This window comes from Heteronotia binoei, chromosome 1 (assembly GCF_032191835.1).
Source record: "Heteronotia binoei isolate CCM8104 ecotype False Entrance Well chromosome 1, APGP_CSIRO_Hbin_v1, whole genome shotgun sequence".
NCBI lineage: Eukaryota > Metazoa > Chordata > Lepidosauria > Squamata > Gekkonidae > Heteronotia > Heteronotia binoei.
The window spans coordinates 239,687,996-239,760,084 of NC_083223.1; the positions used below are offsets into that span (position 1 = coordinate 239,687,996).

General features: G+C 45.8%; 1 long non-coding RNA gene across 1 annotated transcript; it reads left to right on the forward strand.

The window, feature by feature from the left end:
* Positions 1 to 18,283: 18,283 nt before the first annotated feature.
* Positions 18,284 to 20,654, forward strand: LOC132587542 (uncharacterized). The gene is made up of 2 exons (XR_009556452.1): positions 18,284 to 18,440; positions 20,130 to 20,654. It is a non-coding gene; the product is annotated as an uncharacterized LOC132587542 (long non-coding RNA).
* Positions 20,655 to 72,089: the final 51,435 nt, after the last annotated feature.

Here is a 72,089-nt window from a genome sequence, read left to right on the forward strand (position 1 = left end):
AAACCAGTCAATGCACAGACTTTAGTTCTTATGTATCAGGCGAATGACTTATTCACAGTTACTTAGATCTTTATGGTGAGAGGCTTTTGTTTCAGTGTTTCCCCAGACACTCTAGTACACTTACGTTGAGTAATCATTGACTTCTTGGTCTCCAGGAGACTGGTACAACCTATCCAGTACCCAAACCCCATTTCTTGAAACACCAATACTTGTCTTGAATTTTTAACTGAATCTAAAGGTCTCTAAAGGCATTTTGTAACCACACCAAACCAGAGATTTCTGCATTCTTTGGAGTTAACTCCCTGTTTGACTGGTTACAGGGAAATTTTCTTCTCTCATTAGAAATACCTTTTCCATTTCCTTGACCTGAATAGGAGTCTTCACATACTTCCATACTTCCACAATCCTAGATCCTTTGGCACCCTAGGCAAGGCTTACTTGAGCTCCCTCCCTTCTCTAGGGTCACTGTGGGTAGATCACACCATTTTATTGTATGGGCCCATATGATAGAATGGAGTCCATTCTATCCTATGGTCTCTGAGAGGTGTGGAGGGGGGGGGGCAGAGATCCTTTCCCTGTTTTTACACCCCAGGGTGTAAAAGCAGAGAGAAAGCCCCCTCACCTGTGCCACTCGGAGACTCCAAGAGGCCCACATGGAGGAAACATAGAGAGGCACCCGGGCTGGGCATGCCACCAAGTCACATAGGGGACACCCAATTTGTTGCCCCAAGAAGGCCAGCACCCTAGGCATTGCCTAGTTTGCCTAGAGGCAGAGCCAGCCCTGCCTACTTGAGTACTTCCCAAACTTCCTTGCCAAATTTTTCCTCAATTCTCAGCTATGGCTGAATTTTGCAGCTGTCACTACTCAATTCAATCAAGGAATCTGAATGTATTCTGTCAGGTAGACATCTCATTCCTTACCATGCAGCTCATTCGAGACTTTCCCTGCTCAGCTGCTGCTAACTAATCAAATTGTTTGGAATAGCCTGTCACTCAAGGGTCTCTTCACAATCCTTCAGCTGTTTTTACAGCATTTCTCTCTCTCTCTCGGCTTGACTTCGCGAATTAAGAAGGGTGCAGTAGTCCACGTCTGCTGCAGGCTCGCTGGTGGCTGACAAGACCAATGCGGGACAGGCAGATCCGGCCACAGTGGCTGCAGGGAAAAGTCTGATTTGGGGTTGGTGCTATAGCAGTGCGATTCTTCCTCAATCTCCTTTTGTCCTCAAGACCAGCTATGCGTGCATTCTCAAAGGAAGAGACAGCCTGGTGGATGGTGTGCCTCCATGCTTTGCGATCTGAGGCTAGGTCAGACCACTGGTGATGGTTGATGCGACAGGTGCCAAGGGATTTCTTCAAGGAGTCCTTGTACCTCTTTTTTGGTGCCCCTCTATTTCGATGGCCAGTGGAAAGTTCGCCATACAGAGCAATCTTGGGAAGGCGGTGGTTTTCCATCCTAGAAGTATGCCCTGCCCAGCGCAGCTGCGTCTTCAACAGCAGTGCTTCGATGCTTCTAACCTCCGCCCTCTTGAGGACTTCAGTGTTGGTCACAAAGTCACTCCAGTGGATGTTGAGGATGGTGCGAAGGCAGCGCTGATGAAAGCGCTCAAGGAGTCGCAGGTGATGACGGTATAAAACCCACGATTCGGAGCCGTAGATGAGGGTTGTCAACACAAGCATTTCTAAGCTTCTTAAAACTGCAGTCCAACATGCTTGCTCTCCAAGTGTTGGTTATCATGCTTACTTTCCACAGCATGCCAGGAAAATGTGGTCTAAAAGTCATGTAAGTTCTCCAACAAATGATGTTTTCACTTGAGTAGTATACTTTGCCCTCCAGATTTTAATTATCATGCTTACTTTCCACAGATTGCAGGGGAAATGCAACCTAAAACCCATGTAAGTCCTCCAACAGAAGACATTTTCCCTTGATTAGGGCGCCTTGCCCTCCAAGCATTATCATGCTTATTTTCCAAAACATTCTGAGGAGAGGCAACCTAAAACAACTGATTACTCCAACAAATGAGATTTTCCTTTGAGTGGTACACTTTGCCCTCCAACTATTAATAATCTTACTTACTTAATTTTAAAATTTATTTTAATTACTTATTTTATACCCCACCTTTCTTCCCAATCGGGACCCAAAGTGACTTCTATTGTTCTCTCAATTTCATTGCCAAACAACCCTATGAATTGGGTATGTGTGACTGGCCCAAATCACTTAACAAGCTTTCATAGCTGAATGTGAATTTGGACTGGGTTCACCCATTTTCTAGTCCAACATTAACATTGCTGGCTGCACAGCATGCTGGTGATAGACAAAAAAATAAATAAAGCAAAAGCAAGTAAGAGAATTAAGAGAGTCATACTCCCTGTGTTCATCTTCTGGTGCAAATCCTCAACCAGGGTGACCATGGCTATTTCAGTCCTGTGACTATTTCTGAAACTAGACTGGAATGAAATCTAATAATCCACTTTATTCGGGAATTCTTGAAACTGCCCAGCCATCACTTGATCAATCATCTTGCTCAAGAATGGTACATTTGAGATTGGACAGTACTTATTCAACTCTCCTGAGTCCAGACTAGCTACCTTTCATAAGAACATAAGAGAAGCCATGTTAGATCAGGCCAATGGCCCATCCAGTCCAACATTCTGTGTCACACAGCGGCCAAATACACACACACACACACACACACACACACACTGTGGCTAATAGCCACTGATGGACCTCTGCTCACTTTAAGGCAGGAGTAATCCCCCTCAAGGAGGCAATAACTGTCTGGTATAAGACAATGACAGAACAGCATACCCCTCCTCCCATACAAATACTGATAGCTCAGGCTCAGCTGTCTTCTGGAGCTTGGCTGCATTTGTGAGTGGCACGAGTTTTACCAGAATGCAGCAGATCAGGAAACATCCAGAGTCTTTGGAATTTGTCAGGTTTCCAGACTATGATCCACAAGCTAAGAGCTATAGAGCAAGAACTCTTTGGCTCTCGACCTTCAAAAGTGACCCCTTGCTTAGATTACGGTAGACCCTCGCTGGACAGATCCGGCCTGGACAGTGCTTCTCAATGGACTCGTCTAATTAATTTACTATGACTACTAACTAGTCTTTCCTTCTTGCTTCCCACCCACCAGTGGAATGTTAATAAGGAGAAAGCAACATTGGATCATTGATGTGGGGGAGGCGGTCTTGGAACAGGTTTTAGTTGTTCTTTGAGGTTCTGTGTGGTTTAATCCTTTAAAACTCTACATGGCCAATTTCTGAGATGAGGATATCTATTCACTGGCCCCAAGATCAGGTGCATGGGTAAAACCAGGCAGAAGTTGAGGATGAAGTAGGGATGCCAGCCTCCAGGTGGGGTCTGAGAATTCTCCAGGATTGCAGCTCAAGTTCAGACCACACAGATGGTTTCCCTGGAGGGTAGCCTCTGTGGGTAACTTTTTGGAGGGTAGCCTCTGTGGCATAGTATCCCACTGAGGTCCCTATCCTCCCCAGGCTCCACCCCCAAATCTCCAGGAGCAGGGCTTTTTTTGTAGCAGGAACTCCTTTGCATATTAGGCTACACCCCCTTGATGTAGCCAATCCTCCAAGATCTTACAGTAGGCCCTGTAAGAAGAGCTCTTGGAGGATTGGCTACATCAGGAGGTGTAGCCTAACAGGCAACTGAGTTCCTGCTACAAAAAAAAAAAAAACCCATCCAGGAGTTTCTCACAGTGGATCTGGCAATTCTACCCTCCTATCCCCTGCAGGTGGTCAGGAGAGGTCTGTCAACCTAAGGCCAAAGCAGTACTGATGATCCAAAAGCCCAGCATGATATTGGGAGGACATATAAATCTAAGCTATTTCAGGGAAGAGAAATGGAGGAAAATGCTTTAAATTACTGACAGCAATCCTAAACTGGAGACTGTAATTATTATCTGTTCTCTCTAGATCCGGTCCTTCTGGGGGAACTTTCTTTGGATGATCTTATATCTGAGTACTCTAAGAAGTACGGAAGAAGAAAGAAGATATAATCTTTATAAGAACCTGGATATAATTGGTGTAAACACATTGTATTTGATTATTGTGTTAGTTGATGAAATGTGGAGAGGATTCAATGTGCAAAGAGGGAATGCTGATCTTTGCAGGCAAAATCGATATTACTTTCAAATTCCAAGTCTTAAAATCTTAGCACATTGCTGTATAAAAATCTGTAATGTTCGGTACATGTATTAGATATGCATATCTGATTATTGTTCCATGTAAGACAAACAAAATGACATTGGCATAAATTGTAATAGGATTGGTCTTTCAATAAACATTAATAGCTCTTATTTTTCTGGTTTCTTGCCCTCTGAAATCAGTGTCCTTATCTTATATGTGTATATTTGGAGGGGATGCTTTTGTAAAAGGTTGATTTAAGAACATTAGAACATAAGTAGAATTTACTGGATCAGACCAATGGTCCAGCTAATCTGGCATACTGTTTCATGCAGCGACCAACCAGTTGTCCTGGAAGATCAAACATGCAAGGCATAGAAGTTGATGTGTTCCCCTGAAGCTCCTAGCACTAGTATTCAGAAGTTTGCTCCCTCTGTATATGGAAGTTCCTTTTACTTGCTATGGCTAGTTGCTACTGATGGACCTCTTCTTTATTAATCTGTTGAACACCCTTTTACATCTTGTTACTATTAAAGGAACAAGTACCACTGTGATTTTTCTTGGAGTACATGTGCCATTAAATTGTTATACCCCTTATTCTACATGGTATCATACCCCAACTCAAACTGCGATTTATCAAAGACAATTTTTGATTTGTATTAATATGCATAGTTTACCGTCGATTATGCATTTACCCTATGTTTGTATGATCTTGATTACTTCAATAAAACATTGAAATTTGAAAAAAAATAAGTACATGTGGTAGCATAATACTGTGTACTGAGTACCAGAGGCCACACAAAGGGAAAAAGACAGATATACTTAACTGTGTGCAAATCAAATATTAATATATACAGTGCAAAGAGTATAGTGTAATTAGTGAAAACAGTCCCTACATAAAGTGCATAATATAGTGAATTATGGCAGTTAGTAAAGTATAGCAATTGATGGTCTGCCAGCTACTTAAGACACCATTTTGATATTATCTTCAGAATTGTTTCTGTTACAGTTGCATTGCAGAATGGCCTTGTACAGTTGTTGTGGACTGTCTATAAAAGACAAGAGTCAAAACATCTTCAAGTATGCCTGTCGGTCACTTCCGGGTTCCTGTCCTGCATCTCGACCTGTGTTATTAGTGACAGGCTGCTTCGGCGTGCCGCTGCGCCGGCCCCCTGGGTCCCACAACGATGGGACTGATGCCACAGGGACGGGCTCGAAACACTTCTGGTGACGTCACTTCCGGTGATGTCATGCCTGTCACTAATAACACAGGTCGAGATGCAGGACAGGAACCCGGAAGTGACCGACAGGCTGCTTCAGCGTGCCGCTGCGCAGGCCCCCTGGGCCCCACAATGATGGGACCGATGCCACAGGGACGGGCTCGAAACACTCTATGACCCCTCAAAAGAACAGCAGTCTAGCTCGCTTCCCCCGAGCCCTGCCGCCATAAGCCTCAAGGGGGCTCATTTTGCGGCATCTCCCGGCGGGAGGGTGGCATCCGCACGGGACACATATCAAATGAAAGAGGGGGTGCAGGGCTATCAGAAACAGCCGGCGGAGGGAGTCGCGAGACCACCCCACTGGGGGATCCACACCCCGAAAGTGATGAAGGTGGCGCAGATAGAGCCAACAGAGCAAACAGGACAAAATAAATAGGCTGCATTATGCAGCACAGTTGAGAAAGTGCCTTATCCCATATACTGATGAAGTATATACAGGATTTGAGAACAAAATTGCACCAGAAGACACAAACACAAAGCTCCCTTACACTGAATCAGTGCTTGGGTCCACCAAAGTCAGTATTGTCTACTCCAGTCACAAACACAAAGCTCCCTTACACTGAATCAGTGCTTGGGTCCACCAAAGTCAGTATTGTCCACTCCAGTCACAAACACAAAGCTCCCTTACACTGAATCAGTGCTTGGGTCCACCAAAGTCAGTATTGTCACATAAGAACATAAGAGAAGCCCTGTTGGATCAGGCCAGTGGCCCATCCAGTCCAACACTCTGTGTCACATAAGACCATAAGAGAAGCCCTGTTGGATCAGGCCAATGGCCATCCAGTCCAACACTCTGTGTCACATAAGAACATAAGAGAAGCCCTGTTGGATCAGGCCAGTGGCCCATTCAGTCAGGAAGGGAGGAGGGAGGGAGGGAAGGGAGGGAGGGAAGGAAGGAAGGAAGGAAGAAAGGAAGGAAGGGAGGAGGGAGGGAAGGGAGGGAAGGAAGGAAGAAAGGAAGGGAGGAGGGAGGGAAGGGAGGGAGGGAAGGAAGGAAGGAAGGAAGGGAGGAGGGCCTCTCCGCTGCCTCCGCGGGACTCTGGAGGGCCTCCCGGGACCCGCGGGGGCCTCTCCGCTGCCTCCACGGGCCTCTGGAGGCCCTCCAGGGACCCGCGGGGGCCTCTCCGCTGCCTCCGCGGGCCTCTGGAGGCCCTCCAGGGACCCACGGGGGCCTCTCCGCTGCCTCTGCGGGCCTCTGGAGGCCCTCCAGGGACCCGCGGGGCCTCTCCGCTGCCTCCGCGGGCCTCTGGAGGCCCTACAGGGACCCACGGGGGCCTCTCTGCTGCCTCCGCGGGCCTCTGGAGGCCCTCCAGGGACCCGCGGGGGCCTCTCCGCTGCCTCCGCGGGCCTCTGGAGGCCCTCCAGGGACCCACAGGGGCCTCTGTGCTGCCTCCGCGGGCCTCTGGAGGCCCTCCAGGGACCCGCGGGGGCCTCTCCGCTGCCTCCGCGGGCTTCTGGAGGGCCTCCAGGGACCCGCGGGGGCCTCTCCGCTGCCTCCGCGGGCCTCTGGAGGCCCTCCAGGGACCCACGGGGGCCTCTCCGCTGCCTCCGCGGGCCTCTGGAGGGTCTCCAGGGACCCGCGGGGGCCTCTCCACTGCCTCCGCGGGCCTCTGGAGGCCCTCCAGGGACCCGCGGGGGCCTCACCGCTGCCTCCGCGGGCCTCTGGAGGCCCTCCAGGGACCCGTGGGGGCCTCTCCGCTGCCTCCGCGGGCCTCTGGAGGCCCTCCAGGGACACGCGGGGGCCTCTCCGCTGCCTCCACGGGCCTCTAGACGGCCTCCAGGGACCCGCGGGGCCTCTCCGCTGCCTCCGCGGGCCTCTGGAGGGCCTCCAGGGACCCGCGGCGGCCGCGGGGAGGCCTTCGCTGGTCGGCGCTGGTCGCTGGAGGCCCTCCAGAGTCTCTGGAAGGCCTCCCGGGACCAGCGCCGGCTGCTCCGCGGCCTCTCCGCGGCCTCCGCTGGTCGCTGGAGGCCCCCCAGAGTCTCTGGAGGGCTTCCAGCGACCAGTGGAGGCCGCGGAGAGGCCTCCGCCACCGCCGCCGGGCCCCGCGCGCGGGCGAGGAAGGCGGCGAGTGAGGGAGCGTCCCTGCGCGTGCGCAGGGGCCCTGCGCACGCGCAGGGACGCTCCCTCCCTCACTCGCCGCCTTCCCCGCCGGCGCCCGCGGCCCACCGCCTCCGGTGCTGGCTAAACCGGGACCTCTAAATGGTCGCGGTATAGCCAGCCCGGGAGGCGGGAATAGGGGGCCAGAACCGGGACATTCCCGGGCGCCCGGGACGGTCTGGTCACCCTACGGTCACACACCCTGATGTCACTATTGTTTCACAAAAAAGCCCTGCAGGAAATAATTTCCATATTAGGCCACACCCCCTGATGCCAAGCCAGCTAGAACTGCATTCCTACTAAAAAAGAAAAAAGCCCTGGTTAATAACCATCCTTATTCTCCACAGTGTGCCAGGGAAAAACGGTACAAAACCCAAGTAAGTCCTCTGAAAAATGACATTTTTCTTGGAGCAGTTATCCTCACCCTCCAACTGTTAATAATCATTCTAATTCTCCACAGTGTGCCCAGGAAAGATCGTACAAAACCCAAGTAAGTTCTTTGACAAATGCCATCTTTCCTTGAGTAGTGTACCTCATTCTTCTACTGTAAATGGCCATCAGGGCTCTTTTTCTAACAGGAGCTCCTCTGCATATTAGGCCATGCTCCTCTGATGTAGCCAATCATCCTGGAGCTTACAGTAGGCACTGTACTAAGAGCCCTCTAAGCTCTTTCCGTGGGGAACTGTATCTTACCCTACTACTGTAAGTAATCATTCTTATTCTCCACAGAAAAAAGGGAAAAAAGAAGGTGAAAAATATGTAAGTTCTCCGACCAATATTCTTTACATTATTGTTATATATAGTGCAGATCTCTTGGAAATGTTTGCTTTCAGCAGAGAGGGAAATGGCATTTCCCCTATAATAGTCAGTTAACTTTGCCCTCATACAGTTAATTATACTTCCTTTCCACAAGTTGAAGTTGAACTTCAGCAAGTAAATCCTCTGACAAACAGTCATTCTATCATGACTGCTTCAATATTTCCCTAAGCATTCAAGGAGGAGTCTACGGCTTACACCACTATGAGGCTCACTGAGTTTTGACATAGTTAATTGAGCAGTGCTTCTTTGTTAACCACGCAGAGAATTATTTGTATGAAAATTTCAAATTTGAGAATCAACTCCATGGCATTTGTTGTTAAAACCCATTTATTGTTAAACCCTCCTGACCATTTAGTTTTCTTTCTAGTCTATTAACATATCACTGTAGCCCTTTCTATATTTTTCTCTACAATTCTTTCACCATTCTGGATCATCCTATCTATTCTCTCTGTCTCTTGGATTTCCTATTTGTGTAGCCACATCCTAATCACTTTGTGAACCACCACCCAGCCTTCTGATGGTGCCTCTACATTTTTTTTATTCTGCACTCCAACTCTCCCCCCCACCCCAGTTCCTTTTTCATTTCCATACAGTATGACTTTTGCAGGACTTCGTTTTAAAAATTCCTCTGCTTTCCTTATGTATTAAGCTGTAATTTCTTTTCTAATAACAGGAGATCAGTCTATGCCCACTAATCCTCAAAGGCAAATACTATTGTCATATCTATTGTTATATATTGGATCAGCAGTGTGGACAACATTTTATAGAGATCAAGGAACAGATCACTTGGCACAAGAAGCTGGAAGCCTCAGACATTATGCAGGCAGCACTCTCTGGGGGAGGAGGGAGATGGAAAAGGGGAGATTTTATGGTCTGTTTGTTTATGAGTATGCCCTTCAGTTTGTTAGTGGATAGGGAATAATAAATTATGTCAAAGATTTAAATCAAAAGATAGGTTTTGAAGGAAGCAACTGGCAGGTTTGACTTAGGGTCATGCTCGAGGACTAAGTCCCTGACATGATGCTCATGGGTGCCTGGCATATTCTGCAACTGTTCTAGTGCCTGCCAAGTGTTTTTAGACAATGGGCAGGGCCAAGTGGGACTTTTGCTCTCTAGGACTCCTGATTGACTACTGGAGATTTGATTGACTGAAGAGATTTTTTTAAAAAAACCATTTCAGCAGCAGCTGCCACCACAACACAAGGTTCTTCACTGCGTGACTGCACCTAACCTGTGTTAGGCAAGAAAATATTTTTAAACAATATGCTCATTTTATGGTAATCTGTTAAGCAAAGCTTCTGCCTGAAATGTTGAAAAGTTACTATTAGCAGGGTTTTTTATTTTTTAGCAGGAATGCACAGGAATGTAGTTCTGGCTGGCTTCACATCAGGGGTGTGGCCTAACATGCAAATGAACTCCTGCTGGGCATTTTCTACAAAAAAAGCCCTGTGGGAAGCAATGCTGATGTCAGGGGGTGTGGCCTAATATACAAGTGAGTTCCTGCTGGGCTTTTGCTACCAAAAAAGCCCTGACTATTAGTAATGCATAACCCCACTTCCTGACTTTTTCGAATTGGCCTCCTGTGACAGCCATTTTGTGGTTGTGCCTACCACCCAATGTCAGAATTCCAAAGGTGCCTGCAAGCTCAAAAGGGCAGGGGAACCAATATCTAGGAGGCCAGTTTCTGGAGGGAGGCAGTTGTGAACCCACTGGTTCCAGGACAAAGTGCACCGATAAAACCAGGCAGATATGGACTCTGATGCAGCACTGATGACCCATTATGATGAATCATATTGGGGGTACATATAAATCCTGGCTGTGTTATGATGGGATAAAAATCAACACTGGCACTAAGAAATTGTGATCAACAATACTAAAATGGAAACTAATTATTATCTGGTCTCTCTAGACCCAAAACTTCTGACGAATATTACTTTTGATGATCACATACTTGAAGTTGCTCCAAGAAATCCAGTAGGAGGAAAAAAATAAGAACCTGAATATATTTTATGCAACCACAAGAATATAAGAAGAGCCATGCTGGATCAGACCAAAGGCCTTTCGTCCAGCATCTTGTTCACATAGTGGCCAATCAGTGGCCTAGGAAGCAAACAAGCAAGATGACTGCAACAGTATCCCCTCACTTGTGCTCCTCAGCAAATGATAGAAAGAAGCCCACTGCCTGTGATGCTGGACAGAGTAGTTATATATCATGACTCGTAGCCCAGTCATCCATGAATTTGTCCACTCCTTTTTTAAAGCCTAACAAGTTGGTGTCCATTATATCCTGTGGCAGTGAGTTCCACAATTTAACTATACATTGGGTGAAGAAGTACTTCTTTTTGTCTGTCCTGAATCTCCCACCCTTCAGTAATCCTGATTTCTAGGATTATGGGAGAGGAAGAAGTTTGTGCTCTCTCTCCACACCATGCAAAAATTTATAGACTTCTATCACCTCCCCACCCCCTAACTAAACAGCCCTGAATGTTTTAACAGATCCTCATAGGCAGCTTCACAAGCCTCTTGATCATTTGGTTGCTCTTTTCTGCATCTTTTCAAGCTCTACAACATCCTTTTTTAAGGTGGGATGACCAGAAGTGTGTGCAATATTCCATACATGGTCTCACTATAGATTTGTGTAAGGGCAATGCAATGGGGTAGTTTTATTGCCCATTCTTGTTCTTAATATGGCTGACATGGAGTTTGCCTTTTTCACAACAGCCCTACTCTGGGTCCACATTTTTACTGAATAATCCAATACAACCCTAAGGTCCCTTTCTTGGTCTGTTGCTGTCAGCTCAGATTTCACCAGCATATAAATGATGCTTGGACTATTTATCCCAGTATGCATCACTTTACACTTGTACTTTACCATTGTACTTCATTTGCCATTTTATTGTCCATTCCCCCAGTTTGGAGGGATCTTTTTGGAGTGCTTTGCAGTCCATTTTGTCTTAACCAACCTAAATAATTTGGTGTCATATTTGGCCATCTCATTACTCACACCTAATTCCAGGTCATTTATGAACAATTTGAAAAGCACTGGTCCCAATTTAGATCTCCAAGGGATTCTGCTATTCACTTACCATTTCTTCTACTCTCTGCTTCCTTTAACCAAGTTCCATAAGGACTTGTCCTCTTATCCCATGATTCTGAAGTTTGCTTAGGAGCCTTTGGTGAGAAACTTTGCCAGAAGCCTTTTGGAAATCCAAACAAACGGTGTCAACTAGCTCATTTGTGTTTATTGATGCTTTAAAAGAAAATCTTAGTGAAACTGGACTTAACCTTTCAAGAAGCTATTTTTTTTAATTAGCAGACTTATGTAGGAATATGCACCAAGACAAATTTCAAATCTGGACAGGCAAGCAGCAGCTTAGTAGGTGAGCTCTGACTGGTCATGGCACTAAGAAAAAGCCTGTCTGTATTTTCTCACTCTTAAAATAACTGATTTTCAATAAAAATTACCTTGCCACTTTGCCATTCTTCCCTCCTGTGGTCTGTTTCATTTCACAAAGTGAACTTGGCTTCCTTTCTAATCCCCATCCCTTTTAATGGTTTGCCATTACTAACTATGAGAGGCTTTTTTTGGGGTGGGGGGCGGGGTGGGGAGGGAAGGAGTGCAGTTAACCAAATGACAGCAAAATTGCAGCAGAGTGAGTCCTGTCTATCCTGCAAAGAACTTCCAAGTTTCAATCAAATTGAATCAAGGGGATTAATCCTACAAGCCCCTGAATAAGGTGCCCCCCCCCAAGCAGTCCACTTTTCCAGCCATAGGACTAGCAAAGCACAAAATGGCTCCTCCCTTACAAAGGAGGGAGGGAGGGACAGAGAATTGCAGCTCAGTGTGGTCTGTCTCAAAGGGTGATTGGCTGGAAACACTCTGCGGTATCCCTTGTAAGTATAAGATTGGAAAGGAGAAATGCCATTGTTCAGGAAATCAGTAGAATCAAACCAAAAAATATGCACATGCGGTAGCCAGCTAGCAGCACTTGGATGAAAAACAACACAGGTTATTTAGGGAGTAATTGGTTGTTACCTAAGAATCTCAATTTTGTATTACCATTTCAGATAATCACAGCAATGGCTTGAACCAGCATTTTCTGTGTGTATCTTTGGGAATCCTGTTATGCACACCACTTATCTTAAACTAACTGGCATGCAATTTATCAGATCCCCCTGGATCCTTTCTAATCACCTGGAACAGAGGAAGATCATAGGGACATTGCTAGATTTGTATTTATTGACTGTTAGTTGATAAAATGTTATGCACCCACTGGAATTTCTTGTGCAGGACCATGATCTAGCCACATAGAGAGAGTTACAATAATCTAATCTGGAGGTGACTATTGCATGAATCACTATGGCTAGATCATGGGAGGCAAGGTAGGGGACCAACTGCTGGGTCCACCTCAGGCAGAAAAGGTGGCCCTTGCAGTGACAGCTGGGTCTCCATAGATAAAGAGGCATCCAGGAGTGCCCCCAAGCTCTTCACTTCTGTCAATGGCACTAATTGAGTTCCATCAAAGGTAAGGAGCCTGATCCCACTTCCTACCCCCTCCCAGACACAGGATTTCCGTCTTTTATGGATTTAACTTCAGTTGGCTCTGGCACAACCAACCAGCCATGGCTTGTAATGCCTCACCCAGTTCATCAGGGGAAGAGTCCGGATGGCCATCCATAAGCAGATAGAGCTGGGTGTCATTGGCATTAGGTGACAACTCAGCCCGTATCTTCAAACCATCTTGGCGAGAGGGCGCATGTAGATATTAAATAGCATCGGAAGAAGGATCACCCACATTCGAGTGGGTGCCCCTGGGATAATCCCCCCCCACCCCCAAGAGCCACCCTCTGTCCCCAACCATGGAGAGAGGAGGTTAGCCGCTGAAGCTAATCCCTGAATCCCTGCATCAGCAAGGCAGTGGGCCAACACCTCATGGTCAACCATATGAAACGCTGCTGATAGATCTAAGAGTATCAGCAGTGCCAATCTGCCCTGATCCAGATGCCTCTGGATGCATGTGGAAAGATTATATGCATATCTAATTCCCATCTACAAAAACAAATGACATTGATACAGTTTGAAGTGAGAAGGAAGGGGTCTTCCAATGAACATTCATAAATTCTAGTTCCTAGTTCCTTTCCTAGCCACTGTCCTTGTTTTATGTGTAGGGAGGGACCATGACTCAGTGCTAGAGCATCTGCTTGGTAAGCAGAAGGTCTCAGGTTCAATCCCCGGCATCTCCAACAAAAAAGGGTCCAGGCAAATAGGCATGAAAAACCTCAGCTTGAGACCCTGGAGAGCCATTGCCAGTCTGACTAGACAATACTGACTTTGATGGACCGAGGGTCCGATTCAGTATAAGGCAGCTTCATATGTTCATATGTATTTGTACCTTTTAAAAAGTTTTGTATGTTACTAAATCTGCTATTGTTCAGCTTTCAGCCCTGCATCTCAAAGTCATTACATTGATTTGTCTAGGCTGGAGTAGATATCTTGTTTTCTTAGCATTTTGTACATTATGCTTCCTTAAAGGAGCTCAGGACAGAATACATAGTTAGAAATGATAGATATGCACAGGGCTTTTTTTGTAGAAAAAACCCAGCAGGAACTCATTTGCATATTAGGTCACACCCTCTGATGCCAAGCCAGTCGGAACTGTCTTCTTGTGTGTTCCTGCTCAAAAAAAAAAGCCCCGGATATGCAATAAAATAAGTAAATAAAGGTTCTTCTACTCTTATAGCCAGTGAGAGACAGTTTGGTGTAGTGGTTAAGTGTGTGGACTCTTATCTGGGAGAACCGGGTTTGATTCCCCACACCTCCACTTGCAGCTGTTGGAATGGCCTTTTTCAGCCATAGCTCTTATAGGAGTTGTCCTTGAAAGGGCAGCTGCTGTAAGAGCTCTCTCAGCCCCACTCACCTTGCAGGGTGTCTGTTGTGGGGGAGGGGAGATAAAGGAGATTATGAGCCACTCTGAGTGGAGGGTGGGATATAAATCCAATATCATCATCTTCTTCTTATATTATACTCACAATAACCCAGTGAGGTAAGACGGGCAGAGAGCAAGAGAGAGAGTTTACAGAACCAAGGTCACCCAGGAAACATAATGACTGGGAAGGGATTTGTTCTCAGTTCTCCAGTGTCATAATATGATTAACTACTCTGATGTGCTTATCTCCAGGGCTTTTTTTTTTTAAAAGCAGGAATGCAATTTCAGCTGACTTGGCATTGGGGGTGTGGCCTAATGTGCAAATGAGTTCCTGCTGGGCAGGGCTGGTGCTAGGCTTTCTGGCACCCTAGGTGAATCACCCACTAGCGCCCCCCGTTATTAAAAAAATAGGGAAAATGAAGAGCAGAAAACTTGAAACTTTTCACATTTTTAGTTTACTGATTTTTAATTTTTTTTTAAAAAATGTGATATGTTATTTAATGTGTCTGGCAGGGGGCACCCAGTGGTACCCCCTAGGCCAGGTGGCGCCCTAGGCCCAGTGAGGTAAGCTTACTCCCACGCACTGGCCCTGCTGCTGGGCTTTTTTTAAATAAAAAAACGTGCTTATCTCTAACTCATATGCCTCTACAGGTATACCCATGAACATTCGGAAACCATGCTATTCACCCCCTGGTATTTTATATGACTTTTGAGGTGCTGGCTTGCCTCCTGCTCTGCCAAGACAACTCAATCAGAGAACCTGGCAGGAAGACTATAAGAACATAAGAGAAGCCATATTAGATCAGACCAATGGCCCATCCAGTCCAACACTTTGTGTCACACAGTGGCAAAAAAACAACAGGTGCCATCAGGAGGTCCATCAGTGGGACCAGGACACTAGAAGCCCTCCCACTGTCCCCCCATCCTCAAGCACTAAGAATACAGAGCATCACTGCCCTAGACAGGGAGTCCCAAAAATATGCTGTGGCTAATAGCCACTAATGGACCTCTGCTCCATATGTTTATCCAATCCCCTCTTGAAGCTGTCTGTGCTTGTAGCTGGCACCGCCTCCTGTGGTAGTGAATGGATTGGATCTAGCTACCGTTTGGAGAGTAGAGTTACCAATTCCCAGTTGGAGGGAGGGAATCCCCTGATTTGGAGTCTCCCCCCCACACTTAAGTTATCAGAAAGCAGGAGTTTATTTTTAATGTCCCTTGGGCACTCCATTATACCCTATGGAGACTGGTCTCCATAGGGTATAATGGAGAATTGATCTGTGGGTATCTGGAGCTCTGGGGTGCATGTTTTTTGAGGTAGAGGCACCAAATTTTCAGCATAACATCTGATGCCTCTCTTCAAAATGTCCCCCAGTTTTTTTAAAAAATGGCGAGTTCAATGTAATGGGCCCTAATAAGGTGCCCCCATCCTCCATTATTGCCAATGAGCAGAAGGAATTTAAAGGAGAACGGTCCCTTTAAATGTAACGGCCAGAACTCCTTTTGGGATTCAGTTGTGTTTGTCACAACCTTGCTCCTTGCTCCACGCCAAAGTCTCCTGGCTCCACCCCCAAAGTCCTCAGATATTTCCTGAGTTGGACCTGGCAACTGTTGGACGTAGATTCAGATTTGCATTAGAGCATGGACAGAGTGCCAAATAGAATTGCGCTAATCTTGATCATAGAACTCATTTGCACTAACCTGCCTTAACAAGATATTATATACAAAGTATATATATATGTTCAAAGTATTATATTTGAACTTGCCTTAAAGTATTATAGTGCCTTTTCTATGATATTGGTTCCAAAGTCCTAACAAAGAACAATGGGCTACTATTAGAATCTTTGCTAAGCATATTAGATATGTTATCTTCATTTTGTTCTGTAAACATTTTTCTTTTCTATCTCCGGGAGCCTATTTCTAGAAGAAGGTCAAATCCCCATGCTACAGCAGAAGCTCTGCTCTTATTCATCCTGGAATTGGGCCAGGAGACCTACACTGGAGTCGAACAAGGAAGGGGGAGAAACTGCAGATATGAAGTATGGGGAAGTGGGGCATGGGGTTCAGATTAGCGACCCCCGGGTGATATCTATCCATCTCTCGCTTCTAAGTTGGAATATGGGACTTATTTGACCAGTGAATGTAATCAGAATGTCAAAGGCGAAGACTGGTGTAGCCAATCCGTAAGTTGGCCTTTGTTTACAGAAAGGTACAAGATGTTGTGACTATGGGGAAGAATTTCGAAGTATAACGGAGGAGGGGGTGAAGGGTTTGTTTCTCCTTCCTACATTTAATGTGAAAAAAAAATAAAAGAAATCTGCACATAAACTCTTTTGCACCTCTGTCGTTTGGAAAGTCCCTTGATTGGAAAGAAGGGGGCTTCGTCCATTTGCAACACAAATCCTAATGGAGACCCAATGTATAGTGGTTAAAATGTTGGACTAGTATCTGGGAAACTCTTTGCTAAGCATATTAGATATGTTATCTTCATTTTGTTCTGTAAACATTTTTCTTTTCTATCTCCGGGAGCCTATTTCTAGAAGAAGGTCAAATCCCCATGCTACAGCAGAAGCTCTGCTCTTACTCATCCTGGAATTGGGCCAGGAGACCTACACTGGAGTCGAACAAGGAAGGGGGAGAAACTGCAGATATGAAGAATATTAATACTTTGAAAGACATCTCCCAATGGCAAAACAGGAACAAAATGGAAGCAGTTACTTATTAAGGATATGTTTGACCAGAAATATCATAAGCATCACCATCTCAATCTCATTTTGGATTCCAGATAAGGTTGCCATGTCTCTCCTGGCCCCTGTGGGGAACTGGGGGTTGGGGTAGGATTGCTAGCTCCAGATTGGGAAATGACTGGAAATTTGGAGGTGGAGCCTGAGGAGGACAGGGACCACAGTGAGGTACAATGCCAAAGAGTCTACCTTCCAAAACACTCATTTTTTCCAAGAGAACTGATCTCTGTAGTCTGATGAGGTGTGATTTTGAGGGATCCCCAGGTCCCACCTAGAGGCTGGCATCCCTAGTTCTAGCTACCTCAGGAAACTTTCCATCCTATATGAATTTCTCCTGATATTAAGATTAGTTAGTGAGGTACTGTTTTACTTTTAAAATACATGGATGCCAAAGAATTCAACAAGGAACAGGGACTATCCACTGAGCTTTAGAATATCCTTCCATGGAATGCTAATTTGTTTTACTCTGATGGTAAATGTCATAATAAAATGTATAATAAGTAATAACACTATTACTTCTAAAATAAATACCTCTATAGAAATTGAGGAAGATCAGAACAATAGGGACAATTGGAATATATTTTAACTTAGACTGAATTGTGTCCATTGTCTGAGACATCTTCAATTCTGAATAAAAATATTTTGAAATTCATATTTTATTTTTGGTTCCAGGTTTATATCCTACATTTGCAGAATGAGAAGCTGATTGGTTTATAGTTCTACTTTGTTCAATGTGATATTTTCATGCCTCATTCTTGAGTGAAATAATCTTCCTTAGAAAATCCCTACAGAAACTTGTTCTCTATTTTTAAAATTCCCCCTCAGTTTCCATTTCATTTTTTTATCCCTTCCTTTCTCCATGGAACTCAGGATGGTATGTATATACCTCTCCTCCATTTTCCCCCTGCTGAACCATTGTTAAATAGGTTGAAAGATAATGAATGGCTAAAGGCTATCAGGTGAGTGAGGGGTTATAGCTCAGTGGCAGAGCATCTGCTTGGCACCCGGAAGGTCCCAGCTTCAGTCTCCAGCATTTCCAGTGGAAAGGACAAAGGTAGTAGATGATATGAAAGTCCTCTTCCTGAGACCCTAGAGAACCACTGCCAGTCTGAGTAGACAACACTGATTTTGATCGATCAATGGTCTAATTCAGTATAAGGCAGCTTCATGTGTTCATATGAGTTTCATGAGCAAGAGCTACCAATCTGATATCAAAGTGCTGTCCAAGTTGGTATTATTTCAGATAAATGGTAATGCTATCTCTCTTTTTTGCTTTAGGTTGAGATTGACTTGCTGTTTTTTGCTGTGCAGGACTGACACAATATATTGAGAGTGAATCAGAGTGTACAGCGGCTGGAGGTACATGCAAGAAGCCATGCACTTCTTTAGACTATGCTGGCCACTGTACAGATTACCAAGATTGCTGTATAACGTAAGTGTGAAGTAAACACGTATTTAATTAATTTCCCAACCATTTCCATCCAAAGGCGCACAAAATTATGGAGCACCATGGAAACAATTAATTAACAGTTTTAAATAAGAGTGACTATCTAAATTTCAACCCAAACCAACCAAGCAATCAACCCAGAGAAGAACATAAAGTTCTCTGCATGTGGTGGGCTGCTGGTGCTAGTTTGTCTGTTCTCTACAGCATCCATCTGGACTTTGTACAATGATGGTACACTTGAACACTTAATTCATTGTACATATTTATCTGAAGTACACTTGCCCTTAAAACCCTATGGCATCACCATAAGTCAGCCATGACTTGATAGCACTTTCTACCATCACACATATTACAAACAATAACCTTACTTTAGCATAGGCATGCTTAGAAGAGTATTCCTGAAAAGAATGATGGAGCAGGGAGGAGTATCTATCTGCCTTTTAATCTATTGTCAAGGTAGTATGTCTGGTTGTGGTTGTCAAACTGTGTGTGTTGTGTGTGTGTGTTAAGATTATAGCAGAGAAAAACTACACTTGCAAAAAAGAATCAGTGAGGTGAAGTGATTCCTCACCTCCCTTGGCAAAGTCCACAGATGACTGTCATTTATACTATGCTGGAATGTTCTGTATGTGGAAGCATTTATGTATATAGGTCTGGATGCCCTACCACTTGCAGTCTTAAGTGACAGAAGAGAAAAAATGACATCCTCATTCTGTGTAATTAATTATGGGTTACAAACAGGGCTTTTTTTGAGCAAGAATGCATAGGAACACAGTTCTGGCTGACTTGGTGGCAGGGTGTGTGGTCTACCATACAAATGAGTTACTGCTGGGCTTTTTCTACAAAAAAAGCCCTGTGTGAAGCCATGGTGATGTCAGAGGGTGTGGCCTAACATGCAAATGAGTTCCTGATGGGCTTTTTCTAAAAAAAAGGCCCTGGTTACAAAGAAGGCAGTATTGTAACTTCAGTATATAAAAAACTGTGAGTAGGTGGGAAATGAGGGAGGAACTCCAATTGGAAATATGGAAGCACCTTTGAATTGAGGAGATTTGGGAACAGTCAAGAGCTTTAGGAATGGCAGTTGGTAACTGGGAACAGTCAGATGAACTTGGATTCAGGAATGATGAAGCAGTCCTGGTCCCTTCTTCCTCACGGTAGGTGAGATATCCCACTGAGATGGCAGCCTCGTGTAGTGAGTTACTCCGATTCCGCTGCAGTGTATTCTAAGCCACTTTAATAAGTGCCAACCTGCCTCTAGTCCCCTTCTTTATATCCCGCAGTACAGATCAAATTGAAGCCTAACCAGTGGGTTTGCTGGCTTCATTCCCCACAACATACAACCGGCTAAATGGGTCAGGCTGCAGAAGCCACCATGTTAGCCACCTGGTGGACCCAGTGCCCAGAGACCCCTTTCTCTTCTATCTTCCTCCACCTTTCTCTTCTATCTTCCTCCACAATAATTGCTTCAGGGCATGGAACTTGGGACAGTTGTTAGGAAGAACAACAGCTTTGTAAGGTGTAGCATGAAAACTGCAGCAGCTTTTCCTGGAGCCCAATCAAATGATCTCCCCTAAGGCTGCCAACCTCCTGGGGGAAGGGGGACTGGAGTTCTATAATTGCATCTTGTTTCTAGATTTCTCTGGAATTTGCTCCATTCAATTTCCATATTTTCAGTGACAGATGGAAACTACCTGGAAGAAATGGACAATGAGCTATCCTCAGAGGAGCTTGCAGAAGGAAGAGATCCACCACTGAACACTGCACAGGCTGCTCTTCACCACTGCTGTTGCTAAGTAACTGACTTTGTTGCTACAGAGGCTGCTGCCCTCTGACCTGCGATCAAAAGAAATTAGTTATGCGCTGAACTTTCTGTTTTTGTTTTGTTCAGAATGACTCTTTTTAAGGTAAGGCAATTGTTTGTCTTTGTGTGAGCTTATTCCTTACCCTAATGGAAGCAAGAGCCTTTTTGTCTGCACCCCCATAAGAAGTGGAGCATGCCATTCTGCTGGGCAGACCTGGGCCAGATACCTTGCATAGACAAGGATGTATAAGGCTGAAAATGATATCTGCTGAGTTTGGAGCCAGGGCTGAGTTGGCTAAAATGCTTGCAGCTACCAGAGGCTGCCTGCTTGCACTAACAGGAGAGAAATGTTTAATGTTATGCAGATCAACCATCAATAAAGTCTGGTTTCACCTTTTCATTGGTGTTTTGTGTCTTTATTCCAGGTTGTAGAGGCAATGGGCCTAGATACTGTAATGGTTCCTGATGAATACCTTGATTCACTTTCTGTGAGCACATATAATCCTGTCAAAAGGCCAATGGAGGCAGTCACATTGAGTGGAAGATTTGGGGAGGTCGCCAGCCTTCAATTTGACCTACCACTTGCCAGCTTGTGATTTCACCTGCCTATTGCCCTCAATTTTACCCTTTTCTCCCCCCCCCCCATATGATAAATCATACATGCCCTATAAACTTCCTTAGCACTCACAAGATTCCTCCTTTTTTCAAGAGCTGGTTGCCTATTGTTTTGGTTGCCTTGATAACCATTTGAATTACTGTGTTTGCACCCACAGCCTATCAAGGGTGTTGACTCTGTCAAGCTCATTTGTTACGAGGGCTGGATCTGCCATAAATGAGACCTTCTTGGGCTGGGCCATGTTGAGTTGGGCCAAGCCATGTGTGTTCCTATTTAAGATTAGGTAGCAGAGATATAAACTTTATCAAGGACACAGACAAACACAATTAAAGATTTTTTTAAAACAAACCTTAAAATAAAACATGGTTAAAACATTAGCACTCATTGGTCTTAAAGGTGCTTTCTTTGTATTTCTCCCATGGGATCCGGGGAACTGGGCAAAGAAAACTCTGGCTTTTTCCTTCCTTCCCCAGGGGATCAGGAGGGGGAGGAGCCTCAGCCAATAAAAGGAAGAGAGGCTTGGCTCAGTAGTTCTGCTGCGTGATTGAGAGAGTGGCAAAGCAAGCTCTATCTCCCTCCCTTCCTCCCCAAGGAAGGAACCTCAGCCAATAGAGAAAAAGGGGTTTTGCTTTGTAGCTCCTATGCAAGGAAGCAGATGACAGCCAGTTGCTCAGGGGCCTGATAGGAGTCCTCTGGGGGCCTGATTCGGCCCCCAGGCCACATGTTTGACACCTGTAGCCTAAATGATGGACAAACACTTGCAAGAGGAAGGAATTCTGTGAGTGTTCCAGAAGCCCTATAAGGAATATGTGGCCTGCTGCTGCAATGTTCTTAAAGAGGGCTGGGAGAGCCAGGAGGCACAAATAATTAATTGCTTTGGGTCCTGGAATGAAGAAGGAGTGAAAGCAGCAAGGGAAGGCAAGATGGGTTCAAGTGGCAAAATGTCTCGAGCTTAGTTAGCATAGCACAGATGTCTTTTGGAAGACTCAGCAAGCAGCAACAATGACAATCATTCTGCAAGGCAGTAAATGCAGTTCATTGTAGTAAAGCTGCAAAGAACCTGATCATTCAGTTAAACAACAGTTCAAACAAAAGATAATATCCATCAGTCTCTGCATCCATCCAGCTGCAAATGATTAAAGGGATATGAAGAAGCCTAATGAGAGATTACACATTCAGCACTGAAGCTTTTGGCAGCAAGGAGATTTTGTGGGGTGGAGGGAATACACATAAAGTATAGGGAGAAGCACTGGAAAATATCAATTATTTAATTGTTTATTTACTAACATAGAGAAAACACATAGACATGAAGCTGCCTTACATTGAATCAGACCATTGGTCCATCATGATTGGCATTATTGACTCTGATTGGTAGCAGCTTTCCAGGGTCTTAGGTAGAGAATAATAATAATAATAAGAAGAAGAAGATATTGGATTTATATCCCACCCTCCACTCCGAATCTCAGAGTCTCAGAGCGGCTCACAATCTCCTTTATTTTCCTCCCTCATAACAGACACCCTGTGAGGTGGGTGGGGCTGAGAGAACTCTCAGAGCAGCTGCCCTTTCAAGGACAACTCCTGTGATAGCTATGGCTAACTCAAGGCCATTCCAGCAGGTGTATGGAGAAGTGGGGAATCAAACCCGGTTCTCCCAGATAAGAATCCGACACGGTCGACCATCGGCTGCTGACCCGCCGCCTCGTCGATGTTGGGATTAGGGGGTTGGCCTTACAATGGCTTTCCTCCTTCCTTGAGGATCGGGGACAAAGGGTGGCAATCGGGGGTGAGCTCTCCCAGAGACGCACACTACATTGTGGGGTGCCTCAGGGAGCAGTTCTCTCGCCGATGCAATTTAATATCTATATGCGCCCCCTTGCCCAGATCGCCAGGAGGTATGGGCTTGGGTGTCACCAGTATGCAGATGACACCCAGCTCTATCTACTAATGGATGGCCGGCCTGACTGCGCCCCAGAGAACTTGGACCTGGCACTACAGGCTGTGGCAACCTGGTTGAGGCTGAGTGGGCTGAAAATGAATCCGGCGAAGACAGACGTCCTTTGCTTAGGTCGGGGCGCTCTGGGAGGGGAAATACCTCTCCCGGTCTTTGATGGGGCGCCATTGAAAGTGGCGCGCCGAGTCAGAAGCCTGGGAGTTCTACTGGAGCCTTCATTATCAATGGAGGCCCAGATAGCAGCCGCTGCCAAGTCAGCCTTTTTTCATCTGAGGCGGGCAAGGCATTTGGCTCCCTTCCTAGAGTGTCGGGACCTGGCAACAGTGATCCACGCAACGGTCACCTCGAGACTAGATTACTATAATGCCCTCTACATGGGGCTGCCTTTGTGCCGAACCCGGAAGCTGCAGCTAGTGCAGAACGCGGCTGCCAGATTGTTGCTGGGGCTCCCGAAGCAGGAGCACATACGGCCAGGGCTGCGCGAACTGCACTGGCTGCCAGTTATATACCGGATTCATTACAAAGTGCTGGTTATTACCTTTAAAGCCCTATATGGCCGAGGACCTGCCTACCTTAGGGACTGTCTCTCTCCGTATGAACCCCAGAGAGCACTGAGGTCAGCAGGGAAGAACCTGCTCACTATCCCTGGGCCAAAAGAGGTAAAGCTCCAGAGTACCCGTACTCGGGCTTTCTCTGTTATGGCTCCACAGCTGTGGAATCAGCTTCCAGAAGAAATATGGGCCCTGCGGGACTTTGAACAATTCTGCAGGGCCTGCAAGACCACCTTGTTCCGAATGGCCTTCACCAGCTGAAACTGCTAAACTGCTAAGCAATCTTGCCAGCGATCATAGCACCAAATACAAATACATTAATGTCTTTTTAGAATTTTAATAGATTTTAATCAATTGTAGTTAAAATGTTATTTATTGTTGTTATTATTGTACAATGTATGCATTAAGTTCTTGTTGTTAGCCGCCCTGAGCCGCTTTGGCGGGGAGGGCGGGATACAAATAAAAAGTGACTGACTGACTTAACCACTATACCAAACTGGCTCTCATATTGAGGACTTTCATATTGCCTGTCACCTGATCTTTTTAAACTGAAGATGCCAGGGGTTGAACTCTGGAACTTCTGCATGCCAAGCAGATGCTCTACCAGTGAGCCACAGCCCCTCCCCACAAATAAATAGCATATGCAGAAATGTTATTTGGGTTTGGCTTATTTTGTTCAGATACTTTAACCCCATTACATTATTAGTTTATGGTTGTTATATCCCACTGATATTATTTTTACGATATAATCTCCATTTAAGGCTATTTAATTATCCCTTGTAGCATACTGAGATGTAGGGATGAAATTTCCCTCCAGACTTTCCCACCATCAGAATACTTTTCTTAATAATAATAATAATAATAATAATAATAATAATAATAATAATAATAATAATAATAATAATAATAATAATAATAATAATAATAATAATAATAATAATAATTTTTATTTATATCCCGCCCTCCCCGCCTAGGTGGCTCAGGGCAGCTAACAACATTTTATACATTTACATTAATAAATAAAAACTGTAAATTTAACAATTAAAAATAGACATATAAAAACCAGTTAGTAGATTAAAATACATAATTTAAGTTAATTTAAGTTTATCTGGCAGTAGTAGTGGTTAGTTCTGTGGCGCTGATTCTGCCAGTTTAAATGGTTCAATAGTAGTGTAGATGGCGGATCTTTTATTCACAGCAGTTCAGCAGTCGATGTCGATGTACGCTTGTTTGAAAAGGACGGTCTTGCAAGCCCTGCGGAACTGATCCAGGTTCCGCAGGGCCCGCACTTCCTCCGGAAGCTGGTTCCACAGTGCAGGGGCCGCAGCTGAAAAGGCCCGAGCTCTGGTGTTTTGGAGCTTGACCTCTCTCGGCCCAGGGAGAGCATAGAGCAAACCAATTATGTTACATGTTATGATGGACAGTAAATGGTTAAGGCTTTAACCTGGTCTGAAAACCTTGGGATTTATTCAAATGGAATTATTCAGTTGAGAGATTGTTAAAAGTTGCAGTGGGGAGTTAACAGTGAGGGACCGAAGTAGACTGTGAGAGGATCAAAAAGAATCCTGAGCTAGGGAAGTGGGACTCATAGTGATTCCATGGGTGCAATCACATAAAAGATTTGGCCTGGCCTAGTCACTCCTCCCTTCTGGATTTAATGAGCACAATCACATGCGCACATCTGCTCCTTGAGTCCTGCCCATATGTACCTCATTTTAGGATGAACTGAGACCAGATTAAATAGCTACCAGGAAGTTCCTGGTAGCAAATCTCTAAAACATATGTAGGATGCATTTTCCAGCTGTCTGAACAGCTGGGCATGCACTGTACCTGTCCCACACACACATGAGCAGTCTCTTCCATGTGTGTGGCTCATGCCTCTTCCAGCAGCTGTGCAGGGGCTGTGTGAATGCCACAACATGGATCAAAGAAAACTGGCTTTTTCAAATCTGGAATACTGCTGCACCAAATCTCTCATGGGATCCCACCTCATATAAAGACTGAGGGAAATAGCTCCTAGTAAAGGTGTGTGTGTGTGATCCTATCAATTCTGAGGGAAATAGCTCCAGAAGATGGGGGTAATCCCTAGCCAGTGGATAAAGAAGGACATTGGAACTTATGTAAATATTCCTGCCTTCACCAACTTTAGTGTCTGTGAGACCAAGAAGCTTATGCTTGTTTATGTAAAACAAAACTGCCAAGAAATCTCTCTCTTCAAGTTTTAAAGACCTGTCTTAATAAGAGAAACAGTTACTGGTGTTTATTTTTATACAAACTTACCTCATTCCTGTTGCTTGTTTACCTCACAAGTCCTAAACCTGATTCCTACCTTCTGACCATTATCAAACCAGGACAAAAGAAGGATTTTAGTCTTTCCCCTCAGTTCCCTAGGTTGGGTCAACATTTACCAATATTAATGGGTGGGACAGCCAGTGAAAAATAAAGAAGAAAAAGGAAAACGGTTGTGCAGCTAAGAACAAGATAAAGGGAAACCATGGCTGCAATCACACACACTAAATAACACACTTTCAGTCCACTTTCAAACTGGATTTTGCCAGTTCACACAGTAAAATCCAGCTTGGAAGTGCATTGAGAGTGGATTGAGAATGCATTATTTAGTGTTATTTAGTCCTTGTGGAGGAGAGTGAAATTGTCATGTGTCAGGTTTTAAAAATAATCATTTGGGTTTTGGGAAAAAAGACTTTAGATGAAGTCTGTTAAGAAAATATTTTAGGATAAATGCATGTGTTCACACAAGTATATGGGGAGGAGGAGAATAGCCCACAAAAGGAAACACACATTTATTTTAGATTAATATTGCAATCCTATGCAGAGTGATACTGTTGAGTTTTGCTGCAACTTCACTTCCTGAAGTCATGAGATAATTGATTATTTATGCATGCGGATGTCTTAGCCTAGCTAGTTAGAGCCAATGGGCTGCTCTGCATGTATTTCCCACCAAAAGCTAGGTGTCAATATGCATATCAACCAGTATTGGAACGCTCTAATTAGGTAATCAATATATATTAATATATTGGGGACTGACTGGGGAGAAAGCATTGGGTTGCAGCTTTATGACTTTCTAGTCTTCCTCACCAGTTGCTTTTAGAACTCAGATAGTAAACACGTAATAAGAGGAGGAGTCCAATAGGATATTTATCCTTTTCTTGTTTTCTTAGACCTTCCAAGTTACCCTTTCCTCACTAGATAAGTAAAGATTACTTTAAAGCTAAATGTGTGTGTGCTAGCTGCTTTATTCTTTTATCGTTTTGCTTAACTCTGCTAAGTATCCCTAACAGATACCTGCCTAACCCCAACAAAATCAATAGGTTTATTATGGAGTAACTGCATAGGACTGCATTGTAACAACTGTCAAAGTGCAAACCAATAGTGAGAATTGCTTCTTCAATGTACAAGAAGCCCCATCCCACACATCAAAGCACTATACAAATGTAAGGTTGGGGAAACTACGCAACCCCTCTCCAGAACCTGCCTGCCAATTCTGTATCTCAAATGGAAACATATTATGAGAAATGCAGGCTTTGTTCCAGGAGGTCCATGCACTCTGCAGAGGGAGTATGAAAGTGTGTCGTGGCAAAGAATTTCAATTATTTCATCTCAATTAGAGCATCTTGAGGTATATGGCAACATTTCACTTTTTAACTTCTTTGTTTTGCTTCTAATATCAGAATTAAATAAGGGCTACAAAGAAAAGAAATACAAATAAATAAAATTAGGAATGTTGAAATAGTTGGGTTATATGCAGTCAATCACCATGTTCTCTGGGGCTAGATTGGCATGCTGAGGCTCTAAACGATGTCATGTTTAAGTTTAGTTTCAACTGCATTAAGAAAAGGGAAGGAGGCTTTAGTAATGTTAGAGGTTTCTTTAATTTAGGGGCCCCTCATAATCTGGGGCTCAAAAACAACCCAGCTCTTGTGTTCTCCATTAACATGGACTGCCATCAATATACATGGCACCGATTTCTGTGAACCAAGGCTAACAGATGAATGTTTACCTATATAATGTATATCCTGACTTTTGGATCCAAAGATCCCCTGAAGCTAGTGCTACCAACCAGCTGGAGAGAAGAAGGAGATTGGATTTATACCCTGCCTTTCGCTACCCAAAGGAATCTCGGAGCGGCTTACAATCTCCTTTCTCTTCTCTTCCACACAACAGACACCTTGTGAGGTAGATGGGACTGTGAGAGCTCTCCCATAACTGCTCTTGAGCAGAACAGCCTTGAGAGAACTTATGGCTGACCCAAGGTCACATCAGCAGGTGTGTCACGGCTGGGGCCGGGTCAGGCAAAGTTAGGGTGACCATAATGTCTGAAGGCCAGCCAGGGACACTGGGGGGGGGGGGGGGTGCGCGCGCGCGCGGAAACAGGAAGTGACGTCACTTCCGGTGACGTCACTTCCGGTGATGTCATGCCACCACCGGAAACAGGAAGTGGCATCACTTCCTGTGACATCATTTCCCCCGCGTCACCTGCCGGAAACAGGAAGTGACGTCACTTCCGGTGACGTCACTTCCGGTGATGTCATGCCACCACCGGAAACAGGAAGTGGCATCACTTCCTGTGACATCATTCCCCCCGCGTCACCTGCCGGAAACAGGAAGTGACGTCACTTCCGGTGACGGCACTTCCGGTGATGTCATGCCACCACCGGAAACAGGAAGTGGCATCACTTCCTGTGACATCATTTCCCCCGCGTCACCTGCCGGAAACAGGAAGTGACGTCACTTCCGGTGACGTCACTTCCGGTGATGTCATGCCACCACCGGAAACAGGAAGTGGCATCACTTCCTGTGACATCATTTCCCCCGCGTCACCTGCCGGAAACAGGAAGTGACGTCACTTCCGGTGACGTCACTTCCGGTGATGTCATGCCACCACCGGAAACAGGAAGTGGCATCACTTCCTGTGACATCATTTCCCCCGCGTCACCTGCCGGAAACAGGAAGTGACGTCACTTCCGGTGACGTCACTTCCGGTGATGTCATGCCGCCACCGGAAACAGGAAGTGGCATCACTTCCTGTGACATCATTTCCCCCGCGTCACCTGCCGGAAACAGGAAGTGACGTCACTTCCGGTGACGTCACTTCCGGTGATGTCATGCCACCACCGGAAACAGGAAGTGGCATCACTTCCTGTGACATCATTTCCCCCGCGTCACCTGCCGGAAACAGGAAGTGACTTCACAGCACTTCCTGTGACGTCCCCAAAAATCCCCCAAATATCACCGCCGGAAACAATTTTGTTCTCAAATCCTGTATATACTTCATCAGTATATGGGATAAGGCACTTTCTCAACTGTGCTGCATAATGCAGCCTATTTATTTTGTCCTGTTGGCTCTGTTGGCTCTATCTGCGCCACCTTCATCACTTTCGGGGTGTGGATCCCCCAGTGGGGTGGTCTCCCGACTCCCTCCGCCGACTGTTTCTGATAGCCCTGCGCCCCCTCTTTCATTTGATATGTGTCCCGTGCGGGTGCCACCCTCCCGCCGGGAGATGCCGCAAAATGAGCCCCCTTGAGGCTTATGGCGGCAGGGCTCGGGGGAAGCGAGCTAGACTGCTGTTCTTTTGAGGGGTTATAGAGTGTTTCGAGCCCGTCCCTGTGGCATCGGTCCCATCGTTGTGGGACCAAGGGGGCCGGCGCAGCGGCACGCCGAAGCAGCCTGTCACTAATAACACCGGTCAAGATGCAGGACAGGAACCTGGAAGTGACCGACAGGCTGCTTCAGCGTGCCGCTGCGCCGGCCCCCTGGGCCCCACAATGATGGGACCGATGCCACAGGGACGGGCTCGAAACACTCTATAACCCCTCAAAAGAACAGAGATAGATAGAGCCAACAGAGCCAACAGGACAAAATAAATAGGCTGCATTATGCAGCACAGTTGAGAAAGTGCCTTATCCCATATACTGATGAAGTAAATACAGGATCTGAGAACAAAATTGCACTAGAAGACACAAACGCAAAGCTCCCTTACACTGAATCAGTGCTTGGGTCCACCAAAGTCAGTATTGTCACATAAGAGAAGCCCTGTTGGATCAGGCCAGTGGCCCCTCCAGTCCAACACTCTGCGTCACATAATAACCTAAGAGAAGCCCTGTTGGATCAGGCCAGTGGCCCATCCAGTCCAACACTCTGCATCACATAACAACATAAGAGAAGCCCTGTTGGATCAGGCCAGTGGCCCATCCAGTCCAACACTGCATCACATAACAACATAAGAGAAGCCCTGTTGGATCAGGCCAGTGGCCCATCCAGTCCAACACTCTGCGTCACATAACAACATAAGAGAAGCCCTGTTGGATCAGGCCAGTGGCCCATCCAGTCCAACACTCTGCATCACATAACAACATAAGAGAAGCCCTGTTGGATCAGGCCAGTGGCCCATCCAGTCCAACACTCTGCGTCACATAAGAACATAAGAGAAGCCCTGTTGGATCAGGCCAGTGGCCCATCCAGTCCAACACTCTGCGTCACATAAGAACATAAGAGAAGCCCTGTTGGATCGGCCAGTGGCCCATCCAGTCCAACACTCTGCATCACATAAGAACATAAGAGAAGCCCTGTTGGATCAGGCCAGTGGCCCATCCAGTCCAACACTCTGCATCACATAACAACATAAGGAGGGAGGGAGGGAAGGAAGGAAGGAAGGGAGAAAGGGAGGAAGGGAAGAAGGGAAGAAAGGAAGAAGGGAGGGAGGGAAGGAAGGAAGGAAGGAAGGAAGGAAGGAAGGGAGGGAAGGGAGGGAGGAAGGAAGGAAGGAAGGAAGGGAGGGAAGGAAGGAAGGAAGGAAGGAAGGAAGGAAGGAAGGAAGGAAGGAAGGAAGGAAGGAAGGAAGGAGGGAAGGAAGGAAGGGGGAGGGAGGGAGGGAAGGAAGGAAGGAAGGGGGAGGGAGGGAAGGAAGGAAGGAAGGAAGGGGGGAGGGAGGGAAGGAAGGAAGGAAGAAAGGAAGGGAGGAGGGAGGGAAGGAAGGAAGGCAAGGGAGGGAGGGAAGGAAGGAAGAAAGGAAGGGAGGGAGGAGGGAGGGAAGGAAGGAAGGGAAGGGAGTGAGGGAAGGAAGGAAGAAAGGAAGAAAGGGAGGAGGGAGGGAGGGAAGGAAGGAAGGAAGGGAAGGGAGTGAGGGAAGGAAGGAAGGAAGGAAGGAACAAAGGAAGGAAGGAAGGGAGGAGGGAGGGAGGGAAGAAAGGAAGGCCGCCCCCCGCCCCCCCCCGCTTTCGGCCCCCTTACCTTAATCCAGGGCGGCGGATCCAGCGGCGGCGGCGGCGGGGAGTCCTCCGGCGGCGGCCTCGCGGCGAGGGAGGGAGGGAGCTGCCGGGGCTGGCCTCTGGAGGCCTCCAGGGACCAGCGCCGGCTGCTCCGCGGCTTCCCCGCGGCCTCCGCTGGTCCCTGGAGGCCCTCCAGAGACTCTGGAGGGCCTCCAGGGACCAGCGGAGGCCGCGGGGAAGCCTTCGCTGGCCGGCGCTGGTCCCCGAAGGCCTTCCAGAGCCTCTGGAAGGCCTTCCGGGACCAGCGCCGGGTGCCCCGCGGCTTCCCCGCGGCCTCCGCTGGTCCCTGGAGGCCCTCCAGAGACTCTGGAGGGCCTCCAGGGACCAGCGGAGGCCGCGGGGAAGCCTTCGCTGGCCGGCGCTGGTCCCGGAAGGCCTTCCAGAGGCTCTGGAAGGCCTTCCGGGACCAGCGCCGGGTGCCCCGCGGCTTCCCCGCGGCCTCCGCTGGTCCCTGGAGGCCCTCCAGAGACTCTGGAGGGCCTCCAGGGACCAGCGGAGGCCGCGGGGAAGCCTTCGCTGGCCGGCGCTGGTCCCCGAAGGCCTTCCAGAGCCTCTGGAAGGCCTTCCGGGACCAGCGCCGGGTGCCCCGCGGCCTCCCCGCGGCCTCCGCTGGTCCCTGGAGGCCCTCCAGAGACTCTGGAGGGCCTCCAGGGACCAGCGGAGGCCGCGGGGAAGCCTTCGCTGGCCGGCGCTGGTCCCCGAAGGCCTTCCAGAGCCTCTGGAAGGCCTTCCGGGACCAGCGCCGGCCAGCGAAGGCTTCCCCGCGGCCTCCGCTGGTCCCTGGAGGCCCTCCAGAGACTCTGGAGGGCCTCCAGGGACCAGCGGAGGCCGCGGGGAAGCCTTCGCTGGCCGGCGCTGGTCCCGGAAGGCCTTCCAGAGGCTCTGGAAGGCCTTCCGGGACCAGCGCCGGGTGCCCCGCGGCTTCCCCGCGGCCTCCGCTGGTCCCTGGAGGCCCTCCAGAGACTCTGGAGGGCCTCCAGGGACCAGCGGAGGCCGCGGGGAAGCCTTCGCTGGCCGGCGCTGGTCCCCGAAGGCCTTCCAGAGCCTCTGGAAGGCCTTCCGGGACCAGCGCCGGGTGCCCCGCGGCCTCCCCGCGGCCTCCGCTGGTCCCTGGAGGCCCTCCAGAGACTCTGGAGGGCCTCCAGGGACCAGCGGAGGCCGCGGGGAAGCCTTCGCTGGCCGGCGCTGGTCCCGGAAGGCCTTCCAGAGGCTCTGGAAGGCCTTCCGGGACCAGCGCCGGGTGCCCCGCGGCTTCCCCGCGGCCTCCGCTGGTCCCTGGAGGCCCTCCAGAGACTCTGGAGGGCCTCCAGGGACCAGCGGAGGCCGCGGGGAAGCCTTCGCTGGCCGGCGCTGGTCCCCGAAGGCCTTCCAGAGGCTCTGGAAGGCCTTCCGGGACCAGCGCCGGGTGCCCCGCGGCTTCCCCGCGGCCTCCGCTGGTCCCTGGAGGCCCTCCAGAGACTCTGGAGGGCCTCCAGGGACCAGCGGAGGCCGCGGGGAAGCCTTCGCTGGCCGGCGCTGGTCCCCGAAGGCCTTCCAGAGGCTCTGGAAGGCCTTCCGGGACCAGCGCCGGGTGCCCCGCGGCCTCTCCGCGGCCTCCGCTGGTCGCTGGAGGCCCTCCAGAGTCTCTGGAGGGCTTCCAGCGACCAGCGGAGGCCCCGGAGAGGCCTCCACCACTGCCGCCGGGCCCCGCGCGCGGGCGGGGAAGGCGGGGAGTGAGGGTGGGAGCGTCCCTGCGCGTGCGCAGGGGCCCTGCGCAGGCGCAGGGACGCTCCCTCCCTTACTCCCCGCCTTCCCCGCCCGCGCCCGCGGCCCACCGGCTCCTGGGCTGCCTAAACCGGGACCTTTAATGGTCCCGGTATAGGCAGCCCGGGATCCGGGATTGGGTGGCCAGATCCGGGAATGTCCCGGGAGACCGGGACGGTCTGGCCACCCTAGGCAAAGTCCAGGGGCAGTCCGAGGTCTGTAGCCAGTAAGCAGGAGGGTCTGAGGCACCAAATCCGAATCACTGTACAAGTATCACAGGTCCAAGGTCCAGAAGCCAAGGTCAGGGAGTCCAGAAGTCACAAGCCAAAGTCAGGGAGTCCAGAAACCAAAGTCAAGCCGGAGTGGATGCTAGAACGTCAGGGAGATGACTAGTTGCTTCCACAAAGCCTCCTCCCAGAGCCTACAGCTATATAGCCCTCTGCTGGCTGTTGCCCATTTGGGCTAATTGCTGGCTCAGAGAGGCAGCCAGGATCCTGTTGCAACTCAAGCATCCTTGCTCTTAGAAGGGCCAGAATCCTCTCAAAACTCAGGGCTCAGGGAGCGTCTTGCTTGTGAGCGTGCCGCCCTCCTCCGATCCCTGAGGTCCTGACGGAGGCGGTCACGCACACGCGCCACCTGAGAGGGCGAGGCAGGGGGGCTGGGATCTTCTCCAGCAGGAGGCAGGGGCACTGGTGCAGGTGGCGGGGGCACAGTTTCTTCTGCAGGCTCAACTTCCTCTGCAGGGTCCCCAGCACCCATGACAAGGTGCAAGTGGAGGAGTGGGGAATCGAATCCAGCTCTCCCAGATAAGAGTCCTCACACTTAGCCACTACACCAAACTGAAAAAAAAGTCCTGTACCTTTGACAAAGACTTAATAGAATGCAGGGCATTTTTTCTGAAAAAAAGGTGCTGGAACTCTCAAGAGGGAAATGAAGGAGAAACACGAGTGCCTCTCATGAACTTTAAAACGTTTTTTCTGAATTTTGTTTCCACAAAGAAGGCCCGTAACTCCATTCTGTTGTGTTACCCCAGAAAAAAAAGCCCTGATGGAATGTTAGATGTTATTTACCTGATGTCATGAAAAGCTTCAGGTTCCCATTTCACACATTCAGCCTCTGTTAAAAGAGCAAGACAGATTTTTCTCCAGGTTGTTGGCAACCAAGCCAGAAGTGGCTCACATTTTCCCCCAAAAAACAACTTATTTGGGGTTTCTGAGGAATTCCAAGAATTTTGACCAAAAAGCTCAAAGCCAGCTTGCCTTCAAGAAGTCCAAATTTATTTTCTTATAATTTTTTAGTTTTTGTATTTAATTTAAAATAATAACAAAATAATAAGGAAAAACTTAACAAATAAATCCAACCCCCCTAATTGTGATAACTGAGAAAATAGAAACATTTGGAAATGAAACCAAAGGCATACTTAAAAGGAATTTTTAAAATCAAACGTTATAGGTGAGGGAAAATAATTTCTAAGAAACATATTTAAAAGAATGCTATTAAACTGAATGACAATATTATAAAAGTATTGATCCTTCCTCTACAGCTTGGTCTTGATTTCCAAACCATAAATTTAAAAGGAAAAGACCTTACAGTGTTTCTGAACATACTGGATTGTTTCAGCTGCTCTTACCCTAGTAGAAAGACAGGTGACCTCTCCCACACATTTGCAAAAATAAATGAGCCTATTTTTAAAAAATGGCATATTTGGTTCAAGAGAGAACCCCACTCAAACCCACCTTTTGCTCAGGTGCTTGGAAACATACTTGTCTATAGGAACTTAGCCCAGCAGGGAGAAAAAATGCTGAAGGACATGGAATGCAGCAGCAAAAGAAAAAGCCGGAGGCCTTCAGTTTACTCATCCATATGCTGCATTTTTGTAAAGAGCCAAATCCACTGCTTTCTGGTTTTGGGAACAGAGGAAAAAGCTGGTTCACATTCCAGATCACATTCACTTGGGCAGGCTGTGCAAGTGGAAAAACAGTGTAGCTGCTACAATGCCATGTCCTACCTGCTCAAGAACTGGGAGTAAAAATCTTGAGTGAAGGCTGCATTGCCAGAGAATTTCACTCCCATGGATGAAAAAATAAATCTGCAAATTTGTTTCACATTGAAACCAATAAACAACTGTTTAATGACTTTCCCAGTATAACTAACTAGCTTTACTTCTGACAATTTTTAAGCACCATACAATCCAACCAAAGAAGCCATTACCACTTCCTGGAGAAACATATTCAATTGTTTGAAAAGGAGGACCTTTAACTACTGACCAGATTTCCTAGGCTTGTCTTTGCTAGGGTTGCCAAGTCCAACCCCAGAAATATCTGGGGGCTTTGGGGGTGGAGCCAGGAGACTTTGGGGGTGGAGCCAGGAGACACTGGGGTGGAGCTAGGGGGAGGGGGGAAACAGCGCTGGGGAGCATGGCGAGCCGCCCCGTCTTGGAGCGGGCGCCGCCGCTGCGCCGCTGCCGCCTCTTCTCCGCTCGCCGTGGCTGCTCGTCCGAGATGGGCTCAGCCTGAGCCCATCTCAGAGGAGTAGCCACGGCGAGCAGAGAAGAGGCGGCTGCAGTGCGGCGGCCTCGCCCGCTATGCCGTGGAATCGGAGGGGGATGGTGGAGGTGGGCCGGGGGCGTGGCGAACCACGAGTCCGGGTCCTAGAAGGGCCCGGATTCGTGGCTCGCCATGCTCCTGGCCTGCCTCGCCCTCCCCTGCGCTGTTGCTGCCTCTTGGCTGCTCCTCCGAGATGGGCTCAGCCTGGGCCCATCTCGGAGGAGCAGCTGCGGTGGGCGGGGAGGGGGCGGCAGCGGTGCAGCGGCCTCGCTTGCTCTGGGATGGGGCGGCTCGCCATGCTCCCCGGTGCCGTTTCCACCCCCTCCCCCTGCTTCCTTTTTTTGGGGAGCGGGGAAAGAGGGTGGAAATCTTGGGGTCCCCCGCCAGGGCGGGAGGGTTGGGAAGCCTAGTCTTTGCTTTGCTGAAATCTCATGAAACTTCTTGCTCTTGCCCTTTCCTATCTTTCCCTTCCTTATCATGTACTCATTATTTTGCAGATTTCTGCTACCACATTTGTTTCCAGATTTCAATGGTATTCTTTCAGATATAATCATTTTCACCTCCCCCCCCCCCACAGCAAAGCTTAAGCTCCTTCCTCAGCCTAGAAATGCACATCCCATAAAATACAAAAACTATGTAATCATGGATTCGTGAAATGACTGAGGAAGAAAGAAAATGTCCTGGAAGCTTCAGATCCTTACATGTTCTTCTCTAGAACAATATGACCCCTTTTTGCTAATTGAAAATTAAGCTATCAATGCTCCATTAAGTACATTAAAATGGTTTGTACTTAACTATGTTTATAAGGAAAAATGAGGAGAAAGGTGGTTACTAATGGGAGTGTGTCAGGGATGTAAATCTGAGATAACTAAAGGCTTAGTGCCATCAGTTCTGTACATAAAATGAACATGGAAAGTTCATGCTATCTCCAGTCAGCAGGAGAATGCCTTTGTTAAAACAGAAAAAAATGTAGTATCATCATCATGATCATGGCTTTTTTTGTAGAAGAAATTCCTTTTCATATTAGCCCACATGCCCCTGATGTAGCCAATCCTCCTGAAGCTTATAGTAGGCCCTGTACTAAGAGCCTGTAAGCTCTTTGAGGATTGGCTACATCAGGGGTGTGTGGCCTAATATGCAAAGAAGTTCCTGCTACAAAAAAAGCCCTGATAATAATACTAATAGCAGCAACAGTAGCTCACAGACCTCCTAACAAGACCATGATGGTGAAACGACTAGTGTGTAGATGGCCTAATCAGAAAATGCAAAATGGCCAGAACTGGTTGACTTACTTCAGGTCAAAAAGTCAGAAGAAATTCAATTAACTTTAGTTATCATTTTGAGATTAACAAACATGGCATGTTTTACATTAATTTTGGTTTCTTTTGCCACTACAATTCATTTATTTCTTATTCTGGACATTCTCTCAGCCTCTCTTATTTATGAAAAAACATTTATCTCTCACCTTTCCCATTGTTTATAGCACTTGGTAAACTGTCCAGTGTCTACTTTTCCTACCTTCAGCCAAAGAGATGCACCACCAAGCACATATGACGGCGATATCTTCACTAAGTAGAATAATGCAAGGAATAGGTTTTCCAGCTGACATCTCCATCCTTGAAATTCTATGAATAAAAGATAAGGTCATCCTTTGTCAGTCTGAATTCTCTGAGAGAGAGGGTGATAGAGATGAAAAGATAATCTTCCGTTTCAAATATGTATATGAAATGTTTCAGGAGTCAGAAAACGTGCTTTTGACTGGTACATAATACTTATGGAAACATCTATCATGGGTTCAGGAGGTAAGTTGTAAAATCTGTAAAGCTTGTCATGGCACCATCATACAAATCGAATTTCAATGAAGCATTTCTAAAGGAACCAGAGAAAAAGAGACACGTTGCACAAACAAAGTATATAGGAGCACTTGAAGCAGCTATGACATTCATTGTCTTCCTTGCTGTCATTTTACTGGTTGGTGAGTATATTGTTTCAGCATGATCTTGGATATGCATTTCTATATTGAGAAAGGTTCTGACAGGTACCAACAATTATGGAAAAGTAGGCTAAAGTTTGGCAAAATGGCCAAACTCAGATTTTTGGGAAAAGAGCTTAAGGGAAGAAGGTTTTGTATTCCTTGAATAGTAATAACCTGAAAAGAACTGACATCAAAGAGGGACCTACTTGCAGCCTTGAGCTGCAAATCACTCTTGCAAATCACTTTACAGTGCAATCTTAAGGAGAGTTACTCCAGTCTAAGCCCATTGAAATGAATGGGCTTAGACTGGGGTAACTCTCTTTAGGATTGCACTGTTAAAAACCTCATGATGGGCTGACAAGCAAACTACAAAGATGCAAGATCACTATAATACTGATTTCCATGGCAGAGTCCATGGTATCCAGTGTGCCCCTGCAAAGAGAACAATATTAACCATGGCTATGACAACTAACTTTAGAGCCTATTGGCTATGTCTATTGGCTATGACAAATAAATTTAGAGCCACAATGCTATAGGCAAACAGAAAGAAATGGCCATCTTCCTCTTCTTCTCATTGTGAACTTACAGAGGAACCTGTTTACTACTCTGGGAGTTAAAGTATTAGATAAGATGGACCATTGGTTGCATCCAAATAGGCAGTTCTTCTGAGCTGAAGAGGGATACTTGTTTCAGAAAAGCTTATGGGGGATTCAGTGGGAGCAGGCCTTGGATTCAGTGGGAGCTCGCAGGAGTGCAGCTCCTGAACCTTTCGGAGAGTTCCACCTCCTCCTGAGAGTTCCACCTCCTTGTCCTTTGAATAGTATGTGCAGCTGCATGATAATCGCTGAATGAGTTCCACCACCTATTTTTCTACAAAATTACCCCTGACCAAGAATGTTTTATAAATTGCTAGTTGCACTGCAGGGCATGGTAGAGTGTGAACATTTTCATTTGGGGTTGATGATCATCTTGAGGAAAAGGTGTACTTTCTGTGGAGCTCTGTGCAGCATTCAGGGATTTAATGGAATTATGGAATCACAGAATATGAACTCTATCTATCTATCTATCTATCTATCTATCTATCTATCTATCTATCTATCTATCTATCTATCTATCTATCTATCTATCTATCTATCTATCTATCTATCTATCTATCTATCTATCTATCTATCTCATACCCATAGCTGCAATGTTCTTCCAAAGTTGCCCTACAATGTTCCCTTGGAAAACAACAAGGAATGTCTTCCTCTTATTCAGAGTTCCAGGTCCTAATGCCTAATCCTAATGCTTTATCCAAATTTACTTTCACATAGAAATAAAATCCTCTCTTTTCCCTTTTTCTTACACCTGATGCCAAAATAGTCATTTCAATATAAAATGAGAATACTTTTCAAAATGGGGATCAGTTGCTTAATTTCCTCCTCTGCAACAAGCAAAACATGTTTGTGCTGTGATATCACCTATTGGTTACCATGTTTTCACACTCCCTTTTCACATTACAGGCTGTTCCTGCATGACACCAAAGCTGGTACGGAGACCTAACTCTAGAATGCTATGAAATATATACCTGAGTAGATTTTGTATCTCTTCCTCCTGTATCCAGACAAGAATAAGAGCACTACTACCTATATTATCCTACATTGTCAAAGATGTTTTGCCATTCTTATGTAACCGAGGTTCTAAATTATGTAACCATCTTTTAAATTATTCAATATGTCTAAATAGGTACATGGATCTTCAGTGAGAGGTGCCAGGCTTGAGAAGTCTTTTAGTTCCTATCCGAGGTCAGAAATTGGGGCACCAGGTGAGGAATTTGCCTGCTTTTCATATAAATCCCAGCAGTGATCTGGTTTCCTTGTGCAAGCAGAAGAAATTCTACCATTTTTCTAATGAAAATAATGAGATTAGTAATAGACTAAAACTCAGAATGTCTCCACTTAGTCATTTTACTTTCTTACTTCTGTGCTGTGCTCTCTTTCTCTGTCTTAGAGATCTTGAGAGCTGACTCCTTTAAACATGAAGGGATTTTATATTCTCACCTGGATTTTCTTGGATTTTCTATGGCTTGCTCTAGGTAAGGTGTATTTTTATATGCAAACAACCATAAAATGCACCAGAATATCTGTGTGATTGCAGATATATTTTCTAGTAAAACAAGTGATATCAATATGTATGCACAATGGAATCTTAATTAGGGGAATGCCATTATTGAACAAGGTGATTGAACATTTGATGGCTGGGCAACTTCAGAGATTCCCGAATGAAATCAATTGGTTGGTCCATTCTCATCAATTTTCAGACATGCTCATGGGAATAATATGGCCTTGGCCACCCTGGTGGATGTCCTGGAGATGGACACAGGGAATGCAACTCTGTTAATTCTCAAGGACCTCTTGGTAGCCTTTGATAGCACCACTGATTATAGTATTCTTCTGGACCACTTTTTGGGGTTGGGACTAGCACTGTTTTACAGTTGTTTTGGCTGTACCATGAAGGTAGGTTTTAGGGTGTGTTTTGTTGGTGACTGCTGCTCTGTCCCTTGGCCACTGAGGTCCCACAAAGTTCCATCTTGCTCCCTATACTTTTCAACAGCTTCATAAAGGTGCTAGGAGATGTCATCTGGAGATCTGCGCTAAGCTGCCATCTGTATACAGATGACATTCAGCTCTATCTAGCACTTCCCAGGAGGCTGTGGAAATTGAGCAGGTGTTTGGAGGCAGTTTAGGGATGGATGAGGGCTAGCAAACTGAAACTTAATTTCAACAAAACAGCGGTTCTACTGGTTGTGGTGGAATATTTGATCCAGGAATTGGGATATCGCCTGTTCTGGTTGCACTCCCCCTAAAGGAGCAGGTTCATAACTTGAAGGTGCTGCTGTAACTGGACCTTCTGTTGGTAAACAGATGTCAGCAGTGGCCAGAAGTGCCTTTCATCAGCTTTGGTTCTTAATAGGTGGGAAAGATCTTACCATTGGTGAGTGCTCCGGTAATATTAGATTACTACAGTATAGTCTACATGGGGCTGCCCTTGAAGATTGCCTGGAAATTACAGTTGGTACAGAATGATGTAGCCAGAATGTTGAACCCTCCTTCAGAAGGGCAATCTTACACAAGACACCTATCTCTCATTTTCACCCCAAAAATCATTTGGACACTGTATAGCTTGGCCTAGAAATGGAACTAAGATGGTGTCAGAACAAACAAAATGGACACTGGCCAGGAGATAAGTCTGGGAAATTACTTTGGGAAAGGTGATTCCCAAATCAGAGAATACCAATCAGAAAAACAACTGACTTGCTAATAGCTGTTTCCCCACCTCAAATCAATCTCAGCTGTAGGCTTCTCAGGAAAGGCAATATCCCACCTTGACCTCATCACACCTGGTTACATTTCCCTTGCCTATTCACCCTAATTATCAGGCTGTTCATATAACTCCCATCCTATATTCATATGTCTCCCATCCTATATTCAGAAGTCATCAGAACAACAACACTCCTGGGTTTTTATTTCAGGGGAAGGGCTTGGGCCATATTGACCTGACATTGGGCTGAGACTACAGCTGGGTGACCTTTAGTTAGTCATAGTTCTCTCACAGCTGCTCTCTCAAGAGCAGTTCTCCAAAGAGCTATCTCAGCCCCATCTACTTAACAGGGTCTGTTGTGGAAGGAGGAAGGGAAGGAGATTGTAAACCATTCTAAGTTTCCAAGCAGGGGGCTGAATATAAATCTGACTCTTCTTGTTGTTTTCAAAGCTAGATATTCCTATTTCTTCAGCCTCTGCTCACTGGACGTGTCCTCCTCCTCCTCTTGCTGTGTCTCCTTAAAGCTAATTCCCCCATCTACTTAGGAGACATCCCATATAAGGACCACATCACTCCAGTCTTATTGCATCCACCCTGACTCATAATTTGCTTCTGGGCTGGCATTACTCTTTAAAGCCCTTCAGGGGTGTTGAATTTATTTGTTACGAGAGCCAGTTCTGACATAAATGAGACCTTGTTGGACCAGGCCATTATGCCATAAAATGTAATGCCAGGTAGCGGAAATATAAACTTTATAAATACACAGATAAACACAATTAAAGGGTTTTTTTAAAACTTAAAACATGCTTAAAAGATTAGCACTCTTGCAACATTTCGGCCCCCACCCAGCCGAGCAGCCGATCGGCCGCTATAGGCTGAGGGCCGTCCATTGCCTCCCTGGAAGGAGGAGACAGTGGACTCTTCTAACAGGGATTGGGGGCATGGGTGGCTTTATAAGGCTGGCCTTGCCCCCGATGGCGCAGTTGGAATTCCACTCTTGGAAGGGGCAGATCAGCCGCACATCAGCTGTGCAGTCTGTGAGGCCCAGAGCGGCGTGTCAGCTGCTGACGGGGTTTTGGCCTCTGGCGTTGGCAGCAGTGGTGTGCTTTTACACGCCAGTGGAGCGGTGGGTTTTTTTTTTTGTGTGTGTGGCGCGGCAGCTGTGGCGAGAGGAGCTGCAGCCCACCTGATCCCTTCCCCTGCGTCAGCCTCAGCCGCACATCGGTGGAGTGGTCTGGGCCCATGGGAGTGGTGTGCGTCGTTGTCAGAGCTCGTTCCTTATGTCACAGGCAGCAGTGCTTTGGCGGACTCGCAGCAGCTGGTCTGGGAAGGTTCCCCCCCACCTCAACCCAGAGGCCGGGTCGTTGGGGCCTTAGTGGGAGGCTAAGTGGTCTTGAACGGGGGCCAGGTTATAGGGGGAGTAGGTTAGAGCTCTCTGCCTTGCAACCTGTCAGTGCTCCTGGGTTTTTATTTCAGGGGAAGGGCTTGGGCCATATTGACCTGACATTGGGCTGAGACTACAGCAGCTACATGGGGCCTAAGAAGAGGCAAGGCCCTTCTAAAGGGAAGCAGCCTGCCAAAAGGCCCACTAAGAGGCCGCATCCTGTTTCACTCCCTGTTGATGATGGTGAGGAAGTGCAGACCCGGCAGGTCATTCTAGATCGATTGGCCGTTTTGGAGGGGAAAAGAGGGGTGGCGGGCCCGTTGCGTTGATTCGCGGGGCTTAAGGGTTCCAGTAGGGCCGCCACCATAACCTTTCAAAAAGAGGTGCTCGCGCGGCTTTCTGCCTTGCAGGGTGGAGAGGAAGGCAGTAGCAGTAGGGGCGAGGTGGTGCCATTGGACGACGAGCAGTGGGAGGAGCCTGAGGTGGTTGCGGTGGTGCCTCGTGATGTGGAAGGTAAGTCTCCTGCCCAACAAAGGGGGATGGTGTGACCTTGGGGCCCCTGGGGCCCGGGTGTAATACCGGGTACAGGGGTGGTAGGGTTGTCTTCAGCCACAGGGTTGCCCTATGTGGGTGGTGGCCCGTCCACAAATTCTCCTTCTTTTTCTTGGCCCCTGGGGTCAGCGGGAGCAGGACAGGCTGGAAGCACAGGGGTAGCCGGGCCTTCGGCGGTGGGGAGCGTGTCGCCATGGGGTTGGCAGCAAACCGCCCCTTTGCCTTTGGCCTGGGCTACGCAACAGTGTGGGAGTTGGGAATTTCCTTCTCACCCCCTGGTCCCTTACAGCACAGTGGCTTTTCATGTGCTACCCTTCGGGGAGCCAGCTATGCCGCTGGGGGATCATCTTACAGTGGCAAACAGGGAGAAGATATCAAAAGGGGAATATGTAGATGTTTTCAGCCTTTTATACAGGGAATTGGAAAAGAAGTCCAAAGAGGAGCTGGACGAGAAGGACAAAGAACAGGAAAAAGAGAAGTTGAAGGCTGATAGGTCTTGGTCGAACTGGCTACCAGGATTCTTCATTTACGCAAGAGTTATTGCCAGGGCCCAGCCATGGAGGGCCACCCCCCTCTTCCAATATTGTGATATTATTTATCGGGCGTACAACGATTTTTCGGGGGGGGGGGGGACGTGGCTGCAATATGATGAACAATTCCATATGCGAGCAGCTGTTAATCCTGGTCTCCTGTGGGACCAGATTAATCAGCAGCTTTGGTTGCAGTTTATGGCACCTGCTAAACCGAATATGGGCGATAGATCTGATAGTGGTCATCTGGTTCAGAAGACAGTTCCTTCTGCTAGCACCCGCATGGCTGCGGGACAGTCGGTTCAGCCACGGCTGCTTTGCTGGGAGTTTACCTCCCAAGGCATGTGTGCCAGAAAAGCCTACAGGTACAAGCATGAATGTCCGTTGTGTGGCGGGCCCCATGCCTTTACGGCCTGTAACAGGTCCAAGCCGAAAGGGGCCAACAAGCGGCATGGGTGTGGGCCTAGCCAGCATCCTAGATACGGTCCCAGCCCCATTCATCTTAGGGTTCTTAGAGAGTGGCTGCAGGATTATCCGCGTTTGGAAGAGAGACGTTATTTGTGGGAAGGGTTTTCCCGAGGGTTTAGAATTCCTTATCAAGGTCCTCATACCCTGTTCTCTTGCTCAAATTTGCGGTCAGTGCATGGTTTAGAGCACGTTGTTAGGTCTAAGATTAGAAAGGAGTGTGCTGAGGGTCGAGTGTTGGGTCCTTTCATGGCTCCTCGTGTTGGGTCCTTTCGTGGCCCAATTTGCGGGTGTCTCCCTTAGGTGTGGTCCCTAAGAAGGCAGTGGGGGAGTTTCGTCTAATCCATCATTTATCCTACCCAAGGGGGCGGTCGGTCAACGATGCCATCCCCACTGAGCTGTGTTCTGTTAAATACACATCGTTTGATTGGGCAGTGCGGATAGTGCGCCACTGCGTGGTTGGCGCGGAGCTGGCAAAATGTGACATTAAGTCTGCTTTTCGCCTCCTCCTCGTGCACCCTGAGGACTTTGAATTGTTAGGTTTTGCCTTTGAAGGCTGTTATTATTTAGACAGAGCTCTGCCAATGGGATGTTCCGTATCGTGTGCTGCTTTCGAGCGGTTTAGTACTTTTTTGGAATGGGATTTTTTTTTGGATTTAAAACAGGTGTGCACGATACGGCGCTTTATTTGGACGACTCTCTCTTCACTGGCCCCGCTGGCTCTGGGCAATGTTCACGAGTTTTAACGGCATTCCAATGGTTGGCTGTGGAGCTGGGTGTTCCCTTGGTTAAGGAAAAGACAGAGGGCCCAACTACAGTTTTGACTTTTTGGGGGATTGAGCTGGATACAGTGCATCAGCAATCCTGGTTGCCGCTAGATAAGCTGGAGAATCTGCGGGCGAGGGTGTTGGTGGTGAAGGTTAAGCTTAAGGTCACTCTTCTTGAGCTATAGCAGCTGGTGGGCCACCTGAACTTTGCATGCAAAGTGGTGGCCCCAAGACGGGCTTTTCTTTGTCAATTTTGTGACGGAATGGCGGCCTTGCGTTTACCACATCACTATACCCGAGTGACTGGGGGTATGCGTAGTGACCTTGACGTGTGGGAGACTTTTTTGAAGGATTTTAATGGCATTTCTTTCTGGAGGGGTGTTATGCAATTGGAAGCTGAGTTGCAAATTGTTTCGGATGCTGCCGGCACCACTGGCTTTAGGGTGTACTTCTGTGGGCATTGGTGCGCCGAATGTTGGCCAAGGGAGTGGTTGGGCTCTGAGTTATGTCATAATTTGACTTTCTTGGAGTTTTTTCCCATAGTGGTTGCTATATTTCTGTTGGGGCACTCCCTGGCCAATCACACGGTGCATTTTTGGTGCGACAACATTGCGGTTGTTCATGTTGTCAACAACCTTACCTCTAAGTCCCCACCGGTTATGAGGCTTGTTAGGGTGTTTACACTGTGTTGTCTTAAGTTAAACGTTTTGTTTTTGGCAAAGCACGTACCAGGCATTAGTAATGGAGTGGCGGACGCCCTGTCTCGCCAACAGATGGTGCGTTTTCGTCAACTAGCTCCGGAGGCCGAGCTTTTTCCCGGGCGCATCCCATCGGAATTGTGGCAGATTGGAGGGATGAAGTTAGCCAGACAATTCACCTCGCCATAGCACCTAGCACGAAAAGGTCGTAAGGGCGGCTAGTCAGTTTTCTGTGTTTCGGGAAAGTGCCGGGCTTGTGGAGGCTTGGCCAGCCCTAGTGGAGCACCTGCTGCAGTTTTGTGTTTGGCAGAAAGAGAGAGGCCTCTCTGTGAAATCCATCAAGGGGCAGCTGGCAGCGGTGGCCTTCCTCAGTAAGGCACGGGGGTATCTGGAGGTGACTAAAGACTTCCGTATTTCAAAAATGTTGGAGGGTTGGTTACGGGAGGCGGGGCAACTGGATGACCGTAGGCAGCCGATTACCCATCTATCCTCCGTGGGCTTCATGCCACCTGGGCCCTGGTTTGTGCCTCTGTTTTTGAAAAGACGCTATTTCACGTAGCTGCCTTGACGGCCTTTTTTGGGGCTTTGCGGGTGTTTGAGCTTGTGACGCTCTCCTGCACTGATACTTCATCTAGGGCTCTCCAGGTGGGGGATGTCAAGTTTGTGGAGGGTCAGGTTTCCTTCCGGGTTCGTCAATCTAAGACGGATCAGAGGCAAAGGGGTTGCATGGTTATCTTAGGACCTTGCTCGGAGAAGGAGTTGTGTCTGGTGGCGGCCCTCGAGCATTATGTAGACTTGAAAGGGTCGGCCGAGGGTCCATTGTTTTGTCATAACGACTCAACCCTCTTTACTAAATTTCAATTTTGGACTGTTACAAGCCGGGCTTTGGGAAAATTGGGCCTTGGGGGTGTGAAATTCGGCACTCATTCATTCAGGATCGGGGCTGCATCTACAGCTGCAGCTATGGGTTATGAGGGTGAGGCCATTCGTCGTGTGGGACGGTGGAGATCTTGGGCTTATGGGACTTACATACGGCCTTTATGGTCATAGGGCGATTCCCCACTGTTGTCACCTTTTCCATAGTTTAAGTGTTTTGGTTATGTTGGAATGTGTCCTAATGGTTTTTCTTTTCTAGGTGCTGTGGCTGGCGTGGAAAGGAGGAGGATCCTCATATGTGGCCACAGTATTGTCTTTTGGGTGGCACATCATGCTTGATGGGCATCGATCGGCTCTCAGTTAGGCCTGAGTGAGCGGGCTGTCATTGAGTGGCAGGGCCGACGGGGCATGAGGTGGTCGGGGCTTCTTCTGCTTCTCTTTAAGGAAAGGAGGGCCCCCTGCCACATTTGTTGGGGGGCCCACTTGGGGGAGAATGATTTGGGCTTACTCAAGGGTAAGGCCCTTTCATTTCAGGCCTGGGATGATATCACCATGATTGGTAGAAGGTGGCCAGGCGTCCTCATCCTGTGGTCAGCCATGCTGCCGCACTGGGAGTGGCGAGCGGCTTGGGACCCAGCAGGTTTGAAGCGAGCCTGGAAGAAGGATAACAGGGCCTTGCGGATAGCACTTGAGAGAGGGTTAGGAGTTTATGTGCTGCATCCATCCATAAAGGCCTGCTGCGAGGACTTGTACAGGCCAGATGGGGTCCATCTTTCGGTAAAGGGCAACAAAGCCTTTTTGGCTGAGTTAAGGCAAGGGCTAGAACATGTTCTGGGTTAGGTGGGGACAGTTGCCTAAGCTGGCTCTGTCTGTGGCTGTTTACTGTTGGGAACATGTTATGTGGGGTATTGGTGAGCCCCCGCGGCATTGCACCATTGGGGTGAATGGCATCCCTGGGGTGACCATTAAGCTGTATGGCCCAAGGTTGGCTCCAGGGAGCCTTGGGATCCTGTCACTTGGAATTTTCCACATCCCAGGCTGTACGGCTTGGGGGATGGTGGAGTGCAGGTGAATGGGATCTTGTGCCTGGCCGGCCGGGTTTGAGCCGTTGGGTTGGCTCACACCTGGGGCCTGGGGCTCGCCCAGTTCCAGGTTAAGGAAGTGGTCTGGTACTGACCCCTGGTTTAACCTGTCCCCACTGTTTTTTCCCCTTGCCGTAAAAAATTAAATAAAGTGGCCCTTTAATCCATACTTCTTGTCTGTCTCGTTATTCCGACTGGGGTGGCAATTTGTTTATTTAACAGTCTCTGATAATTGCTCTGAATTATTGCATCAAAATCTGAAGACAATGTCTGTGCTGTAGCAATCTTGAGCATGCTTTTCAGGTGTAGTTCAGGTGTGTATATGCAAATTGCAAAACTATTTTTGATTTGACATTCATTACAGAAATCTTATGGTCAGTGCTTTGAATCTAACATCCAGAGGAAAACATGAAATGGCTGAGCATTGCCAGCTATCGCACATAAGTTGTTTCATGTGCTGGTCAAAAACATGGGAAGGAACCATGATACAGACAGGGCTATGTGTTTATCTACTAAACTACAGTCTTCCCCAGAGAAATAACTACAACTCCTATGATGCAATGCATGAATAGAGAGACAGCACTGTATCAGGCTACAATCTGGAAAGTCTACATTCAAAGTCTACATTCAGACTGGAAAGTCTATATCCAGTCTGCAAAGGAAATGTGCTGGGTGAACTTGGTCTAGGCATACTCTCAGCCTACCATATGAGGGTAGATGGGTTACAATCTAAGAAAAGGCCTTCTTGGTCATGGTGCCAAGATTTGAACTTCCACCCCAAAAATATTTTCTGTCTCTATATATCATTGTCTTTCACCAGTGGATGAAGACACTGTTGTTTTGTTTGGCATACCCCCAGTATCTCTTACTGGCTCTCCTCCCTGGTTGTATATTTTATTTAAATATTTATGTCTTTATGTTTTATTTAAATGTTTAAATATTTTTATATATACCCAGGGCTTTTTTTTTGAGCAGGAACGCACAGGAATTCAGTTCTGGTTGGTTTGGTGTCAGGGGGTGTGGCCTAATATACAAATAAGTTCCTGCTGGACTTTTCCTAGAAAAATCCCTGCGTGAAACAATGGTGACATCAGGAGGTGTAACCTAATATGCAAATGAATTAATGCTGGGCTTTTTCTACAAATAAAGCCCTGTATATACCAGCCCAGAAGATTTTCTGCCTTACCAGACAGCATGGACTAAAATTTCTGGAAACAAAACCTTCTAGTAACAATCTAACTGCAAAGTGGCACCAAACTGAAATTTCCTGTATTCTTAAGGATGAAATTGACTCAGCTCTTTTTTGTCTGCTCAGGATGCCCTCCTCCCCCTGAACCTAAAGACCGGCAATCATGCACTTTGGCTGGGGGCGAGTGTTTCTCTCCAACGCCCTGTTATAAGAAACAGTACCAGAAAATTGGTATATGTGATGTTTTTGGTAGCCTTTGCGTGTTGATGTAAGTATAAATAATATTGTTTATGTATTTCAATTAATATCCACTCTGAAAGCTACATTAGAATTCCAAAATCCTAAAAAATGTAAGTAAAGGGAAAACTGGAATGTGATGATGGATTGCTGAGCTTGAGCTTGAGTTCAGGTAAAATGTGAAAGCACTATCCCCATATAAGAAAGCTGTGTTTGACAGCAGCTCCACTGGAAAGATTTTACATGGGCAGGTAGGCAGGATGGCCTAAAATTCAGGAGAAGCCACTTGAAGTGGGGTCTGGGTATCAGGGAAAGGCTGAAGTTTAACTCATTCCCATGTGTCCTTGTGCCTGTTCTTCTGACAGTCGCAACTGAGAACACTGGAACAGAACCCAAGCAACATTCCTCTGAAGTTGGCATACACTTGTAACCCCTTACCTTAGACACAAACACAACAATGTATTTTTTTGTTTGTAGTATTTGTATGCTGCTTTTCTCCTTAAAGAGCTAGGGTTAGGTTTAATCGAACACAATTCCCACACAGATACTAAAAATACAAACTCCCAGTTTAAATAACTCATACAGTTATACCAAACAAACAGATCCTGAGCTGGATTTTAGAACCCGCCAGTCTAAGATTTTCCTGAAATGATAGGCATAGACCACATTGCAAGAGCTGGCTTGTAGCCCAGTTGGACCACGCTTGAATTCTCATTTAATACTTGACCAAGTAACTGAGTCAAGAGGGTAGAATCAGAAGCATGTGGAAGTCATTAGCAATGGGCAAGCACTTTCTAGTAGAATAAGTAGGTATAGAAACACAGAAGTATGTGGTTGGCTAGAAATGCTTCAGAGATGATTTGCCATTGCCTATCTCTGCATCATACCCTGGTGTTCCTTGGGGTTGCCCATCCAAATATTATCCAGGGCCTATCCTGCTTAGTTTCTGAGATCTGATTAGATTGGGCTAACCTGGGCTATCCAGGTCAGGACAGTTTTGAAGTATGCTGATTGATGAATTTTTCCCTGATGTAGGAAGTAATCCTCAGTAGATCTACCTAATGGGACTTGCTTCAGGAAAGTGTCTTTAAGATTGTAGCCACAGCGCATGTAACTTACCTACTTTTATTACCATACTTACATTCCACAGGGAGAAGAAATTGAATCCCAATCAGAAAACCATGTAAGTCCTCCACTTTAGTGGAAGAAATGGACTGTAAGACCTAAACTGTTTTGATGCCCACATCACTTCCAGTCCTTTATCAAAATATTTTATGTATTTTTAATTTTATTTGAAACAATTATACCCTACCTTTCCTCAGATAAGTTCAAGAAAATTTCCGATAAAAAAAGCAGATACAACCATGAGAACAACAACATAAATTACCAACAAAGACACAAGGGCAGAAAAATCAGAATCATATACCCCATAACATAACCCCAAGTCTTGTCCTGACCATCAATAGAAGTCCTAGAAGAGATTGGTATCTTTTCCTGAATATCAGTAAGGAAGGAGCTCTCATTACCTCCTCTGCTAATCAATCCACAGGGAGGTGAGATAATTGGAGGACAAGGTCTATGAACCCACTCTGTAGAGAAGAAATTTAATGATCTATAAACCAGTTTGGTGTAGTGGTTAAGTGCGTGGACTCTTATCTGGGAGAACTGGGTTTGATTCCCCACTCCTCCACTTGCACCTGATGGAATGGCCGTGGGTTAGACATAGCTCTGGCAGCTGCTGTGAGAGCCCTCTCAGCCCCACCCACCTCAAAGGGTGCCTGTTATGGGGGGAGAAGATATAGGAGATTGTAAGCCGCTCTGAGTCTCTGATTTAGAGAGAAGGGCGGGGGATAAATCTGCAATTCTTCTTCTTCACCTTTCCTTTCTTAAGAACAAAAGAGCCCTGCTAGATCAGGCCAGTAGTCCATCTAGTCCAGGATCCTGTCTCACACAGTGGCTAACCAGTTCCTCTGGAGGGCCAACGACAGGGCATAGAGGCCAAGGCTTTCTGATGTTGCCTCCTGGCTGAGATTCAGAGGCTTAATGCCTCTGAACTTGGAAGTTTCCCTCAGTCACCATGGCTAGTAGCCATTGACAGACATTTTCCATTTATCTAGCTAATTTGCTTTTACAGCTGTTTATTCCTGTAGCCATCACTACATCCTCTGGCATCCTTTCATTTTCTCCTCCCCCACAATTTCCTCTTTCCCTTCTGTGAAAGCCTGTATTGTGTCTCCCCCTTTTACTGCTTTTCTCTCATCTTCCCACTCACTAGCCACCCTACCTTTATCTGCTCCCCTCTCATCTTCAGCTTTCCCCCTTTTCTTTCCCCGGTAGATTTAACCCAGGAAAACTATGGTCCAGTTGCATGGTGCTGGCCAGTGGGCCGAGCCAACTGCATAGCAGGTAACTCTCAAGCACTTGCAGATGCCAAAAAATTATCTCCTGTAAACCCCTACCCCACATGATTTCTTCTTTATCGCATCCTGAAAACTCCCATATCATCTACCTCTTCTTGCTTCCTTTTCTTCTTCCTACCCACCAACCTATCTACCTTTTATCTGTGCCCCATCTTTCCCTACATTTGTTATGAATTTAATTTTTACCCCACCTTCTTCCACAAAGGAGGCTCAAAAACTGCTTACACCATTCTCATCTCAGTTTTATGCTCACTAGAATCTGTGAGGTATGTTAGCCTTAAAATGTATTACTGGTTCAGGGTCACTCAGCAGGCTTCCACAGCATAATGGTGATACAGCCCTGGGTATCCTATACCCAAATCTGGAACTCTAACCACTACTTTACATTGGCCTTTGTGGGGTGGGTGTTGTTGAACAGTAGCAAGCAGCCAGTCTTTGATGAGTTCTGCAAGTCAGGTGGTAGCAAATCACCTGTTGGTTGATACCTACTTGGCCCCGATGAGACCTCCTTCAAAGGCAAGAACAGCCCTGCACCTCCCCCTGCCTTGTACTGATAGAAATCAAGGCTTGAATGCTGGCAGATCTGCCCTAGTTGCCTAGCAATGACTACTGAATGTACTACATCATCTCTTTCTATTAGATTTTTCTGCAAACCTAGGGCTTTTTTCAGGCTTGTAGAAAGATCAACCTTGTTTGTTCATGGCTCCAGTCTCTGGATTTAAGAACCTACAGATGTGGCCACGTTGAGAATTAAACATATATTGACAAGTGGTGACCAATGAGAAACTCAAAGGGATATTTCCTCACTGGTCCCTGCTTTCTCCTTGGGCTCCTCACAGCCACATTTTTCTACCCTTTACTTCCACTGTCACATCTTCCTCCGACCTTCCCCCTTCCATTTTCTACTTCTTCTCCACCCCCTTACCCCAATACTAGTTCCACCTTCCCCTTGCCTTTCTGCTGCCCCCTCATTTTGATCTCCTTGCCACTCACCCATCACTATACCTGCCCACCCCCCACATCTCACTGGTCTGCCTACCCCCTCTTCTGCCATGTTGCCTGCTTACCCACCCCTCTCCTTGCTGTGAGCCCCACACAGGGAGGCAACCCTCCACACTCACCCCACATCACCCTTTGCCCCTTGACCATCATGGTGGTGCAGCCCACTCAGACTATGCAGGCACTCTAGGAGGATGCTCTTCTGGTCAAGGCTGTTAGCTTTTCAGCTCAGCCTAAAGGTCACTCAGATGTGGGCCCACTGGAGAAGCAGGGAACAGACCCAACACTGCATCTTCCTTGCTTGACTTGAACAATACTTAGTTCTTAGCCTGTCAATCATGGTGAGCAGCTCCCCCCATTACAGGAAGGGAGAGAAAGGGAGGCAGCACTGGCAGTGCCTCCAACAGAAGTATGTTTGGGGTGATTTTATCAGTCACCTCCATTTTTCCTCAGCTTTCTGGTTTTTCTGAAAATTTAGGATGTTTCCCAAGTTTATAGAAAAATGTCCACAGATTGTACAAAGCTTTAATCTGTGTGTTTTAAGCACCTGCAAATGGGTCCATGTTTGTTTACTATTTAGAAGCATAGGTCGCCCTTCCCTGGACAAGCAGGCCACAGGGCAGTTTACATCAGGATAAATCAATAAACAGGATAAGGCAACAAATTAGGTTCTAATTTTAAAAACAGTTCAGATAGCAAATGATTTAAGTAATATTGCCATTCCTCAGCTTCTAAAGGCAGGTAAAGGGTTTGACTATTAGATATGCTAGAACAAGGTTTGAGTCCAATGGTACCTTTAAGACCAACAAAGTTTCATTTCTGGGTATAAGTGAGAACTGAGTGACTTAGCATGTGTAGTGAGATAAGAAGCTGATATCTATGTTAAGCCCTGGGAGTTCCATTGTCCTGAGTGCTGTAATAACTTTTAATTCAGTAATCTCCCATTCCAGTCTGTTTCTGAAATTTCTTTGCAATAAAACAGTTACTTTGAGGTCTCCCATTGAGTGCCCTGGGAGGTTGAAATGTTCTACAGGTTTCTCAGTTTTGTGATTATTGAGGTCAGATTTGTGCCCATTTATCATTTGGCGTTTGGTTCGACCTGTTTATCCTATGTAGAGAACTGAAGGGCGTTGTTGGCATTTAATGACATGTACAACATTAGAAGATGAGCAAGTGAATAAGCCTGAAATAGCATTGTTGATGATGTAACTAAGTTATCTGGGTGTATGTGACAGCAAAGTTGGCATCTGGGTTTATTGTAAGCTCTGGTAGCAGTGTCTGTGCTCAGATTAGATGTTGTATTATTGTTGGTGAGGAGTTGTTTGATATTGGATGGTTGTCCATGAGCAAGAAAAGGTTTGCCCCCCAGTATTTGTGAAAGAGAACTGTCCTGCTGATCAGTCATATACAGCTGTATCCCTGAGGTTTATATATTACCATCTCACCATTTCGAAGTTTAGTTGGGTGTTTAGGTTTTATCTGGAATCTATATGGAACTGTTTTATATGTTGTAACCTGGCCTGAGCCAGCTCTTGGGGGGGCGAGGAACAGGATAAAAGTCACATTAAACAAACAAACCAACATATGTGTTGAATTGTTTTGAGCTGAGAGCTGTATGTTGCCACTAGTGGTATTCTGCTATTGTCTCTTTTGGGCCTGTCTTGCAATAGGTTTTCTCTGGGTACCATTCTGGCTTTGTTAATCTGTTTCTTGGCTTCATCAAGTGAATACATTAGTTTCAAGAAGATGTGATCTCATTTGTCTATTTTCCTCTCAACTAGTGCAAACCTATTAGAATTTAGTTCCCATTTCATTTCATGGCCCTACAGTATTGCTTTTTGCCAGACCCAGTTGCAAATGAGGCATGAAAATATGACTGGTTCTGGCAATTTTTGGCTACTTCACACAGAACAACTTAGCCTAGGCTTATTGGAGCTTGGGAGCTAAACAGGATCAGCCACAGTCAGTGCTTGAACCACCAAGGAAGACTGGGATTGCTAAGGCAATGTCAAATAACTTGACATCGCCTTAGCAAATAACAATGTCAAATAAGGGAGTGTGGCAATGTCAAATAACTTCTGTCTTTCTTGGAATACACTACAGGTGGAATTGCCATGAGTTGTTGTGACTTGATGGTGTCTTCTTCTTCCTTTTCTCCTCCTCCTCATCATCATCATGGGTCATGGGACAGAGATGGTGCTGGTTGCCCTCATAGATGATCTCCAGAGGCATCTAGTTCGGTGGTGCTGCTGTTGTTAGATCTGATGACTGCATTTGATACAGTCGACCATCAGCTACTGACCCACCGCCTCACCGACATGGGATTCAGGAGTCTGCCCTTCAATGGCTTGCCTCTTTTCTCCAAGGTCAGGGACAAAGGGTGGCACTAGGGGGGCAATTGCCCTGGAGTGCCTTGAGGGGCAGTTCTCTCCCTGATGTTGTTTAACATCTACATGTGCCCCCTTGCTCAAATTACCTGGAGATATGGGCTAGGGTGTCATCAATAAGCAGATGACACCCAGCATTATCTACTGATGGGTGACTGGTCTGGCTGTGCCCTGGAAAATCTAGACCTGGTGTTGCAAGCCATGGCAAAGTGGCTCAGGCTGAGTCAACTGAATCTGATGAAGACGGAGGTCCTGTATCTAAATCATGGGGGTCTGGGTGGAGAGATTCCCCTACTGGCATTTGATGGGACACCTTTGATGTTAGTGCCTAAGGTCAAGAGCCTGGGGTCCATCAGTGGCTATTAGACACAGCATATTGTTGGAACTCTCTGTCTGGGACAGTGATGCTCTGTATTCTTGATGTTTTTTTTGGGGGGGGGCAAAGTGGAAGGACTTCTAGCCCCAATTGTGAACCTCCTGATGGCACTTGGTTTTTTTGGCCACTGTGTGACACAGAGTGCTGGACTGGATGGGCCATTGGCCTGATCCAACATTGCTTCTCTTTTGTTCTTATGAATAATACGGGAGAAAGCTGTCAAGTCACTGCAGAATGGAAAAATTCTTATCATCATCACTGCAACATTATCATCAGCCAACAGTATCAATGCCATACCTTAATGAGATCCAGATAGTATTGGCAATGTTGCCCCACCCCCAGTCGGAATGAAGAGGCTGACACATTGTGTTGGATAAACCGGGCCGCTTTATTAAAGATAATTTAATCAACTAGAACGGCAAGGGGTATAGGCCTAACAGGACAAGCCCTGGGGTCAACCGCAGGACCCCACCTTGTTCTTAGAGGGCGAGCCACCCTGCCCCCAGCACGAGTCCAATATTCTGGCTGGTGCTGAGTGGCCAAGCCCAAACTCCACCTCCACCTAGGCCAGCATCAATCCCTCTGGAAAGATCTGCCCCGGTGAGGCTTTGCCGTGATCTCCACTCCCAGCATTGAGCCGTACAGCCCATCTGCAGTTCATACAGACCACCTGCACCTACTTGTGCAGGGCCATAGGTGCTCCCCTGAACAAACACTGTAGCCCATACCTCATCCTGCTACTGCCACCGCCAATGCCAAGCCTCTGCTTAGGCATTAGCGCCCACTGGACAGCCCAGAGCCGACTGCAACCCCTGCCTAATCTCTTCCAGAAAGGCCCGGTTACCCAGCTCTGATAAATGCACCCCATCCGGTCTATTCAAGTCGGCATTCTCGACTCGTATAGCCGAATGGGGAAGGAATATCCCTAAGTCCCCCTCCGTGACCTTCTGCAAGGCCCAATTGGCTTTGCGTCTGGCTTGTTCTATTCCCCCGGGGGACAAAGCATACCACTATACTCTGCGTGGCAGGATTGCTGACCACACCAAAAGAACTCCTGGCCATCTCTGCTTAATGGCCCGCAAATCCTCCCACGCCTGCAATGAAAGGGCCTTTCCTTTCATAAATCTAAGGTCATTACCACCGAGGTGGATAACCAGGATGTGCAGAGGAGGCCCCTTGCCTCCCACAAAACAAAAGTGGCATGATCCCTGGCCAACGCAGGCCACGGCGACCCAGCCACTCCACTGTTGCCCACTCACTGAGACCCAGCTGGGTGCCAACTGGCAATCTCCTGGCCTGGTAGGCAGCCCAGAAAACCATACTGTGCCTGCAGATGAGGATTCAACGCCTCTCCCTACGAGCCACAGCACCTGAAAAACAGAAGAGAGTCACAACCCAGAAAATACATGCCAACAGGCAACATAACTGCTACTTGCTGCCCCCCACCCATGGCCTTACTGAAAGACCAATGGGCGCACATATGCCTTGTAGGCAGCTGACCACCAATGGCCCATCCACTGTTTGGCCAGAGAGGTGTAGCCCATAGCTGCCGTGGTGGATGCGGCACCAATTCGGAACAAATGTGTGGCGAATTTAACCCCACCTAACCCCAATTTCAATAGTGCCTTACCGGTCACCACCCAAAATTGATATTTCGTTAAGGGGGGGGTCCCCCACTATGGCAAAACAAGGGGCCATCGCCCTCTCCCCTGAGTGATATATACCGCTCCAGCGCAGTGACGGGGCACAGCTCTGGTGATCTACAACGACCAATTGTAATGACTGTGCCCCTCCGATGCTGGTCCATCTTGGATCGCCTTACTGTCAACCGAGCTTGCCCCCCTTCAAATTTGACATCCTTGGTGCGGTCAGAGGTATCCTTTTTTGACTGCACCACCAATTCACTGATCCGCAGTGTGCCGAAAAAGGCCACCAAAGAGGCCGCATGAAAAAGCGTGGCCTCAAAGGAAGATGAACATACGTCAGGCCAGACCCTGAAAAGCCCCTTCAACACTGATGGAGATATGGGCTGCCATGCATCCACCTGCGGCCCCCGCTCCCTTGCTCAACCTTCCAACTTCTTCCTAACCCTGAAGTCGCCAGTGCCATCAACAAGGCCCTGCGATTTACTTATAAACGAAAGTGCAGCCAATTGTCCCCTAATTGACTTAAGCCCCAACCCTCTGCCCTTCTGATGAATGCAGAATTGCAATATGTGCTCCACCGGGACCGGCCAACTATCTGGAAGCCCCGCCACGCTCTGAAACACCTGGAATTGCACTACTGCCCTATCATAAGCTTTCTGAGTGCATGGTGCCAAAGCTTATCGAATTGCCCTACTGGCTTCGGCTTCCCAAGCTGCCAAAGATACAGTGGCATTCGCGCAGGCCGCAGGTCTGCTTCCGGAGCAAGCTGGCGAAAACGCTCAATCTTTCCCTTTTATGACTGAGCCACCGTAGTTTTCTGTCTTCTTCCCTAAAGAACTTTGGCAGTCCCAGCCTATGTCAGTATGGTATTTTAAGACTCACTTAGCCCAGAAACCTGGGAGGGAAGGGTCAGGAGCAGTGTTTAACTTAAACTACTGAAAATGGCACTTGAGACATTTTGGAGTTCAAGAATAACAAAATGTTTTATTAACCATAGAGGGGAAAGGTTCGGTGAAATTAGAGCTTGAAATTTTTGAGGTAAAACCAGTCAATGCACAGACTTTAGTTCTTATGTATCAGGCGGATGACTTATCCACAGTTACTTAGATCTTTATGGTGAGAGGCTTCTGTTTCAGTGTTTCCCCAGACACTCTAGTACACTTACGTTGAGTAATCATTGACTTCTTGGTATCCAGGAGACTGGTACAACCTATCCAGTACCCAAACTCCATTTCTTGAAACACCAATACTTGTCTTGAATTTTTAACTGACTCTAAAGGTCTCTAAAGGCATTTTGTAACCACACCAAACCAGAGATTTCTGCATTCTTTGGAGTTAACTCCCTGTTTGACTGGTTACAGGGAAATTTTCTTCTCTCATTAGAAATACCTTTTCCATTTCCTTGACCTGAATAGGAGTCTTCACATACTTCCAGGGCCAATCCTAGATCCTTTGGCACCCTAGGCAAGGCTTACTTGAGCTCCCTCCCTTCTCTAGGGTCACTGTGGGCAGATCACGCCATTTTATTGTATCAGCCCATATGATAGAATGGAGCCCATTCTATCCTATGGTCTCTGAAAGGTGCGGGGGGGGGGGGTCAGAGATCCTTTCCCTGTTTTTACACCTCAGGGTGCAAAAGCACAGAGAAAGCCCCCTCACCTGTGCCTCTCGGAGACTCCAAGAGGCCCACATGGAGGAAACATAGAGAGGCACCCGGGCTGGGCATGCCACCAAGTCATGTAGGGGACACCCAATTTGTTGCCCCAAGAAGGCAAGCACCCTAGGCAATTGCTTAGTTTGCCTAGAGGCAGAGCCAGCCCTGCCTACCTGAGTACTTCCCAAACTTTCTTGCCAAATTTTTCCTCAATTCTCAGCTATGGCTGAATTTTGCAGCTGTCACTACTCAATTCAATCAAGGAATCTGAATGTATTCTGTCAGGTAGACATCTCATTCCTTACCATGCAGCTCATTCGAGACTTTCCCTGCTCAGCTGCTGCTAACTAATCAAATTGTTTGGAATAGCCTGTCACTCAAGGGTCTCTTCACAACCCTTCAGCTGTTTTTACAGCATTTCTAAGCTTCTTAAAACTGCAGTCCAACATGCTTGCTCTCCGTGTGTGCGTTATCATGCTTACTTTCCACAGCATGCCAGGAAAATGTGGTCTAAAAGTCATGTAAGTTCTCCAACAAATGATGTTTTCACTTGAGTAGTATACTTTGCCCTCCAGATTTTAATTATCATGCTTACTTTCAACAGATTGCAGGAGGAATGCGACCTAAAACCCATGTAAGTCCTCCAACAGAAGACATTTTCCCTTGACTAGGGCACCTTGCCCTCCAAGCGTTATCATGCTTATTTTCCAAAACATTCTGGGGAGAGGCAACCCAAAACAACTGATTACTCCAACAAATGAGATTTTCCTTTGGGTGGTACACTTTGCCTTCCAACTATTAATAATCTTAGGGCGTTTTCGCACTGACCTTACTCGGCAGCGACGCCCCTCTTCACCGCGCAGGATCTGCGCGGATTTCGCACCAATTGCCGCGGAGCACCTGGAAGAGCCGCAAAGTCCCGTGGCTTTTGCGGCGCAAATGGAAACCGCCAAAAACCAGTTTCCATTTGCGCCGCAAAAGCCGTGGGACTTTGCGGCTCTTCCGGGTGCTCCGCGGCAATTGGTGCGAAATCCGCGCAGATCCTGCGCAGTGAAGAGGGGCGTCGCTGCCGATTAAGGTCAGTGCGAAAACGCCCTTACTTACTTAATTTTAAAATTTATTTTAATTACTTATTTTATACCCCACCTTTCTTCCCAATCGGGACCCAAAGTGACTTCTATTGTTCTCTCAATTTCATTGCCAAACAACCCTATGAGTTGGGTTAGACTGAGTATGTGTGACTGGCCCAAATCACCTAACAAGCTTCCATAGCCGAATGTGAATTTGGACTGGGTTCACCCATTTTCTAGTCAAACATTAACATTGCTGGCTGCACAGCATGCTGGTGATAGACAAAAAAAAAATCAAGCAAAAGTAAGTAAGATAATTAAGAGTCATACTCCCTGTGTTCATCTTCTGGTGCAAATCCTCAACCAGGATGACCATGGCTATTTCAGTCCTGTGACTATTTCTGAAACTAGACTGGAATGAAATCTAATAATCCACTTTATTCGGGAATTCTTGAAACTGCCCAGACATCACTTGATCAATCATCTTGCTCAAGAATGGTACATTTGAGATTGGACAGTACTTATTCAACTCTCCCGAGTCCAGACTAGCTACCTTTCACTGCCCACTTTAAGGCAGGGGTAATCCCCCTCAAGGAGGCAATAACTGTCTGGTATAAGACAATGACAGAATGGCATACCCCTCCTCCCATACAAATACTGATAGCTCAGGCTCAGCTGTCTTCTGGAGCTTGGCTGCATTTGTGAGTGGCAGGAGTTTTACCAGAATGCAGCAGATCAGGAAAAATCCAGAGTCTTTGGAATTTGTCAGGTCTCCAGACTATGATCCACAAGCTAAGAGCTATAGAGCAAGAACTCTTTGGCTCTCGACCTTCAAAAGTGACCCCTTGCTTAGATTACGGTAGACCCTCGCTGGACAGATCCGGCCTGGACAGTGCTTCTCAATGGACTGGTCTAATTAATTTACTATGACTACTAACTAGTCTTTCCTTCTTACTTCCCACCCACCAGTGGAATGTTAATAAGGAGAAAGCAACATTGGATCATTGATGTGGGGGAGGCGGTCTTGGAACAGGTTTTAGTTGTTCTTTGAGGTTCTGTGTGGTTTAATCCTTTAAAACTCTACATGGCCTGTTTCTGAGATGAGGATATCTATTCACTGGCCCCTATTCACTGCATGGGTAAAACCAGGCAGAAGTTGAGGACGAAGTAGGGATGCCAGCCTCCAGGTGGGGTCTGAGAATTCCCCAGCATTGCAGCTCAAGTTCAGACCACACAGATGGTTTCCCTGGAGAAAACATGCTTTTTGGAGGGTAGCCTCTGTGGCATAGTATCCCACTGAGGTCCCTATCCTCCCCAGGCTCCACCCCCAAATCTCCAGGAGCAGGGCTTTTTTTGTAGCAGGAACTCCTTTGCATATTAGGCTACACCCCCTTGATGTAGCCAATCCTCCAAGATCTTACAGTAGGCCCTGTAAGAAGAGCTCTTGGAGGATTGGCTACATCAGGAGGTGTAGCCTAATAGGCAACGGAGTTCCTGCTACAAAAAACAAAAACAAAAAACATCCAGGAGTTTCTTACAGTGGATCTGGCAATTCTACCCTCCTATCCCCTGCAGGTGGTCAGGAGAGGTCTGTCAACCTAAGGCCAAAGCAGTACTGATGATCCAAAAGCCCAGCATGATATTGGGAGGACGTATAAATCTAAGCTATTTCAGGGAAGAGAAATGGAGGAAAATGCTTTAAATTACTGATAGCAATCCTAAACTAGAGACTGTAATTATTATCTGTTCTCTCTAGATCCGGTCCTTCTAGGGAAGCTTTCTTTTGATGATCTTATATCTGAGTACTCTAAGAAGTACAGAAGAAGAAAGAAGATATAATCTTTATAAGAACCTGGATATAATTGGTGTAAACACATTGTATTTGATTATTGTGTTAGTTGATAAAATGTGGAGAGGATTCAATGTGCAAAGAGGGAATGCTGATCTTTGCAGGCAAAATCAATATTACTTTCAAATTCCAATTCTTAAAATCTTAGCACATTGCTGTATAAAAATCTGTAATGTTCGGTACATGTAGATTAGATATGCATATCTGATTATTGTTCCATGTAAAACAAACAAAATGACATTGGCATAAATTGTAATAGGATGGTCTTTCAATAAACATTAATAGCTCTTATTTTTCTGGTTCCTTGCCCTCTGAAATATGTGTATATTTGGAGGGGATGCTTTTTTAAAAGGTTGATTTAAGAACATTAGAACATAAGTAGAATTTACTGGATCAGACCAATGGTCCAGCTAATCTGGCATACTGTTTCATGCAGCGACCAACCAGTTGTCCTGGAAGATCAAACATGCAAGGCATAGAAGTTGATGTGTTCCCCTGAAGCTCCTAGCACTAGTATTCAGAAGTTTGCTCCCTCTGTATATGGAAGTTCCTTTTACTTGCTATGGCTAGTTGCTACTGATGGACCTCTTCTTTATTAATCTGTTGAACTCCCTTTTACAGCTTGTTACTATTAAAGGAACAAGTACCACTGTGATTTTTCTTGGAGTACATGTGCCATTATAAGTACATGTGGTAGCATAATACTGTGTACTGAGTACCAGAGGCCACACAAAGGGAAAAAAGGCAGATATACTTAACTGTGTGAAATCAAATATTAATATATACAGTGCAAAGAGTATAGTGCAATTAGTGAAAACAGTCCCAACATAAAGTGCATAATATAGTGAATTATGGCAGTTAGTAAAGTATAGCAATTGATGGTCTGCCAGCTACTTAAGACACCATTTTGATATTATCTTCAGAATTGTTTCTGTTACAGTTGCATTGCAGAATGGCCTTGTACAGTTGTTGTGGACTGTCTATAAAAGACAAGAGTCAAAACATCTTCAAGTATGATGCAACATCTAAGCAGACTTATTTACAGCAGAAAAAATTATATTTACTGTTTATCAGTCAAGCATCCAGGATAAAGAACATTTTAATAATTTATCTGTAACAAATAAAGAATAAATGAACTAGCAGAAATGAGTACAAAGGAGAAAGGAAGGATGCAACAAAAAGAAGTAAAAAATTCACGCATACTTCCAAAAGTACCTGTGATCCAGTTTCTCATCTGATAGTTTTCGATGTGAAGATCTAATACCAAAAAGGCCAAAGTAAATGAGAATTGCATCAGTTCTGCTTATAAATGAGCTGAGGAGCCAAAATTTAATGGGACAGCAAACATTAAATTGCCATGTCATGTTGACTTAGATATTTATGAGTCAGAAACAAAGACAAAAGATGTATCTATCAGAGGCACGCAAATCCAAATGATTATTGAAGCTCTAATTTAAAAATTCAAAAGGCCTCTTTTGGAAACTATAAAACTGAAAAAACCTAAACTGAATATTCTCAATAACAAAAAAATTAAAATCAGTGGGCTGATGATGTTTGTCAACAAAATGTATCTTGTTCCATAAATAATTATGTATCCTTCATCTGTAACAGGTGTTCAAACTCAGCCATCTCTCTTTTTAATCTTGAAGTCAATTGATGATATAATAACCACTGAATATTTATTCCATCCCTAATGTTTTGTCATGAGTTGATTTTTCATGATACTGTATGTTAGAAAATCATTTTTATTTCTGGTATTCTTATTATGGTAGGCCACTATTGGAGACATAAATTGAGAATTTGGAGGGCTCAATAGATTCTTAACTGTCTGTCTCTGCTTATATGGCTTTTTTCTTGTGTTATAATTATTTTAGCTGATTTCTGGATCCATATATAATCACATAAACTTTCATCTGGATCCACTGATTCAGGTTTTACTATTCTTTGTCTTGGGTTTTTAATCCAATCAGCAATCGAAACTAAGCCCCCTGCTTGGTAGTTTGGAACTGCTAATCCGCCTTTCTTTTTCTCATCTTCATTTCTTGTCATTCCAAATCAATTTGTTTATCTGTCTCTGACATTCTTTTAGTTTTCTTTCTTCTATATGTATGAGTAACATTTGAAACAAACAAAAAAAGTGTTTCGGCAGTACATTTATTTTAATTGCAGATAATCTTCCTAGACACAAGATTTTTAATTTTTTCCGTCTGGACAGATCTGCTTGTATCAGTTTCCAAATCTTTAAGTAATTATTTTTGAAAATTTTACCATTTTGTCTAGTAATATTTATTCCAAAATATTTATTAGGATCAGTGGCTGGTATACACTCTGTACTTCTTATAATATCTTCTTCTTGCTGCATTTAAAATTGCATTATTTTTGTCTCTTTTGTGTTATTTTTGTAGCCTGAAAAAGATTCAAATTCTTCAATGTGTTCCATTACATATTGTAATGATTTTTTTTTTTGGGGGGGGGGAATTCAAGACTGCCAGAACCACACTGTCTGCATAGCTTTTCATTTTACACTCTATCTTATACACTTCTATTCCCTTAATCCTGGCATCTTGTTTAGTCTTTATAGCTAGAATCTCCATTGCTAGGATAAAAAATAGCAATGAAAGAGGATATCCCTGGAGTGTGCCTTTTCCGATTGTAATTGCTTCTATTAGTTTCTCATTTATTAAAATCTTTGCTTGTTCATTTGTGATTATAACATGCATCCACTTCCAAAATTCTGGGCCACACCCATATTTTGAAGTATTTAGTAAGAAAAACCGTTAGATTGTCAAATGCTTTCTCTGCATCCAGAACTAAAAAAGCTGGGTTCTTTCTCTTTTTATTCACAAATTCAATGGCATTGATTATGAATTGTATATTATCTTTAATATATCTCTTAGGCACAAAGCATGTTTGATCACTTTGTATTAAGTTTGATATATATATTATTAGTCTTTCTGCTGTTATGGTAACAAAGTTTTTTTTTCTTTTTTTTCCCCCCAGATATTCTTTTATTAATTTAAAAAAAGAAAAACAATAATATATACCAGCCAAACAGATAATAGTAACAAACAACACAATAAAGTAATCATATAATTGGCCTTTCAATCATCCTTAAGGAGGGTTGTCTGTGGTTTTTATCGTAACCAGAAAATAACAAATATAAGCATTTGAAAAAAAAAGAAAAACACTTGATCATTAGTCTATCATTAATCTAGCATTTTTTTCCCCTCCAATATTTTTATACAAAGTATAAACAGCGTTCAGATTTTCCTTCTTATTATGCAATATTAACGCCTTGCTTTGCTTCGTACCATTTATAAAATTTAACCCATTTTCTACTAGCTTCAGTTTTGGACTCTCCTTTTAACATATTCGAAAGTATATCCATTTCGGCAGCATTAAAAATTTTATCAACCACTTCGTTTAATTCGGGACATATCCTTTGTCGCCAATATTTAGCAAAGACTATCCTTGCTGCCGTAAGAATATATATCGTCATATGTTCATCCTCAGAAGGTACAACTTTCTTAACAAATGACAACAACATCACCTCCGGTATAAACTGCAGATCTAATTGTAATATTGCCTTTAGAGTATCGTGTACTCTTTTCCAAAATTTTTTAGAAACTTTACAGTTCCACCAAATATGATAAAAGGAACCTATTACTAAACCACATTTCCAACATAAAGGTGAGATAGATAGATTGATTTTAGACAATTGCAGGGGAGTAATATACCATCTGTGATAAAGCTTAAAAAAATTTTCTCTGTAGTTAATCGGTTTAATAATTTTATAATTCACTTTCCAGAAATTGGACCATTGTTCCAAATCGATATTTTTTTGCAGATTTTGGGACCATTTTATCGATGACTCTTTGACCATTTCATCCTCTAATTTAATTTGTAAAATATAATTATATACTTTCTTAATTACCTTATCCTCATCTGTAAGTAAAAGCTTATCAAAATCAAAATTATATTTGGTAAATCCTTTCAACTTATCCATGTTGTATTTGGCTATTATCTGATTCATCGTCCACCAATCAAATTTTATCCCCCTAGATTCAAGATCATCTTTCTTTCTTAAATTGTCCTTCTCATCTAGGAGATCCTGATACCTAGCCGTTCTTGTAGAGTTCCATAACTGTGGCAGGGTTGAGGCTTCTTCCGGAGATAGCCATCTCGGTGTCTTATTATAAATTATTCTTCTGATTTTCAACCAGACCTCATATAAAGTTTTGCGAATTAAATGATTCCTAAAATAATTCTGTCCCTTGTGAATATACCATAGGTTCGCGTGCCAGCCGGCCTGCAAGTCAGAACCTTCCAAAGCTAATATACGAGTATCCTTCAAAGAGATCCATTCTTTCAACCAAAGTATGACACAAGCAGAGTGATAAGTTTCCCAATCCGGAAGGCCCAGTCCTCCCATATCCTTTTTATCTTTTAAAATTTTCCATTTTACCCTAGGTCTCTTGCCTTGCCAAACGAATACTTTAACTAATTGATCTAATTTAGTAAAAAAAGATTTCTTAGCCACAAAGTTAATCATTTGAAATAAGAACATAACTTTGGGTAGGATAGTCATTTTGATCAATGCTATTCTACCCATAAAAGAGAGTTTCATATTAGCCCATTTTTTTAAAGAAGAATCAATCTCATTTAAAAGAGGGACATAGTTATAGTCGTATAAATTGTTACATTTATTTGACATAGTAATCCCCAAATACTTTACTTTCGTTTCATTACTAAACCCTGTTCTTCTTTCAAGCTCTTTAACCTCTTGTAAAGGAATGTTTTTAGTGAGCATTTTGGACTTCTGCTTATTTATTCTTAATCCAGCAACTTGTCCATAATCAGCTAATTCTTTTAAGATCTCCTCAACGGATTCTACGTCATTTAGAGATATCAGAACCATGTCATCAGCGTAAGATAGGACCTTATAAGATTCTTTTTTAATTTTTAGCCCCTTAATTTTGCTATTGCATCTTATAGCATTATTTAGAATTTCTAATGATAAAATAAAGAGTAACGGCGAGAGTGGGCATCCTTGTCTCGTACCTTTGGAAATTTTTATCTTCTCTGTTAATACACCATTAACAATAATTTTAGCTGCCTGTTCTGTGTAAAGGGCCTGTATATTTTTAACAAAAGTATCACCGAAATCCATAACTTTTAATAAACACAACATAAATCCCCAGTTTAAATTATCGAATGCTTTTTCAGCATCGATAAAGAATAAAGTCATTTGTTTCTCCCTGTGTAATTCAAAGTATTCCAGTATATTGGATAAAATCCTGATATTAGTCCTCATGTATCTCTTCGGAAGAAAACCTGCTTGGTCCGGATGAATTAAGGTTCTTAGTATTTTCTTTAATCTATTAGCTAGAATCGTAGTATAGATCTTATAATCTACATTTAATAGTGAGATCGGCCGATAATTCCTGATGTCATCTGTATCTTTTGTAGTTTTTGGAATAAGTGCTACGTTCGCAGTTCTCCAGGATTCCGGAATCTTATGTGTGATCCAAATCTCCTCAATTAAATTTTTAAACTGCATTATAATATTTTCCTTAAAAGAGATATAATATTCCGCAGGTAGGCCATCAGGACCCGCCGCTTTATTCCTCTTTAATTTAGCCCATGCTTCTTCTATTTCAAATATCGTGAACGGGCCATTTAAGATATTCTTCTGCTCTTCGTTTAAGTTCTGCATTACCTTATTTTTAAAATACGCCTCTTGTTTATCACTATTCACCTCACTCCCACTATATAAGTGAGAATAAAAATCCCAAATTATATTTTTCTTGTCTTCTATAGATGCCTTCTGATTGCCATCCTTATCTTTTAAAACCTTTATTATTATTTTTTCTCTTTCTTTTCTTATTTTGTAAGCTAACCATTTACCAGGCTTATTGGCGTTTTCAAAGAACTGAAGTTTAGCATACCGAACCTTTCTCTCCATCTCCTCCAAGAATATTAAATGTATCTTATGTTGCAGTATCTTTAATTCTGATTTAATTTCTTGTACTGAGGAATTCTCTTTTAATTGTTTCTCCTTCTGTTTAAGCATTTCAGTTAAATTTATTAAAGCTTTATTTTCGTCCCGTCTTTTGAAAGCACTGAAGCTGATCGCTAAACCTCTCATGTACGCTTTGCTTGTCTCCCAAAGAATCCTGTAGGATGTCTCTTTCTGTGTATTTAATTGAAAGAATGCATTCATCTCCTCCTTAACATATTTAGTAAATTGTTTATCTTCCAAGAGCTTATAATTCATCCTCCACCCTGATCTTTTCTTAACATCTTTCAAAGAAAGTACAATAGGATTATGATCAGCTATTGTACTTGGTAAAATTTCTATATCTTCAAATAATTTCACTAATCCTGTCATCACCCATACCATATCAATGCGGGACCATGAATTATGCCTACCTGAAAAAAACGTAAAGTCTCTTTTGTTTGGATTCATAGTTCGCCAGAGATCAACAAAGGTAAATTCATCCACCATCTTAAAAAACACTTCTGGTAGTATATTACTACCAGATCTCTTAGATCTTTTTTTATGACCTCTAGAACTTCTATCTAGATCTGGACACATCACCGCATTAAAATCACCTAATAAACAAATCTCCTCATAGTTACAGGTACAAATCTTCGAATATAAATCCTTGTAAAATTTATTCTGATTGTCATTGGGTGCATAAATATTTACCAACAAAAATTTTGATGATTCTTTAATTACTTCAATTCCTTGGATCCTTGCATCATCCGTTTGAAAGATCAGTTTAGCTTGAAGATGTTCCCTAACATAAGTTACTAGGCCCCTTTTTTTCTTCTCTACTTCTGATGTTGTAAACATATTACCTAATTTTTTATTATACAATAACAGTTTTAAAATCTACATTCAGCAGAGAAATAGGTCTATATGACTGTGGTTGTGCTTTAATGTATTAAACATACTTCATCTGCTTCTGTCTACTCTGATGAAGATGAATCCTTGGATCAGAAATTTTATCAGTGTGAATATCCTAATAGTGTGATGTCATCAGCTTTGAACTGAACTAATTTCCAAGGAGGAAATTGGTTGTTTATTCTGTCCAGCAGGAATTCATTTGCATACTAGGCCACGTCCCCTGACATCACCATTGTTTCACACAGGACTTTTTTTGTAGAGAAAGCCCAACAGGAACAAATTTGCATATTAGGCCACACTCCCTGACACCAAGCCAGCCGGAACCGCATTCCGGTGCATTCCTGCTTTTTTTTTAAAAAGCCCTGATTCTGACCCTAGCAAGGAGCGTGCAATATTTTTCCCTCTGGAATTTCCTCCAAATTAAGAGCATTTTCAAGAGCACAATTCTCCAGCAGCTGGCAGGAGAAAAAACCTAGGGGTGAAAGCCTCCAGGTGGAACCTTGTGGTCCCTCAGAATTACAGCTCATCTCCAGGCTACAGAGATCAGTTCTTCTGGAGAAAATGGATGCTTTGGAGGGTGGACTCTGTGGCATTGTACCCTGCTGAAGTTCCTATCCTCCACAGACTCCATCTCCAAATCTCCAAGAGTATCTGAACCTGGATCTGGCAACCCTAATCCCTAGGGTGGCCATAATATCTGCAGGCCAGCCAGGGACACCTTGAGAAGGGAAAGAATGTGTGTGTGCGCGCGCGGATCGTGCGCGCCACCGGAAACAGGAAGTGACGTCACTTCCGGTGACGGCACTTCCGGTGACGTCATGCCACTGCTGGAAACAGGAAGTGACATCACTTCCTGTGACATCATCCCCCCGTGCCACCTGCCGGAAGCAGGAAGTGACATCACTTCCTGTGACATCATTCCCCCCCCCCGCGCCACCTGCCGGAAGCAGGAAGTGACATCACTTCCTGTGACATCAGTTCCCCCAAATGACATCATTTTCCCCAAATATCACCGCCGGAAACAATTTTGTTCTCAAATCCTGTATATACTTCATCAGTATATGGGATAAGGCACTTTTTCAACTGTGCTGCATAATGCAGCCTATTTATTTTGTCCTGTTTGCTCTGTTGGCTCTATCTGCGCCACCTTCATCACTTTCGGGGTGTGGATCCCCCAGTGGGGATAACACTAATAACACAGGTCGAGATGCAGGACAGGAACCCGGAAGTGACCGACAGGCTGCTTCAGCGGGCCGCTGTGCCGGCCCCCTGGGTCCCACAATGATGGGACCGATGCCACAGGGACAGGCTCGAAACACTCTATAACCCCTCAAAAGAACAGCAGTCTAGCTCGCTTCCCCCGAGCCCTGCCGCCATAAGCCTCAAGGGGGCTCATTTTGTGGCATCTCCCGGCGGGAGGGTGGCACCCACACGGGACACATATCAAATGAAAGAGGGGGTGCAGGGCTATCAGAAACAGCCGGCGGAGGGAGTCGGGAGCCCACCCCACTGGGGGATCCACACCCCGAAAGTGATGAAGGTGGCGCAGATAGAGCCAACAGAGCCAACAGGACAAAATAAATAGGCTGCATTATGCAGCACAGTTGAGAAAGTCCCTTACCCCATATACTGATGAAGTAAATACAGGATTTGAGAACAAAATTGCACCAGAAGACACAAACACAAAGCTCCCTTACACTGAATCAGTGCTTGGGTCCACCAAAGTCAGTATTGTCTACTCCAGGGTTGGCCAGAGTTGCTTAACAAAAGAGCAACACAGAATAAAGGTCAGATGTTTGAGAGCCGCAAGACATGAACATCGGATATTTGAGAGCCACGGAAGGAAGGAAGGAAGGAAGGAAGGAAGGAAGGAAGGAAGGAAGGAAGGAAGGAAGGAGGGAGGGAGGGAGGGAGGGAGGGAAGGAAGGAAAGAAGGAAGGAAGGAAGGAAGGAAGGAAGGAAGGAAGGAAGGAAGGAAGGAAGGAAGGAGGGAGGGAGGAAGGAGGGAGGGAAGGAAGGGAGGAGGGAGGGAGGGAAGGAGGGAAGGAAGGAAGGGAGGGAGGGAAGGAAGGAGGGAAGGAGGGAGGAAGGAAGAAAGGGAGGAAGGGAGGAAGGAGGGAGGGAAGGAAGGGAGGAGGGAAGGAGGGAGGAAGGAAGAAAGGGAGGAAGGAAGGAAGGAGGGAGGGAGGGAAGGAAGGGAGGAGGGAGGGAGGGAAGGAAGGAAGGAGGGAAGGAGGGAGGAAGGAAGAAAGGGAGGAAGGAAGGAAGGAGGGAGGGAGGGAGGGAAGGAGGGAAAGAGGGAGGAAGGAAGAAAGGAAGGAAGGAGGAAGGAAGGAGGGAGGGAGGGAAGAAGGAGGGAGGGAGGGAAGGAAGGAAGGAGGGAAGGAGGGAGGAAGGAAGAAAGGAAGGAAGGAGGAAGGAAGTTAGGAGGGAGGGAGGGAAGGAAGGAAGGAAGGCCGCCCCCTCCCGCCAGCCGCCCCCCCTGCTTTCGGCCCTCTCACTCCCTCCCTGCCTGCCGGCTTACCTTCTCCCAGGGCGCGGCCTCCCCTCCGGGCGGGCTGGCCAGGAGGCGCAGCGGCGGCTGGTGCTGCTGGCAGGGCTGGCGGCGGCTGAGGAGGAGGCGGCCGAGCCGAGCTCACCGACCCGGGGCCTCCCGCCATGCTGCTGCTGCTGCCGCCGCAGGCGCCGCCGGCCTGCCTCCCGCTCCGGCCACCGCTGCCGCCTCCGCCGCCTCCCTCCGTGGGCCTCCAGCACCGGCCTCTCCGCCGCCTCCCCCTCCGTCGCCGGGGCCCTACGCCAGCGAGAGGAGGCGGCGGGCCGCGCGCGTGGGCGGGGAAGGCGGCGAGTGAGGGAGGGAGCGTCCCTGCGCATGCGCAGGGCGATTGGCGGCGGTGTGGCGGGCCCTACGCCGCCCACGCTCCTGGCCCCACGCATGCGCAGAGCCTGCCACACCGCCGCCAATCGCTGTGCGCACGCGCAGGGAAGCTCCCTCCCTCACTCGCCGCCTTCCCTGCCCGCGTGCGCGGCCCGCCGGCTCCTCTGGCTGGCTAAACCGGGATCTCTAATGGTCCCGGTATAGCCAGCCCGGGAGGCAGGAATTTGCGGCCAGAAACGGGACTTTCCCGGGTGACCGGGACGGTCTGGCCACCCTACAAGTACTCCCCATCCTCCACTAGTGGCCAAGAGGAAACTGGTAACCTTAAAAAAACCCTACCAATCTGAGAAAAAACCTGGAAGCAACATCAGATTGCTCTAGGAATTGCCATGAACTTTATGGCCCATTGTTGCCAATGGGCTACCCTAGACCAGTAGCACAAGGTTATTCAAAGGCATTCAGATGTGATTTATAGGAGAAAGAGCACAGATGAAGAAATTTCCTCCTAGGAACTTCCCTCACAAATTCTGATATGGTGAAACTTTTTAGTGCAGTCAGTTCTGGGAAATGGGGAAGAAAATCATCTAATGTACATTAACCATATGAGCAAGATAGAAACAAAAAATTAAATCAAATTACAATAAAACAAGGGTTAAAACTCAAATATTACTGCATAGATAACAAATGTGTAGTTTACAACTACACTCAAATCTGCCTAAGCAGTTTACCCCTTGACAAGAAACTGAGAAACACCTAAGTGTTTATGTACTCAATGTCTATATGTGTTATAAGTGTTTCAGGATTTGCACCAACAGTATGTCAAGCTAATAGACACTTAAGTAGTCCCAGGTGGAGACTAACTGGATCCACCTGTGAAGTCAGCCCACAAGTGACATAGATTGTTTAGATCTAGCCTTGACAGGTTAGAAGCTAGAGTCAAGGCTAGATGACAGCTTGTAAATTAGATCTTGTCAGTGATTGGCTGACCAATCAGCCAGCCTGGATAAAATCAGGCTAGGTGCCCACAAAAGGAGATGATAACAACACAACCAGGTGAATGAAAGCAGGACTTTAGAAGATGTGTCTCTCTGGTGTTGTGAGCCTGACAGCAGAAAAGCATCACTGAGTATTAGTATAGGGAATTAGCCAACTACAACACAGTCCAGTGTAGGGAGATAGGCAAATTGCCTTAAGGTTTTAAGTGTTCCTTTGTGCACAGTGTGTTTGTTTTATTGATTTTTATCATCCCATTTTGTGTTTCCCTTTCCTTTTTATCTTGTAGATAAAGTTTATATATTTTTCTATAAATTTGCCTTTTACTTGGTAGACCTGGCATCTGGTAACACCATGACCAAAAAGAACCTATGTAACATTTTATTAAGTTTATCATTGTAATTTAGCAGCTGGGCATTTTAGTAACAATAACAGGTGTGGGTTCCCCTCTTGTGTATGTTTTGACACCCCTCCACCAAGTGAGCTTCATATGTATGATGAACAAATAACAAAATCAGCAGCAATGCCTTTTAGGTTCTCCTTTAGGTAGTAAGAAAACATTATTTGGTAGTAGATTCATGTAAACATTATTTATTTATTTAGATATCATTAAATGGGGCTTGAAGCATCTCACAACATAACAATAGGGTATCAATAATAAATAATACTTTGACAAACCAATATAAAGCAATGCTCCACACCCCCAGTGAGGCTAGGCAGTTGACCAGGATTGATTCAACTGTGTTGAATGCTGTCAATAAGTCTAGCAATATCAGCATCTCTCAGCTACCCCAATTGTGGCGAAATGCCATTTTAGGCTATGGTTATCTGGGAGTTGGCAGGGAGACGCCATCAAACTGGAGTCAGGCTTCGGTCTAGTCTCTTCTTCCTCCCTCTGGTCT